The 72,089-nt window shown below is 40.8% G+C and overlaps 1 protein-coding gene across 5 annotated transcripts; it reads right to left on the reverse strand.

Annotated features, from left to right (window-relative positions):
- Positions 1 to 5,344: 5,344 nt before the first annotated feature.
- Positions 5,345 to 54,847, reverse strand: GRAMD2B (GRAM domain containing 2B). Of its 5 annotated transcripts, none has more exons than XM_069000973.1 (14): positions 54,623 to 54,847; positions 22,816 to 22,938; positions 20,667 to 20,748; positions 20,281 to 20,347; positions 19,201 to 19,304; positions 15,662 to 15,757; positions 14,897 to 14,968; positions 14,695 to 14,775; positions 13,932 to 14,043; positions 12,184 to 12,306; positions 11,903 to 11,990; positions 11,288 to 11,389; positions 9,648 to 9,741; positions 5,345 to 6,606 (listed from the first exon to the last, which is right to left on the reverse strand). In XM_069000973.1, exons 1-14 carry the CDS (start codon positions 54,745 to 54,747, stop codon positions 6,571 to 6,573), a joined length of 1,305 nt encoding a protein of 434 aa, XP_068857074.1. In that variant the 5' UTR covers positions 54,748 to 54,847; the 3' UTR covers positions 5,345 to 6,570. The 5 variants fall into 5 exon arrangements, with proteins under 5 accessions (XP_068857074.1, XP_068857073.1, XP_068857076.1 ...); XM_069000972.1 differs by having other exon boundaries at positions 5,345 to 6,612; XM_069000975.1 differs by lacking the exon at positions 54,623 to 54,847 and adding an exon at positions 36,060 to 36,213 and having other exon boundaries at positions 5,345 to 6,612.
- Between the last annotated feature and the right edge of the window lie 17,242 nt (positions 54,848 to 72,089).

The raw sequence follows: 72,089 nt of genomic DNA on the forward strand, positions 1-72,089 counted from the left end.
CCAGCTGATTTTCCCAGAAGAAAATTAGGGATACTGCACCACAGGGGCACTGGTACAGAGGGGAAGCAGCAGCACATGACCAGGAAGGTGGTGATGGTACAGTGGCAGTAATACTTTAAGGAAAGCAGCTGCTGGAAGGTGGGGCAACTGTCACAGTTGGCTTCACTTAAGTGCTTAATGGCAGAGGGGATGGCCATGTGCCTGTATCTGAAGTGACTCAGGCAGATGAAGGACTAAAACCTTAAGGATCAGGCAGCACTGATTTCTTTAAATTAATTTTTAATCTCAGGAAAGACACTGGAGTTGTGTAGAAGCCTGATTTACTGCTGCTGACAGATCTGGTCCATAGCCTGTACCCATGGCTCCCTGGGGAAGCACAGAGGTACAGGGCAGGTGAGCAGAAAACTTGGCTTAGAATATTCTTGCAGTTTCCAGTGTTGCTTCACTTTACATAGAATACAATTACAGAAACAACAGAGGAAAAAAGGAGTAATGTCAGCAAAGCTCCTGAAGCATTATTTCAAGCATTGCTCAACATGCCTGCATTTGATACTGGGCTCTTTTACAGACTCTTATCCACATCTGGTGGAAAATTAACTGGTTTTGGATGGGTTACTATTTAGAATATCAGCTGTTGGATCCAGGCTACCTCTGGTAGAACAAGATGGGAAATGGAGGCAGAGGACAGTCTATAAGCAGAAGGAGGGAGTAGCTAAATACTGGAGCTGTCAATATTCAGCTACAAGCAGTCTCATTTCCTTAGTCCTAAACCTAACAAAAACCTTGTGCTTTCTTATTTCAATTAGACCCCAACCCACAAACTATTTTTGTGGTAGCAGTTACTGCGATGGTCACAGAGTGATTGCAGAATCAGAAATGTATGAAGAGATTTGGAAGTGTGGAAGATGTGTCCACACAATCAAGAACTTGGTCTTTTGCACAGCATTCTTCATTATAGCCATCACTATTGAGCAGAGTCTTTAGAAGTGTGACCATTTCCAAGTCAGCTAACATAGATTTTATTGTTTTCTTCATGTGTGCTGTCAGTGGCATCACTGCAAACAGTTTTTGGGAAAAGGACATCTCTTCCTGCAAGTATCATAAGCCAGTGTCAAGGCATTTATGTTTCATGATTCATTTGTGAGAGGTTTGTGGTTCGTTACATACGTTGTGGAAAGAGCTGTTAGTACAAGCTGACTTTCTTCCCACCTTGCCCTTGCTCTGGAATGAGGCCACGTGTGCACATTGCCACGATAACAGGCTCTAAGTGCCGGAAGAATTCAGAGCTATTTTTTGCCCTGCATGCCAGATCCAGCATGTAAGGTTATATTTAAGTTACTCATTACCTTTTCTTCTTGGAGGGAGCCTTTATCCATCTATCTGTAGATAGCATGAAGAGCTGACTTTTAATTTTGTACTTGACAGCACAGCGGAATGATTTTCCTTTAATCTCCTGCTAAGCACTGCTAAAATGCCTGGTCAGTGGAAAATTACCTTATCAATACCATTAAGTGAGAACAGCAGCTGAAGAGGCCTTTATTGTACAATCCAAACTACCTGCATTGCCAAAGACTATCAAATCCTTGTTATGAAGCTTCTTGTAAAATGTCACACCTCCAGAACAGGATGAGGCTACTACATCATCATGACTTGAACTTGCTGTTTATGTAAAGCCAGGGAAAGGTACCTTTTCAAATTTAAGAGCATAATGAACTTTTAAACAGTTTTCACTACAGAAACCAGCGATAAGGATAGATAAGGAGGTCACTGGACAGTAAAATACATTGGCAGAAGCTCTACACACAATGGACAAAAGTTAAAAAAACAATCAGAGGGAAGAGCTATCTAGACTGAATGCACTGAGGCTGGCAGCTAGTGTGAGCCTAGTCAGTATGAAATGTATATGGAGGGCAATCATTTTTATGGCAACTCTCTTCAGGAACTAATTTCCAAATTTTTTAACACAGATGTTTACTTAGTGAACAGACATCCCACTCAGGGTGGACTTTTTGGCTCAAATACTGCCCATTGTGAGGGAAATAGGTAAAGTGATTCAAGCAAAGCATTTGTAACTTCAGTAGGGGATAGCTGGAATATTCTTGTACATTTTGTACATGTAACACAGTCTTGGGAAAGGCTTTGCTGACATACTTTGAATTCCTGCTCAAAGTCTGCTTGCTAAGATGCTGCATCCTGACCCCTTCTTTGTAAATTGTAACAGATATGAAACTAGGTATGGGAGAAAGACAAAACCTTCTGATTATCATACTAACACCGCTCGTATCCTCTCAGAGCACACTTCTAATCAGTTCCTTCTTGGGATTATCCCTTTTGAAGGTATTATATCAGGTGTAGTCAAGATCTTACAAACACTACATCTAGGCCCTGTCACCCAAATAATTTGAGATTTAATTCAAGAGTAGGTACAGTCTCACTGGCCAGCTTGACTGAATGGAAACTTGAGGGTCAGTAGGTGTCAACACAAAGAAAAACAGAAAGTCTGAAACAACAACTGTATAAGTGAAATGCCTGTATTTTGGACAGGAATAGTGATAGGCATCATAACATTCCATGAAGCTCAGGGAATAAACACTCCCAAGTGCTGTGCCGTTAGTGTAGATTATACATTGTTTTATTGTTCACATTTGACTGATTCTCTGTTAAAATCCAGGATGGTTTGTGATAAACAGGGAGTAACTCCAGAGACAATTAATGAAATGTACTGACATATATTTTGTTGTGGCTATTCAGTGAACAACAGGATATTATGAGGCTCTACATTCATAAAATGATATTACACCGACTTTAAAACCCAAGAAAGCAAAAAACTCACCCCTTTTATAAAGTTTCATTACATGGAACCATGTTTAGCAGAACACTCCACTGGGTTCAAACCATAAACCTAGAAGTGTCAAATGAGATGAGTCAATTTTCCCTCTTGAGCAAATTTGCCTGTCAGACTCAGATAGTCTCACCAGGCAAACTGAAAAGCAGGTGCTGGTAAAATCCTTTCAAATGACATTATTCCTCTGCTGTTTATAGAAGCATACACACATGCACTGAACACAAAAGGAACTGTTTGCTCAGTGTAACTGTTTGCTCAGTTTTCTCTATAAATAGCCAGCTTTTTCTGATCATTACTGCATGTCACACCTGCTCTGTAAATGCAAAAACCCCTACATATTTGGGAATAACACCTCACTCACTAGCAGTTGCAGCTGAACCAGCTGAGCAATAGCCTGCAAAGGCCTGGATAACACCAACTTGGAGATTTCTTTAGCATTTGTCAACTGACTATGAGGTGGAAACATGGAAATGAAGGTGCAGGTGTAGCAGGAAGCAGAAAGCATTACCACACACCTGCACAAAGGTTCACGTGACAACAGTTAAAAGTTTTAAATTCAGACATGCTCAGACAAAAACACATACAAAACTTTGTCTTTCCTGCAAGTGATACTGGGAGTTACTGCCTTTGATGTTCCGCTGAGAGGGAGGCTTTCAGCAGATCGTACTTCCTGCCTAGAGTGCTAGTTGCATCCTTCACACCAGCAGTACCACAGACGTGGTACCTTGACAGAAAACTGCTTCAACAAACCCTCATTACTTTTTTCACATACTGCAACTAGAGAAAACACAAGTGAGGTGCCCCTCTTGCCTTTCACCTGCAAACTGAAAGCATCTTCCCAGCACCTGGCACTACTACTAGGTCCTGCAAGGCTGGTAGAACTCAGGTGTTTTTCTAGCCTCTATGCCGTGAAGGACAACAGGTGGACAAAACTGGAAAAACAAACACACAAGAAATTTTAAAATATGCTTTTTAAAGCAGACTTCCATGCAGCCTATGCAGCAAATTATGAATGTTACTAAGAGTGTGTGCTAAGAATTCTGTGTGCATTTCTGACTTCCCTAAAGTCACACATCTTTCCCTCCTATATCTGTAAACTTGCATTTTTGCCAAAAGGCAAACCCCCTCCTTGTAGCCTTTGTATGCACTACCTACCACAGATGCGGGGAGAAGTCTCCTTGCTCTTTAACAGACTCCCAGCCTTGAGGGAAGCAGCTTTTCCTTGCTTATCCCTGCTGCTGGTACTTCCCTCCCAAGCATGGCTGGGGCAAACCCCCCTCTCCAGTTGCAAGCCTGAATCACAGGATTTAAATCACTCCACTCACTTCTAAGCTTTGTCCACACGGGGCCTTGCAGCACTGCCCAAAGTACCTCAATACTACACACTGCCCACTACACACCTGAACAGTGTGACATCCTCGAGACATCTTCCTTCCTCTAGGAAAAGGGGAAGTGAGGGTAGCACCTGAGGGGCAGGGAAGAGGTCACACTGAATTGCACCAGTGCGCTCAGGTGGCTGCTGTGTCACAAGCCAGTCCCTTCTCTGGAGCGTAGTTCACTTTCTGGCATTGGAAGGACACTGTTACACCTTTGGCCGGACCCGCCGCCCTTGGCAGGCTGCTGCAGCAGGCTAAAGGGCACACAGCCATCTCTGACTGCTCATTCCCTCCAGTAATTATTTTGTTCCTATATTGCTAATGATAAGGGCTTAGCCTGCCTGATTTACTTAAGGCACATATCAAATATTATCTCTCTCCTTGTTCTTCCATAGCAAAGCACAGACTTGATGTAATGTAAAAGGCTAACTCAGTTCAGCTGCTGGATATAACCAAGTTTTCTTGTAGTTCCTTTGACAGAAGTGACTCATGGCATCAATTTTGCAACCACAGAACTAGAGACTTCTGATGCAGAATTAAAGGGAGGGAAGAAGAGAAGGTAGGGGATGAGGTGAGAATCCAAAACATTACATAAGCCGTACAACTGTAGAAGAAAGAAGGGAAAACAAAGGAAAAATAATTTTAAAAGTAACTTATTTAAACTGTTTCCTTGTGAAACTGAGTTTTCCAATAAAGTCATGAGAGCTGAGACAGCAAAGGCAGAGACTTCAATAGGGAGAACAGTCAAATCTCACATATTTCTTACATACTGTGCTCAGGTGGAATCTTGAGCCAGGCAGGCACGGTAGAGCCCACAGGGCTCTCTAAACTGCCTCAACATTCTAATACTCATCCAATATCCTCCAAGGAGGAAACTTGAGAAACTTGGGGAACTTGAGAAAACTATTAACATGTCCTCAAGACTCTGGGGGCCAAATTTGTTTGTACTGTTGTCCTTGAGGTCTGGGAAGAAGTCACACACAACCAAGTAAGAGGAAGGACTGCAGCAGGATGCAGTTCCCAACCCCTTGTGTTTGGTGATAGGTTTTGCACAAACTTTGTACTGTTGAGGTATAAGCCTCATGAATATCACATTTGACCAAAACTGAGCGTATTGAGTCTCTTGTTTTAAAAAAATTTTATTTAAACAAAGTAGGTACATTTCACAGAAATGGTTATAAAATGCATAGCATATTATAAACAATACTGTTACTTTACAGATACTAGTTGCTATTATTCTAATATTGCTTTTTAAAAACTAATGAGCCTGCTTGGTGAATCAGAAAGCTAAAAATCCCCATCTTAGGCACTCTGGAAAAAAACCAGTATGTGATATTACAAAGCAGGTGTCCACTTTTTCATTCACTCTACTGACGTTATTGCTGCACCATTAATTTGCCAGTTCTCATTATGTGGAAATACCCAATCCCTGGAGTCACATACCAAGACTAGATTTCCATTAACTAGACTACAAATTGCACTTGCTCAGCCAGCCAAAACCTCACACAACTCCAAGGAAAGCTCACTGAGGTCTTCACATTGATTAACTTAAAGGACAGAGACCATATGAGTGGACAGAAAATGAGCAGTTTTTCTAAGTTGTGCAGGTGTGTCACACCCATATTGCTATTCATAAGCAACTTGATTGTAAGTTGGCAAGTCCATAGAGATTTCAGGCTTGACTTCAATGGAACCTGAACGCCCAGTAGAAACAGACCTTACCCTCAGTGGTGATAACAGTGTCACATAAAGTGGAATTGAGCCTTTTTACAGCACTGGAGAACCAAGCAGATCTCAAGCATTCATGATTGCATACCCAAACACAGAGGTGTCTGTTTTCTGATCTTTGGGATGTCAGGGTGCAGAGAAGTAAAAATGAAGAGCACAGCACCAATCCATAACCATAGCTAAAACAGATACCTGCTCATTCACACAACACTTCAGTACATGAATCATGACAGACATTCTTCACATTTACATTTGTATGACAATAGGCATAAAGTAAATATTGAGGTAAAAGGATATGCACCAGGTTTGCACTGGTGTAAGCAAATCTAGAATTGAGCAAGCTATAAAATCCATTAACTCACACACAATAGAGAAAGAAAAATCCCCACATTTTTAAAACATATAGATACATGTAGATCAAACCATATATGTTTCCAAAACATATAGATACGTGCTGAGGAATAAACTGACTTTTTTGCATGATGACATGAACTTTACAGTAGTTTAAGCTTGGCTTGGACTGAAAATAAAGAAGCTTGAACTCTGGCCAGCAGAGCTCCTTTGGAACAGTTTGTCAAGACAGAAGAATGAGGTCTGAAGCAGTCCAAGAACATTGATGTTTCATTCACCATCTTCAAGTAGTTTTTGTAAGTTGTTCTGTATCTTAGAAAAAGAGAGGGAAAGAGTTGGGAGGCAAGAAGTGTTACACTGCATTTTAAATAAAAAATAAAATCAAGGCATACTCTTCAATATACTCTGTGTGCATGTTAATTCTGTCACACCTTTTCATACCAATGGTATTCCTGTTAAATGCTTCCCTTATAATAAGTGTAATCATCAAGTCCATCAAATGGAACACCTAGACAATCAACCAGCAGGACATCTAAGTTTAATATGATGAGTAGCCCCTGAAACTTTCTCCTATAGACTGTCTCCTCCATCAGTAGTATGAAAATAAGACAGAAATAAAAAATTAGAGCAGAAGGAATGGGACAAGAAACTGAATTATTTTCACCTTGATCAAAATCCAGTAAAAGCCTCAAACTTCCACAGCTCTATCGCTAAAGAGGATAACTCAAATAGTTTTGTAACAGCTTCAGCCATGATGTGTGCACAGCAAAATAGTCTTCTAACCATCAGCAGACATGTCCCATTTACCAGATTTAGTGAATTGATTGTGGATTACCTTCCTTTAGTTACAATGAAAGCAATGTCAGTCAGTTGCATCCTTGAGAATAATTTGAACAGCCTATTTTTACACAGCCTATTTACCCAGTTTTTGTCTCCTTGTCCTTAAAATCTAGAGTAATACAGTATAGTGGGTCACATCCCCAGACACACGTTCTCAATACCTCAGCATCTTAGTAACTTGCCAGCCCTGGTTACAGGTTTAGTCACAGTTACTTTCAGGCTTTAATTTGAGAAGCTATTGCACTTCCTGTTCAAGGATACCACTTTTTAGTCCTACCTCATGATTTCTATCCCAGATGCACACCTTTCTCAAGAGGGGCATTTTGAGGAAAGGGAAACAGTAAGAAGCAGCTAATTTTATGAGAGTAACTTAACCCAGGAATTTCCTTCTAGCCTGCTAAGTTAGTGTAAGGGAATGAGTAATATTAGGCCACATTTTCCCTCACACAATTTAATGCTTTATCCTTTGATAGATGTGGTGCATTTTAACAAGCTGCTAAATACAATTAAAAGCCAAATTAGCAGAATTTTGCTAAACCATGGTAGTTCCTTGGCTCCAAGTATGAAGGAGAACTTGGTAAAAATCACAAGGTCACATGGAAAAAATCATTGCAACGTATTTGTGTACTAAACATTTTTTTAACTGGAGAATAATTTACAGTTTTTAATCTAGATTATCTCAGTGCTCCCATTTACAGTGCTGTGGTCACAGGGGAAGTAAGGGGAGAGATGACAAGTTATACCAGAACTTTTATGCTACCTTTGCTGCTGCAGCCAGTTACCAGCACTTTTCACTAAGGCATATGAAACTGTCAAGCAACTGCAGTAACTTTGCTCAGAGAACAAAAAGCTATTAGATTTCTAGGCACTGCTCATCTAGATTCAAACAGGATGTGGCAATGTGCAGCTACAGGCAATACTGATTTAGCTTGTACGCACAGCACTTCATTGCTTGAATGTTTGTCAGATAAAGGTAAGTCTTTAAAGCTCCAATCCTGTAGACACTAAACGAAGAAAGCACACCACTTAAGACTCTAATTCAGGATAGAAGGTCACTTCTCTGGGAACAGCTGAATGATCTAACCATCCAGCTGTCTATTACTGTCTCCAAGCAGAGGCTATATAAGGGAGTGGGACAGTGCCTAGCCTTGCTGCAAAGGGCTGGCTGGCTTCCCACTGAAATGAGGTCTCCCATGAACCATCTTGCCAGCCTGTCCCAGACAGCCAGGAAGCAGTAACCTCTAAAATGACCTAATTTGGCTGAAGATTGTATCTGGTAACCATCTGGTAAGCATTTACCCCTTGTATTCACACTATTATTAACCAGAAAATACAGAGGGGTTAAGCCAGCATTACTCTAGATTTCCATAGCCAAGAGGGTGAAGATGTGGGGGAAGAAACCCTTTTTTAGGGGAAGATACCCCTTTTTGGCAGTATTCCTAAAACCTATGCCACACGTGTAAACAGTGATATTATATACTCTTAGCTTTATGCTCTTTGAGAAACTTGGTTTTGGGGGAAAAAAGGTGTTGAAAGACCTTGGCACAGACTCAGTTTTAGAAAGAGAGGCAAAAATAGCCCATATGACTTAAGCACATAGGAATTCAAGTAACTTTTGTTTCACTAGTGCTGTTGTCATGCTTGGCCTGTGTACGTGTTTCCAACACACAACATTTCACCAACCTGTACTGGGTGCATTTGTCAAGGTTTGGGGGTAGGTGGGGCGAGGTGTGCAGGGGCAGCAGCTGTGGCCAGGACCAGGGGCTGCCCTGTGCTGGACACAGCCATTCCAGCAGCATCCAGAGGACCCATTGCAGGGCACAGGTGAGCCCCAGCCATGAGAGAGGTGGAGCCTCTGGTAAAGTATTTTAGAAAGGGGAAAAACACTAAATAAGGAAATAAGGTCTGCACACCCAATCGTTTTGCATAGTTTCCAATTTAAGTTACCAAATACATTTAGCTTTGCAATCAGAGAATGGTAAAAATCAAGGGTCAGGTATAGCGAATTACACAACTGGTGCAGCAGCATTTATGTTACTGAAGTAAAACAGGCAGATTCCAGCCACTTTGTGTGAAGAAGCTGACTACATATGAAAGCAAACAACATTTTTTAAAATCAAAAACCCGAAACTCCAACAAAAGCCGCAAACAGAAAAATTCATCAAATACCAAGAACGGTTAAGTTCAAAATCCTTAGCCCAGATGGATTAAAAGAAAGGAAAAAAAAAGTTGAGCTCCTTACATAATGCAATAATCACCCATGAAGTGTCTGCTTCAGGGATACTTTTCCTGGTTATAAGCCTCAGTTCAAAGCAAAACTTTTACACATACCGGTGTTTGTACTTGGGTTAATTTGTAGTCCAAAAATTAGTCCTTTGTCTAGGAAAACATGCCACCTTTTGGTATCACATCTGAGGGTAACTCGACACTTTTCAAGTGAAAGATCATAGAAACAAAGCAAGAACCTGATTGGTCTATCAGCGTTTGCATTCTATCATAGATGTTACCTTTTCCAATTTTCTAAGATTAGCAGTTAACTCATTGCAAACGGCATCAGCATTAATTTGCAGATGAGATCCCAAATCTTGGTGCACTTGATGTCTGTCAAATAGAATGAAAAAATAAGTGTGACAGAGTCAAAAGAACAGGAAAACAGAACTGAATACACATGTACATGGCAACAGAGTGGCAAAATTGTAACCTGTACTTGTTTACAGAAAAGAAAGTGCTATGTCACTTCTTGACTACATTTTTTACGTGATCTCTTTCTCCAAAAGTTTGAATTTATAGCGATTTCTGCTGAAAAGTTCCATAAGTTCCACATCCTGTGACTTGGAAAGAAATCAGAAAGCCCAAGCCCTAGACACTGCAGAAGTGCACATTAGGTCTTCCTTCCTGTATCTTGTACTATTTGGGCTCAGAGCAACAGAAACGACTTTCTTGTGTTAGTGTTTCTGAAGAGTGACACAGCATCCCACTAATAAAAATATGCCAGAGGTGAGAAAAAGGCTTTTGACATTGCCTACTATGTGAAAGCAGGTTTACCCCACTTCTTCTATTTCTGGTAAAAGACAAATGCAAGTGTGCATAGATAGAGCACCATTTCCTTACTATCCCTTTTTTATGAAGAACCTAGCTCTGTATTCTGACACATGCATGTAAGTCCTACTGCTTTCCACAGATGACAGCTGAGACAAGTTGTATCATAAGCAGCACAGTCATTGTTTGATATGACCACAAGTGCAATGTCAGAGTGACCTGTTCTGTCATGGATGGGTAATCAAAGAAAGCTGAATGAAAAAGCACACTTATGTAAGAGCTTGCTGAATTTGAACCACTTTGCAAACAGTTCCACCATGCCCAAGTCAGCTCTGCCTTGATCTTTTTTTATCCCCTCTCTTTTTCATGTGGTGCTTCTCCAGCTGTCAGCATTTCCACTCATGCTGCATGTGGCTGCAAGTTTTGCACTGAGTTTACAAATGACTTTTGAAGCCATATTTTTCAGCGCAGCACAGGAAAAAATCTATTATAAGAAGGGGAGAAGAGTTAATGCAAAAATCTAATGCTCAATAAACTGATTAGTATTCTCAGCAGTATCCAGTTTAACTTCCTTCCCTCCTAATACAAGTGCAGGGAGCCAATACAACTTATAGAGGCAAACTGCTGTGGAAAATATACATACCTTGCACTGCCTCTCCATTTAATGTTTGCATATTTTCTATCTGTGCAACGTGGAGACAAAAAACAATATCCAAAGAAACAAAAAAACTAACTACAGAGGCAGCTGACAGCCATGACTCTAGTCACAGAAAGGAATTATTTATGTATCTATAGTCCCTTTCCCTATTTCCTCTTCAAATAGACAAACACCTGTCCCTTGCTGTGTTTGGATTTTGTTTTGGTTTGGTTTTGTGGTGTGGGGTTTTTTATTTTACAAAGACAGGATATTAATTTCTAAATGGTATATAGACAACACAAAGCTTTATATAAGCAAGACAGATGTATTAGCTCAGAGTACGAAGTATGTTTCTAATTACATACTAATCAAGTTACACTAAGACTGAAGACAGAAGTTACACCTTTTTCATGGAATCATTACTCTGGAAAAAGATTTTAAGTCTCCAACATTTTACAGGGTTTATCTTACTCTTTAATATGTGAATCAAAGGCTGTCATGGACATAAGGCGTTCCTCCAGGACACTGATTTTATATCTCATGTAGAACGTAGAAAGTATTAAAACACAAACACTGTAAGAGAGAAGAATAAAGAATATCAGTAAAGGAAATTTTAGCAGTACCTGACAAATTTATTGTTAAAAGCCATTTACATTGTTACTTGTACATGTTCAATAATAAAGGCATAATTCTTAGAAACATTTCAGGAATACCATCAGTAGCATTCAGACAGTTATGAAAATCTCAGACTTGAGTATGTGTTTGCTAGGTGACATGCAAAAGGAACGTGCAAGTATTTAAACACTTTTAACATTTTCTGAATCAAAAGACCCTTTGTTTTTAAAAGTAAATGGCCTGTTAAGTAAACCTGCCCTAACAGGCTTATATACATATATGTACATACATATACATATATATGTATGTATGTATGTATATACACACTTCTGGAGAGTGTAAAGGCCACAATTCCCAATAATTTCCTTTTTCCAAGTAAAGCTTAGATTATATCAATCATGCTTACATTATATTGATCACATAAACATAAGAAACCCCTAGTTTTTGACAATCTTGTTATTGCAAACTTACAGAACTGCATAAAACACAAGTACATGGCTCAGAGTGAAGAGCTTCTGGGACTTCACTCTGTGGAGGAACCTGAAGGCTTCAGAATGGCCTGCAAGGGAAAGAACCAAGTCTTACTTTGACCAGAGCAGACCACAGAATATAAACAGTGCTTTGAAGTATGTAACAGAAAATGCAAACAGGGGGATAAACAAGAAAGAGATCTCCCAAATTATGCGAACTGACATAATTATGCAAATGTATCTCAAGTTATTCCAGCTGAAGATCTGCCCTTGATTTCTTACCATTTCGAGGACTGTTTCGAGCTTTTCCATCAGGCCCACATTTACTATGTGCATCTGAACGAACAGACTTGGCCTCAGGCTTGGAAACTTTCAAGTGAGTCTCTGTTTCAACAACATGATAATCTATCAAAAGAAAGATTTTTAATAAAGTTCAAATATGAAGTCAAAGGAAATTGTTGATAGCTTATGTTTGTCAAGAAATAGACTTGGAGAATTTTAAAAGGTGCACTTCTGTACTTTTGGGTAAAAAGCAGCAGTTGGTTTAGTATCCTTGAAACAGTTTACATACTAATTCCACATCAACACAAAATAAAAAGAAGCACCTGGATTGAAAGTAGATGTATGTTGCATTTATATTTCCAGAGCTTTTGAAAGATGGCAACCCATGAAGATGTTGAAGGCTACTATTGAATTTCCAGGCAGAAGATTAAAGTCACAAAAGTTGTCTCTCAAAAGGCCTGAGTTTGCTGGAGTAATGATTCCAAATTACTTTAACAGCAACATCAAATGGAGATAGTGCATTGTTACTTTAAAAAGGACATTACAACTCCCTTTTCTGACTTTCTTTAAAAATGCCAATGGAATATTGAAAGAAAAGGGACAGAAAAATCTAATCACGTTCAGTTTTATGCTCTACTTGCTTACCCTGGACTTGCTCTAATGATACACAAGAAACAACCATGAGTGATAGACGTGCTACCCTCCACCCCTGCCTTCAATTCCTTTTCCTAGGATGGTTCTTTACCTGGATATTGGTTTTCATTTGTGGAAAAAGAAAATGGAATGGTTTGAAGTAGTTACAAGCCATCAGAAAGTAAGACAGCAAGTTATCATTATTCAGAAGCACTTCTGTGGCATGCTACGGCACCACAATTAAAGATAGAAGCACAGTAAATATCAAATACCAACGAAAGAAAATAGCCCCAAATCATCCTGCTGAAAACAAGAAGACACAGAGCAAAAAGGAGAGTTAATCAAAAATAAAATGACAGAAAACTGCTATAAAAAATGACAGTTTCTTTCAACAGTTTCTTATATAAATTATAGTCAAGATGGAACCCAGAGTACTAGCAGCATAACAACATATTAGTATCTTAAGATTAACAACAGAATACTCTAAGTTTTCATAATGACATTCAGCATGAGCTACATAAAACAAGTATTCCTGTACTCATGAAGTTATATGTAGTGAGTTTCAATCAGAATAGCTGCTAATTAGGTGAAGAACTTGAGACAATAGATTACAAACAGCATTGTAAAGAAAGAACAACTTTGGACAGTATCTTCAAGTGTCTTAACAGCTGCAAATATAAAATGAGTGCTTAAAAAACCCCCACAAAAATGCATGTCAAAAATAATCTTCTTGATGACCAAAAGCCACCATGGTACAGAATGTTATTTGTATAGAACAGAAGTTACACTGTGACTTGAACTACTTTAGAATAGGTTTTGATTGTTTGTTCTCCTTTGTGTTTTAAAGCACAAACAGCTCCTACATTCTATCTCTCCTAGGCAACTGGAACCAGTAGCGACGATTTCGATCTGCTGATGACCAAGTCATTGCCTGAATCTGGATTGCAGAAGGATATAGTAACAGATATGTAGGTACTGGGGCCTTGAGGAAGACCTCAAAATCCACGTAGTTCTCCAGGACTGCAGAGAATCTAGTTTCTGCATCAGAAGGGGATACAGAAGCAAAATGGAGCTAGTCCCTTTTCTTTCTCTTGGGGCTCCATGATCCCGCTCACCTTGGAAGCATTCCAGCTCTGGTGTCTGTGAGCCTGTGCTGCTGGACTCTTCCATCTCTTGTCTTCGCTGCTGCACTATTCCATCCAGATCAGAATAATCTTCATTGAAATCCTGATGGGGAGAATGATTCACAAAAAGGCTCAGCCCTGTTCTAAATCTAGACAATCTAATTTCCTCTGACCTTCCTCTAGAATTTGAACCAAATATCAAAGCATTAGAACTGTTCAACCAGGACCAATCTCTGATATCAAGATGCTGAGATCAAGTTAAAAAATAAGCTCCATAAGATCACCAGAATTCAAGCTTCATCCTCTGCCTTGTCTGTAAGAAAGACTGTTAAGTCAGACAAATTGTGAATCCAGGACAAGCACTAATAGACTCTGGTCATCACATGTGGCTTCACAGCTCTTTCAGATCAGTGAACTGGCTTACAGAGGAAGGTTTGCTACTAGAAACACTTCAAAAACTGCTCATGGCAGAGGACAAAGCAACTTTACGTCAGTACAGTGAAACCTGGCTGCTAGACAGAGACCTGAAGAACATACAGACCTTGAATAAATCCAAAGTGTATGCACGTATATAAACTGTATGTCACCAGATAATTATGCAAACTATTCCTACTGTTTTCTAGTGTTAAAAATTCATGGAAATTTTAGAAACAGATGTCATGATTTCCTTCAGTTTCCTTTCTTCAAGCACTAGAAATAGCACTTACAATGAAAGATGCCATGCAACAAAACAACAAACTTCTAAAACATTTACCAGGGGCAGAGTTCTAGGGCGATCAGCCCTGAAGCTGCTTTCTGCAGAAGAGGGATTTGGACTGTTGCCCATGCTTGCATCCTGAAAAAAAGCACCACTGTTAACAAGGAACACAAGCAGAAAGTACCTAGCATTTCACAGCAGGATAGCAGCAATAATGAACACAAAGCTACATACCATCTTCACTGCCACTAGTACTTACCTCAAGATGTCTACAGATAGATTTTAATAGCTTGTAGGTGGTATCTCTGGAGAGTAGTGAGACAAACATGTACTAGAAAACAAAAGTTCCACAATTGACAAAAAGACATACAGCACAAGCTTCCTTTTATCTAAATAAAACTGACAGGTGATTTTGCTGATCAAGTAACTATTTTCAAGAACTTTGGCAGGAAAAACCTGCGGTCCTTCTAAGCCTACAACTTGAGGTTAATCACACAAACACAGAATAGGCACAAAAGTTACTATATTCGGATGCAGGAACAAGAGCATAATCCAGATCTGCTCTTTCTTTTAAAAATACTTTTCATGCTATGTTTTACCAACCCCTTGAAAAAAAACCCAAACAAACAAAACCTCAAACTTGCTCTTATGTATGGTCTCCTGCACCCACAAAATACTCCTGCAATGAAAACGGGTTATTTCTGAAGCTGCTCATACGATAATCACATTTCCTACTGATTGATGCAATTCTATTCCTGAGTATCACTGCAAGCAATAGGTTTTTGTGTGTCTTAAGGTATGGCTGGTCAGGTAAGAGATACAAGCAAATGGAAGAACACTGACAGAGATGCCAACAAAGCAGGTAACCCTCTGTGCATGTACCTCCTGACCCAGCTTTTTCAGTGCCCCTGGTGCTATGAAATTTTGCAAAAAAAGGGAATGAAAGACTACAGAGAGCAGGTGGCAAACAGATTCTGTTTTTTATTTTCTCACAGAAGTACCATTGTCCTCTAACAGTACTTACCCTATCTGTCACTGTTGCTATGATCAGAGCATTTGGCACAAGAAGGGCAGTTTTGGTTTTCTTCAGAAGCGTCACTGACAGCACAGGTATACTAATCTGAAACAAGATCAACGTAACGTTCAAATCCCAATACTCACGTACAAATCTGCATCATGCTCTCTCCTGAGGGGCCAGCCCACCTACTGAGATAAGCCAGACCTTCAACACTCACCTTTTAAAGATGTCTCCACTACACTTCTGATCACCATTATCTCATGTGACATAAGAAATTGTAATAATCTGAAACCATACCTAACTACTTTTACTTCTGCTTTTATAAAAAGCTAATCCACTCTTTTGTTTGTGTCCTCCTTTCCTGATCCCTTCTGGCTCTCACAAGACGACATTCTTAGTGCAGTGTAGATCAGAAAAACAGACCAATCTTACAGTTATGCTTCTTTGTTTAGAAACCAAATATTTCAGAACACATCAAACAAGACAAGCTTTTTGAATCATGAACATAAAAGTCTTCTCACCACTTACAGACCTGCAACAAGCAGGTGAGTAAACAGCTCGTCCTTCAGCAATGTTGAAAGACTCAATACTGACATACCTGCTGACTTCAACTGATTCCTGCGTGTGCCAACCAGGCAGTCTACATTTGCATTGAAAAGTTCTCAATTTTTCTTCCTGCTTTGTGTTTACATCCAACCCCATTACCTTAACATCTGCTAAGTTTTAGAGTATTTCACTTCAGATATTCTGCACGGGCTCTTCCTGTAAACCCCATGTTACAGAGGAAAAAAACCCTGGCTGTAGACAGTCAGTTGAAAAGCCTAGAGGTTTAGCGAGTTAGGCAAATATAATAATCCTGGATATACATGATTAAGAAACAGATCCTATTAAAAATACCTTTGGCATAGGCTGTCGCAACTACCTGAGAAATCTGGAAGCAAGTTTGAAAGTATCCATAAACTGTTCAGTTAGCAATCTGAATTAAAACATGTCATTGGAGGAGAATGAACTTATTCTGTGTAGTTTCTTGTTAACTTTTGTTCAGGACAGTAACATGAAATCATTAAATGAAAAACTGTTCCAGGTAAAAAAAAAAAAAAAAAAAAAAAAAAAAAATCTTTCTGTATAACAGTCTGGTTGCAAGTCTGCCAAATACTGTTTGAACAGAAATCCTGCTACAAGCTACAAAAAAGCAGCTTTTTCTAGTTGGTTCCAATTTTTCTAGTTGGTTCAGTTCACAATTCACCTCAAAGAACTTTAAATCAGAGATGCTAGTGGCATTCTACTGTGTGTAGTTTTGATGAATAACATGAGTGTAATCAAAACTAAAGTATCCTTCAGTGGGATTAAGCACTTGCTTATTGCTCTGTTCCCACAGCATCAGATTGAAAGGGTGGAATCACTATTTGATCACAACTACTTCTATCTGGAATATTAATTACTTCGGAATAAAAGGTTTACCTGCAGGCAACTTAGAAAGAAATTTAAAAGGGTAAAATAATGTCTAAATCCAAGAAAGACCCAAGGCCAAAATATATAGCCAAATTCGTGCCACCTGGAAAGAAAGTGATGTCTTTCAATGCCTATTCAATCCTCTAGGAGCAATCTTTTATTTCCAAATATACACAGTGTCTTTACTGCATACTCAAAAATCCTGAATTGCATATCTGTTCACTGCATGAAAGCTTTCAGTAAAAAAAAATATCTGCAGGTAGAATTCTACACTGGAATGTGTAGATCTGCTGTTTCACTCAATAAAACACTTTATCCTTAAGCTTAAATTGTTTTACAAGTTCTAAGCAATACAAGCTTTGGAAGCTTTGTCAGTGCTAAGAATGACTGCTAAGAATGTTCCTCTTCCTGTCCAGCTTGATTTCCTCCTTCCCCTCCCACTACATAATTTTTCGCCGTATCCCTGATTTTCCAGCTTTTTTCTTGATGGTATTCCTAAAAGCTGAACAAAGCTACAAATAAATGATAAGCACTATCCCCTTCACTCTTAATGTTCCCCACAATGTTTTTTGAAAATAAGACCCGGAACCAAATAATTTGCAATATTGCTAGAATCACATTTACAGTGTTTATTCTACCCTATTTTGTAAAATGTTTTCACTTTTCAGCATACACATAAGTATGTATATACTCCTGCATTTATAACTATTTTGACAAAGGTAATTTCCTAGTACTACATCATCATCATTCTGCATCTTTTTTTCCAGATTTTTCTACTCAGTAAAGTTCTACCATATTCTTGTATACATTTAGCCTAGTTGGCATTAGAAAGCTGTTCCACAGTTTGAAGTAGTTACATTTGTTCATGGTGACTGGAGAAGATGGCTAGTACAGCAGCTTCAATATTAATAATTGCCAAGATCGCTGTTACTAATATTGAATGATGGTATTCAACCAGTTGTTTTTTTCTTTTGTGTCACACAGCTTTCACCAACATATACACCATCCACATTAATGTACTGTCTATGACTAATAGAATCCATTAACTAGAAATCACCAACCATCTTGGGCCAAGTGGCGAAATATAATAACCCATAAGGTCACCATGGACAACGTGCTGTTAATAATTTTAAGCATTCTTTAAACCTATTACACCTCATAAAAAGCCCTTTAAAAACAGATGGTATTCCATCAAAACAGTTGACCGCAAAGATATGAGATAATCTCAACCCCTAAACTGATTTCAGCATTCAATTCACTGAATCTAACCAGGAACCTTGTTCAAGGATGTACCTGAAAGAAAGAAGCCAAAGAAATCCTTGAAGCAAATCGATCTGTTTCCCCAAAAGAGGCCAAAAACAAAGCAGAGTTTATGTAAACAAAGTGCACTTCAAAAGCTCCAAATCAACAGATCCAAATCTTTTTGCAAAGTTTGTGTTTTTTCTTTATGTATATCATTCACCACAGGGGTGCTAAGCTTTAGGTGGGTCGCCAAAAAAGACTAATTTATGATATTCCCAGCAGCTCACATCTCATTTCTGATCTGCATACTAGGCTCACAAGTAAAAACCTTGTCAACTTTTTTCTTATCCTGTGCTCTGTTTATGTAAAATGGGACTGCTAGAAGAATCCTTCAGAGAGCTTTGCTACTCAAGGCAGAAGCCAGTTTTAGTTCTTCCTCTTTAACTGCCTTAATATGCTTGATCCTTCTCTCCAGTTCCCTAACTATAGTCTTTGAGTCCTTAATACTTTTCAGCCTTCATTCCTCCTGCTCCTCCTCCTCCTCTTTTAAGTACTTACTCCAAGAGAAACATTTTTGAAGGTTATGCTACATGGATTTGACAATGCCCTCACTGTTGCCTGTCAGATCCTTTCCTTTCATCTGTTTCTTTCAGGCACGAAGTCCTTAAGCAAGAGATTCAATCTCTAGTAATGACAATAGTGCTCAGTTTAGAGTGAATTTCAAACATCACTTATGAATAGTGACTGTATTAGATAAAACTTAGAAGTATTAGTATTCTAGACTGGTACAATAATTTGAACTTCTGGTAACCAACAAACTGTACTGTTCTGTACATAAAGATTTTACTAACCTTAGTGTCTTTACCAAAAACCTTGGAATGGAAGCAAATCCAGTTTTCAGAAAGGAATAACTTTCCTTGGTACAGAATTTCTTTCTGCAGAGCACAGGTAAAGCCTGAAACAAATAGATATTCTATAGTCTTTAATGTAATTACAAGCCAAGCCAAGCCAATTTGGCTTCTGGTTTTGTTTTTTTTTTTCAAAGCCACGATATGTTTAGGTTTATACCTTTTGATTAACATCGGCAAATCTTGAAATTTTCAGTAAGTTTAACTAATACTGACAAGCTCAGAAGATGTCATGGGTCTAAGTTTAGACTCAAAATATTTGAAGGACAACAACTGAAATGAATAAAATTAATAGTAACATGCAACTGGCCTCTGAAGGTCAAAAATGTTTTCTGAGAGAACACAACCTAGCTTCCTATAAACTTTTTATTAACTTTTAGGTAACTGTATTATGTAAATGTAAAGAGTTTAACATGAGGTTTTATCTTTAAACTCCTAGCTCTATGGCTGTTGTCTAAATTAGATGTTCAAAAGAGGTACAACACATGTAAAGTCATATGTTTTTACTTCACAGACATTGAGCAAACCATTTCTCACTCATGAACCACGTTCCCCGTATTCCTTTCAAGAAACATTTGCTATACATGTCTATGTAGAATTCCTTGTTATAAGTACCACAGATAACCGTAAAATATTTAAACATTTAAATATTCCTTTTCCTATTAGTGTTTTCAAATATTCAGACATCACCAACAGCAAAAACTCAAGCTAATCACTTGACCAATGCTGTCTCAAGTAGTACCTTTAGTAAGGAAGATTCAGTACCAAAAAATATTGCATCAGGCTGCTCTCCAGGAATGGCAAATTGGGCTACAATTTCCAAATATACCAAACATGAAGAGATTTAAGTTTTCCAAGGTAACAATAAGATGCCCACCGCATGTGGATCAAGGCCCAATAGCTCTAAGCAACTGGAGTTAAAGGTTTTTAAAATTTAGGTAGTTCCTCTTGTACATCACATTTGTTGGGTAACAACATTATTTAGGATCCACAGCCAACAACAACACAGGGATTAATACTTACTTTGTTTCAGTGGCTCATCAACAGGAACATCTAGAAACAGCTTATGAAAGTGTGCGTTTGCCTTCAGCTGAAAAACAAAAAGCCCCACACCCAAAACACACACACTTTATTAGACAGTCTGACAACTGTCAAGTGACCTGCTCCACTTCCTGTCCTCCGCACACCTTCCCATTTTGCCCACTTGCTCTACAAGAAATCCTCATTTTTTTCTATGTGCCTATTAACTCTATATTGTGCTTCACCCAGACTCTAACATGCTGATGAAAAAGTAACCTCTGTCCTTTTTACAACCATGAACTATAGTGCTGCTAAACAAAAGCCCTCTCATGGTAGTTATGTGTTTACTCTTACTATATGTAAGCAAACAAGGAGAATCTCTGCCTTACCTGATTTGAGGCACGTTTTTTCCTTTCAGTCTTGGAGTCACTCTTGGTTGTCAGGACTGGACTATCTGTGCTGCTCTTGGTCCTGAAGATTTAAAGCATTTGATGTAAGCCTGGCCTCACACTGGTCTTGGTAAGTTACCAATAGGATGGGCTTTTCCATGCAACATATTAATCCTTTAGATAACTTACCCAATTCATCAAGAATTATGCAGAGATAAAGAAGAGTATATCTTTTTCTTAAACTATGTTGATCTGCTGACTGTGGCAGTCTGCAAAAGGTCTTCTTCTAATTTAGAAGGGGTATTCTAAGTAACTGACTAGTTGGCACAGAAGTAGAAAAAGTTCAAAACATTTTTACAGCTTAATGAATTATCACAGTGCTTAGCTTCACATTCGTTTCTGGGCAACATGTGAAATACTAATACTAAGCAAGCACATTCCTTACTAATGAAAGACAAAATAAGATAAAACTTAGTAGCTGAGGTGGAAGGCAGTGTACAGAAAGCTATGAACTTGTAACACAAGATGTGAGCTCATTTGAAAAATGCAACAGGAGAAGAATAGGTGCACAAGTCAGAGGATGGCTATGAATGGTGTAGTGTAGTGTAATGAAATCATTAAGGCAACCAGCAACCCTACAGGAAATGAAATGGAATTCTGACTGCCAGCTGTAGAGGCAGCTGTACTTGTACAGCTCCAGCCCTTTACACTGGAAAACCAAACAAAACCACAAACAACTCTAGAAAAGAACAAGTGTGGATCAAATTCTCTGTGGATGACTAGGATGCCTGCTCTACACAAGAGGAATTAATGGCATGGACTGTTCAGAAAAACAGAGGGGTGGGATAACTGTCTCATAAATCAGAAAGAGGAGACCATTCTCTCTGAGAGCTATGTGGCACGGAACAAATGCATAGGAACATACTATAAAAATCAGGCAGCTCTTTTTCAGAGGCCCTCAGATGCAAACTGAACAGCAGAAGAAAAGAACATATCACAGGACTCATACTGAATGACCTGAAAAACATGTTGTGCTGAAGATACAGTAGGGAAATAAAGGTGCTACAAAAGTTTCCATTACTGCACCATATCCTGCACAACAAGTCTTCTTTACTTCCCTAAGCTTGAGAGGTTCAGGGCTTCCAGTACATACCATAAGAGTGACAGGAAGAGAAACCCTGAGTGTTATGGAGACACAGCTGGAAAGAGATTGTATAGCAATCTGACTTAGACACTGACTTTGACAGCAGAGGACCTGGCTGCATATCTCAGGGGGTCCCTCATAGAACTCTAAAATATGTGAGTACATGTATTTGTGTGCTTACGTAGAGTACAGGTGAAACTGAAACAAACAGCAAGCCTGACAAAAATCTTACGTTTAGCCTTCACCAAAAGTAGTCAATTACAGTATGAGAAGTAAGACTGCAACCTCTGGGAAAAAAAAAAAAGTGATAATGTATTCCTTCAAATACCTTTTCCTCAAAGATGCTTCATGAAATTAAGTGATGTTTTTTTAAATATTTGCCTTCTGACCAAAACAACAGTGTCAGGCTGACCACTGACTTTTGCACTGACTGTTCAGTTGACAAAGTGAAAGGGATGCAAAGGTCGTGTTCAAGCCACCCAAGTGGGATTTTAGCCTCTTTTATAAGCACTTTAAATGCATTCCAGTTCTCCAGCCAAAGAAGAATGAGTGTCTTTGTGGTGACATTACAAGAATCTGATACAATATACAACACAGAGTACAAAATTAAAACTTATGTCATAGTTTTACCATGGACAATCAATACTCCAGCATGAAAGAGTTCTGGAAACAGGCCAGGACTAAAACTGCAGCTCAGTTTGACTGCCTGTCAAATTGATTGTGACAGGAATGTAAGCAGCAGTGGCACCAAACAGTGCAATATATTTTTTCCTAGAACAGGGAAACTAAGCCAGCTCAAAGTCTAAATTCTATTGTGACTGCTTGCGATGGGCAACAGAGCAACCAAGGAAGGTGCCTTGATTCCAATTCACTTGCATAGTGTGCGAGCTAACCCCCAGCTAGGATATCTGATAAATATTGCTACTCAGTCTAGCTTTTGAAGTGCATTGCAGCCATTCTAATTATCTCTACTAGAAGAAAAACTGATAGTATTCCTGACATTACCTAGCAACATCAACTTTTTTCCGGTCATCAAAATACTCCATTTCACTGGTAGAGGTCTGCAGCAACACAGTGGGTGATTTTCCAGCCTTTCTTTTTTCATCAGTTCCATTTTCTCCATCTGAACTGCAGGGGGAAAAATAAATAAATAAACAAACAAACAAATAACTAAAGCTAGAAGTGTGTATTACAGGATTCACAGTAATGTCAAATGCCACTGCAACATGTCGACAAACCAGCATATATTAAAGAACAAAATTGTAACATATATTTCTACTGAGATCCTGAAAAAATCTTTGTCTACTGACTTGATGTGAGCTGTACTCTGAGCTCCAGTACTGGAATTTCAGCAATGAAGAGCGGAAAATTGAAATACTGCCATGGATATTTCAGCACTCATAAAATTTCTAACTCTAGCTTCTGTTCTGAAGAGAATGTCTCGTTTAGGAAAAATGCATTCCATGTTCAGGACTCAGACTCAGATGACTAATGGAAATTAATTTGATTGGCAAGCCAGGAGAAAAACATCTTGCATGACAGCACTTGGTGCTTTGCAGATAATTTGTGGCTCAATATTGCAAGAGGAAGATGGGTCCTATCTTGCCTCTCACTTTCCTCTTCTGTGACAGGCCACAGGCAGAATTTTCACAATAAAGGGTTCTCTCCAAGTACAAAAAGCATTGGTTTTATTTTATAAAAGCAGCACCGCCGCCACAGCGCATTGTCTTTTCACAGCATGTGCTACTGCTTCAGAAATGTATGTTATGGACCCAGAGTCTGAAGGCTAAGCAATATGCCATTAGAGTCCGCTCCTGGCTTACCTTTCCATAATTTTCCAACAAAATGACAACTCAGAAAATTTAGAGAAAAAGAGCTGTTAATAATGATAGGGTGTGAAGAATGATGATACTTTAAAATGACATGACAAATATATACATACTCCTCCCCGCAGAAACCTGAAGCCTCAGAAAAACTATAGGATGCTCTTAGGATTAAAGAGGAAAGCCAAACCATGTTGCCCACTAATTTAATGCCTGGCCTGAATGACCCCATTTACAGAAGCTTTCCACTATAGTGTTTAATTTCTGCAATTTTACAGCATACCACAGCCATCATGTGACACTGTCTTTATTATGAACAGGCTTTTTTCTTACTATGACAAAAGTTTTGCTAACAGAGATTCTCAAACTGATTTAATCTTCTTTTAGGAAGGGTACAAAAAGATCTTTTGCTTTTATTATGCTCTGATGAATAAGATCAGGAGATACGCCTCACAACACCCTAATTGAAGTCTAATGAGGTGTTATCCTACCTGACAGCTAAACTAGAGCTTATGTCACAGGACAAATGCCAGGATTCTCAAGGGATCTTATATTTACATAGAACAGCTATTTCCATATCTAAGCCTTCCTCAGCACCTTTAGCACTCCCCACCACAGGGACACAGAATTCCTACTTCCTAAATCAGACTTTATTAATGCCATAATCCTTTCAATTATACACAAAGCCAATAAGGAAAATACCCTATTATTTCCCCATAGCTTCAGTCTTGTATCAGCTCTGCCTGACCACACATCATCAGCTTTTATTTTCAGTTGACCTAAACTACAATTAAATAGGCAATTAATGAGATTCAAGTGGAATCCAATCCGCCTGAAAAACCCAAATAAGCAGCTTTATGCTGTTTGAGATTTTAAACAGAGAGACAGACTACCAACTCCAGGTGCTCCCTGCAAACATAGGGGTTTGTATTCCAAAAGTCTGCAAACCCTGAAAACGTCTTATTCACAGTCTTGCTATATTTCTATTACTCAAATCCTTGGGCCCCAAGGGTGGCCAGAGAATACCAGAAATGAGTGGGATGAGGAACTGGGTGAGGCAAAATTGACAGATTCAATCACACCTGTGTTTCAAGAAAGCAGCTTAGCATGGAAACTCCCAAGTGAACAGAACTACATAACACAGCATTGTTTTTAAGATATAGTTGCTCGAGCCTGAAGCCTGACTGGTGTCCCTCACTGCCTTGGGCAGCCTGCTATTCTCACACGGCAATGCTACCATCTGATCAAGAAGGCCTGTCTCATACCGCTATAGTACAAATACCCTTTAAAAAAACCTATAACACAGGTTCTACTGCTCACTTACATCTGTCAGCATGCTTAGATGCTTTGCTGCTGCCTTTTTTACTTGCCACTCATACTCCCTTTACCTCATCCATAAGTTAATCCGTACTTTGCAGTTAAACCTATGAGCCTGTTCTATTCTTTCTGTCTTCCCTACTAACTTCTACTACTCCTGAATCTCCCACCTAGCTGCTTTCAGATGGCATAGAGCTCAGGCATGCCAAAATGCTAATCCCGCTGACAGCTGTGTGTGGGAATGCTGAGCTAACCTATACCAACCTGCTCACTTCTCCAGGATGGCCTGAGAACAGCAGCACAGGTGTGAGGAGACTCAGCCATGGAACACGTGACATTGACAGTAGATATAGGGTGTATTCCTACTAGCTGATAAGGTTTCACCATGCCTATCCTTCAGCCTACCTTCTTATGCCTCCTTCACATAAAGAAAAACTACATAAGGATTTGGCCTTATATTTCTGATAATTATAGCTCCACACAGCACCTAAGTTACTAGTATGTGTTTTCTAACTACCAGAAGAATCTTAGCTGACCTTCTCTTTCCCCTCCCTTCATAAAATACTGTTTATCAAATCACAAGTAAATTAAAGCACTCCTCACATTCTTATGAGTGAGTCAGTATTCATAAATGCTTTGTAAAAAGAGCACAAAAGTCAGGAACAACAACAACAGAAAATTAGATTAAGACAAATTAAGAAATGAGTGATTCTTACCACAACTGTTGGCAGTAGATGCACATAAAAGAACTGGGTTTGCAATGTCAGGGCAAAGCAAAAGAACTTTGTGGCACTGGAACCATTGAAATGAAAGAAAAAATTCTCATATATTTGGTACTACTACCAAGCCTATTAAAATAATGGCTAAAAGAAATAGAGAAGTTGTCTCTTGTTTCCAAATAAAGAACAGTTGTCGTAGGGAGTATTTTCAAAGCCAAGTCCTGCACTTACAGTGAGATCATACATTGCATCTAAGCAAGCTAAAATAAATATTAGTTGTGTTTAAGGGAAAGTGCTATGAATTACATAAACCAAGGCAGTGGACTAAGTTCTATTCTAACGTAGTTCGGACGCACATTATTCATCAATATATATCAAAAGTCAGAGGAATTTCACTTCTTCTGATCTGAATGGTTTCTGGGAAACCAAAATTTTCTGGCAGACGTGTGTCAACTTCCTCATATTGCATAAATGTCTCTGAACTTCAAACTTTCTTATTTGGCACTAACCTTCACCAGAACCTGAAAAATTCAGACTCCCTGTGAAGTTATACTGTACTACATTATGGGAATTTTTCATGAGAAAAAAGATTAAATACATTAATCTAAAATAGCAACTTTTCACCTGTTCCCTTCAAAACTAGTTTGAGTAAGAAGCACTGAACAAAAACAATGTGAGAGACAAGTGATCATAGGCCACAGTTTGGCAAGTGACCCTCAAGGAACAGCTGCTGTCTTTGTCAAGCACAGCACTGAACCAGACACAAACACTTCTCAGGCATACACAAGAAAGACCAAAACTCCAGAACTATATGGTGGTTACTGTCTTTAAATCCCTGCAACCACACAAATCCTTCTACAAAGCTTCCTCAGGACACCCACGCTACTTGGTCCACTTGATAACTGGTCTAGAAGTTCAGAAGCCACAATAAGTTGTGACAAACCAGTCCTCCAGTCTACAGATTGCAGATCAGCTATGTGGAAGGAAAGAAATGCCTGTTGAACAATCAGAGATGTTAGGTACATCTTCAATTGTTTGCAAAATTGGAGTCAAAGCATATTTCCTAAGGGTTTAATGTGACTCAGCACTGGTACAATGTTCCTTCTTGGATGGAGCATACATATTAGATCATCACGTTACCTTAGAAGCCCTGTTGGTCCAGTTTCACTTACGCTAAACAAAAAATTAGTTTTGCAACAGCAGTTAGACTGCTGTATTACTGCAAATGATCAACCAAAATAGTTGAGGAGTAATTTCTCCCCTAATGTCCACAACCATGCTTGGTAAAGTGCATGAGAAAATATCCTTCACAAATACAATGACATTCTGTATGTTTTGGTTCTGTTGGATTTATCGGGTAGCCATTGGCAGACTGACAGGATTTGACAAAGGAACCAAAGTAGTGTGAAATGTCTTAATGCTAAGAGATAATGTTATTTAAGCTACTCTTACTCCCTGACATGAGTCTATTCAGGTAAAGGAATGGGTTACTTCTACAGAAACTTAAAGGGAGAGACTCCAAACATTTAAGGATCCCAAATAAAGATGACAGAGTTTGGCAGGTTTATAAAAGCACAGAAGATGGAGCAGGATGAAGAGATTTATCTAGGCATTATCCAAAAGACATACCAGCAACATGCTTCAAGCAGAGATGACTACAAGGGGGCCAGAGGGGAAGTACCAATGCTTGGAAGAACATTGCTAAGCATGCTGCACATCAGAGGTGTCCTCCTAAGCACTTACTCTCCTTGATCTGTCATGTCCTAGAGAAGCAATCATCTCAAACTACCTTTTGCTAGGTCTAAAGTCTTAAAATTTTCTTTAAGAAGACATATCCCATCATTCTACTAGGTGTCTTTTCTATGCCACACCAGCCTGAATAAACTGTTTTTGCATGTGTCATCAGATTCCAGAGTGTTTTATCTGATGAGCTTGCTTTCATACCGTACACAGTTCAATTGCCTCAGTCCTGGACTGAAGAAAATACCTTTCCACTGTAAACTCTCCTGTCCTCTTCATACAAGATTTGAATGGTCTCCATATTGGAAAAATTAGCAATAGTACTCAAATTGAGGATTTAGCCTGGTCATTCAGAAGCAAAATGCCTCCTGTAGCTCTACAGCTGTGCTCTAGTGTTACATGGCACACAGCACCGATTATGTGAGATAACACATCTCGCAGAAACAATGCCTCGAAATAACATCAAGATTTAATCTACTTCTAAGATCACATACCATTTTTACCATGCAAATGAACAGCCAAACATCGACTATCGCTAAGACTCCCAAACTATCAAAATAGGCAGAAAATGAACTGCAGCTACCCTAATTACATAGGGGCAGAAACTGTTTAACAACTGCTATAATAGATGTTAAAGATAGACATAATGTATCCATTTGGTATTTGTATCATTCCATATACTTTGTGCACAGCTTGTACTTAAGGCTGAAATCTGAACGAAATAAAGCAGCTGATTCTGAAGTGCAGGACTTTGTATTCTTCTGTATAGCAAATCTACAGCCAGCAGATGTATTTATACCAAACAGAGAGAGCAGCAAAGCATGAATCATGGCACAGAGATGTGAAACCCTGCATGACGGAGAAGACCAGTTTGTCAATATCAATAGGTATGAACCAGACTGAGATTTAACTTCCTCATGCTGTTCAAGGAGCAGGCTAATTCTCTTCTCATGTGATCAGAGTCAAACACGACATAATGGAGGCAGAGTTACACAGCTGCACATTAACTGTGTAAAACATGCATATGGATGAGCACACTTGCACATACATCACGTGCTTCTCTAAGCATTTCTAGGATGAAACACATCTGCAGGCACAGCTGGAATCTTGATGTCAGATAGCACCAAAAGAGAAATGAACCCAACTGTTTAGGACTTCCTTAAAATCTGAATCTAATTTTATATATCAAGGCAATTAACTGCAGAAATACTTACTGTGTTCTATTCCACACCTATCTCTCGGAACACAATTACTCACCTGTGACTAGTTTCATATGTCTGTGTTGCAATGTCTTTATTAAAAAATTTATGAAATTTTGGAGTTAATACTGGACACAAACCCCTCCAACACTGTTAAGGACAGAGAAAGTTAGGTTTTTCTCCTTAACTGAATAGACATTTACCATAATAACTAGATCAAGTTTCACACTGCCTTACCACTTGGACATTAGCAAGATCACTGTGACACTGCAGACGTCATTAGCAAGTATGTAAATTTTCTGCTCTAAATACCATCTATTATTAACTGTCTGTATTCCCTGTCTAATCAAAACCAGACTGCTATCAAATTCCATAGAAAAAAAAAACCACAGAAGAATTCCCTGCGCTCTGAAACAAGAGACACTATAACAAGATATTTTACTAAGTTAACACTAGAACAGGAACATAAGCCATTTAGCTCTCTTGTCTTCTCAAGAGTTTCCGTTTCATATATCCACTTCAAAAAGCAAAAGCCCTCTCATATGTATCTTCACTCAACTCCACAAAATTCCCATCATGCAGTTTTCAGTAGGATGGGAGTTTCAGTAGGATGACCAACAACTATTTATCTGAACACAGGCACAGTCAGATCTAGCACACAACAGAAATCTTTCACAGACACATTTCTGGGGGAGAAAAAAAAGAAAATTAAGCAAAATACACTCATTCACCTCTACTTTGGGAGGGAGCATGTGTTTTTCTCATTCTTCAACCTGCTTACATCCTTCAGAAGAAAATGTTTTCATGTCTTTTTGTTCTAGACTACCTAATCTTCTAACCCAAATCAATACAAAAACAGGATCACAATTCATATCGAAAAGGAAGTGTACAGTCTTAACATGTTTATCTTTAGCTTTCAGAGGTGACAGGAGAAAGGGAAAAGAAAAAATTCCTGATTTATGACTTGTTCAGGGTGCAAAAAAGAGGGAAAAGGCACTTCAGTGAATTCTTCCAATACCAAATTAAATAAAAAAGATAAATACTCCATCTATATACAATTTATATGTTCACCATACAGACATCAATCAGAACTGTTCCTTAACTCAGGCAGAAACAACACATATCTATATGAAAAAGCACAAGCACCTTTACAAATGAGGCCCAATCACCAGAGAATAAGCATAAAGGTTTAGCCTCATTACCTGAAGCTAATACACCTCTGTTTCTGGAATAACTCCAGAGAAACATACCTCAACATGATGTAAGACTTGGATGCCAGTTTGCCAGCATTAATTGTGCTTTTGAAAAAAAAAAACAAACCTAAGTAGTTATATCAGACTCAAATACTTAAAAAAATAAAACCCAACCAACCAACCAACAAAAAAAAAATCAGACACTTGCAATTATATTAACAACTTATTAAGAATGCAGAACAGTTAGAGATGAAAGCAGAGGTTTGGGAACTATCTTACCAACACTTTTACTCCATTCTCTGCTGTTAAAAAGTGACACTGCCATGAAAACCTTGACCAGCAGCTTCTGCTCTATGGCACTTTTAGAAATAATGACTCATTATGCTACACGAAGTGTCATATCAATGTAAATGAGAAAAAATAATTTTGATTCTTCTGACAGATTATATGCAAAGAGAAGGAGAGCTGGATTTTCTCATAAAGCAGTGTCTTTGAAAACTGGCATTGATAAAAGATAATCCAAAATCATTGATAAGATTTCCCTGTTTAAAGTGTGTTAAAGATAGATTCTGCTCCTACATATCTTATTTACATTTTTTTGTGAGGTCCCCCAGCAAGAATAGTGTACAACAAAGCCAAACGTAAAACAATGAGATGAAAATGAACTTCTCATTGTGTTTATCTACTGTGCTTTTTCATGCTTTCCTTGTTTAAACAATGCTAATCACAGAGACAAAATCCGAAGTTTCAAGGAATACCCAGGTACATTTTTGACGTTTCATCACGCATTTCACCAAGGACAGAAGTGAACCATTCACCAACGATCTGGCAATTTTGAATTTCCCCTTATTATCTTTTCAACCTATGGTTACTTTTACAGGCCTGCCTATGTGTTCATGGAAAAGATCAGAACAATGTGGATAATTGAATCCAAAAGTTACTATTTCTCACTAGGAAATACTAGCTTCCAACAATGGGTCTAACCAACACTAGTCACAACAGTGCCTTTGACTGTGACAGTGAATATAAGGAACCATTTTCCTTCCAGAGTCTTGGGAAAAGGTAGTCATATTAGAATCAGATGTGACACATGGTAGCCAGACATCTGCTAAGGCCAACTGGACTTTCTATTTTCTGTGTCACCAGGACACTGAGTCTGAATGTTCTCAAAGCTTCCTTCTTCAATCTGAGCCCTTCCGCCAGCCACAAGTTGTCCTCCATGGCAAAACACACTCTCTCCTATGCTGGCCATAGCATATTTACATGTATTTTAGAATTTCTCAAAACCAAATAGGAATACATATAATTGTATATGTATTTTGTACTATAAACTTCCTTCTTGTTGAGAAAAAGACTGAACAAATCTAAACAGCTCTTCTTGAATTAGCACAGCACAGATGGCAGCTACAAAATACATCAAGAGTCTTTCGCCTAGGTGGTCTCTCTTCCACGAACAGACTAAAACTATAACCAGAGGGCTAAACTGAGGCACGTGTAGGACATGCCAGGGTATGACTGGTTTAATGGGGGATGTACAGAACTGCTGTTTCATAGTCAGGTAACTAGAAGGTTTCCCTCTTCTATCCACAGAGGGCAAAGCCTTCAGTCTGCCTCTATGTTCCCTACCCTGCTGAAATTGTCTGCTGCCTATCTGCAGCCTACATATTATTTCCTGTATCTCTTTCTGGAGCTTATTAACCTCCCTAAACTTAGTGCACTATTTCTCAAGGACAGAGGCAAAGACAGTCAGTGCCAGGTAGAAGTTTAGTTAAAGTAACACAGGTCTGAAAAGATGATTGGAAAGGATATGCATGGACATGGCAACTGCTGTGTACAGAGCACAAAAGATAATTAGTCCCAGCAGTGGCATCCTCAGATAAGCACATAATTTCTAACCACATGACTGCAACATTTATGGAGATGGAAGCAAGAAGACAATACTGTGATACGATGTTTATGCATCACCTGTCAAATACCAGCAACAAATCCTGTTGCCCAAAGTTGTAGTTATTATGTTGACTAACAAACATTTCTCACAGACTGCATATAACCGTAAATAATTTGAGCATATTTCAGGTTAGCCACTTGAGGCACCGAGTGGAACGAAAAAAACTCTTCAGATTCATTTCATGCATTTACACATGGAACAATTATTTTTAAAAAGCTGTTTTTATAATTTAAGCATGCACATAAAGTGAACAAAGTAGGAGAGGCAGGGAGAAAAAAGGGAAAAAAACAGAAGTGACTAAAAAGCAACATCACAAGCAAATGAAGGTTCAAACCTAGACTGGAAAACTCCTGCCACACCTTAAATTTAAATGTTTCATTTGCAAGTATGTCCTTCTTTACAGATCATGTGTTACAACTTTGCTATAAAAATAAGGAAGAACTACTATGGAAGAATTAAAAGATATGATATTTAGTGTATGCTACTATCTTCATCCTCTGAAAGTACATACCTACACCTTTTTCCCTTCACAAAAAAAACCCTCACAGTAGAAGTTTGGCTGCTGGAAATGAGTTAACCTAGATCAAAGTTGAAATAAAACTTTTAATCAGTAATAAATAATTTCCCCTTTTTTCTCTGCGTTTTGTGTTTCTCTCAAGTAAGAGATTTTAAGAAAAAAACCATAGTAAATCGTGATTAAGCACAAGTCAGTCAATTGATTTTGTTTTAATTTATCAACTGATAAACAGTTATTAAGAAACATCTGTTATGGTAGAATAATATACCAGACAAAAAACCCCATAAAAATCACATTCTTCCTGCCAAGAAGTACTCAATTTGCTTGCAAGTGTTTTCCATTGCTTGCAGTAGCATATTTTTCCCAGTATCTGCAATGTATTTTTACTAAATAAAAAAACCAAAAAAAACCCCAGACAAAAAAAACCCCCATCCCAACAACCCTCCCCCCACCCCCCAAAAAACACAACAAAACCCCCCAACTAAAACCTTTCCTATATTTCATACTCTGAGGTCCCAATGTCTTCATTTAAGTTACACTCGGTAATTGGACATTACCTGATTCTGTAAACCATAAGGGACAGGATGTGCCACTTAATGTTAGCAGAATCTTGCCACACAGTAACCCATCACATCACACTTATACAGACAGATTGAATCATACAAGGATAAATACTACCAGTGGCACCAGAAGGTGCTACTTGGACTTTGTCAGAAGCAAGCATGGGTAAAAGCAGAGGGATGCTGACAAGGCATATGAACTGCTTGCTCTTACTCCTCTGCCATTTCTCCTTAATATGCCACGCTCTTATTTTCAGTGCTAAAACATCTGTTCCACCAGCTGTCCCTACAGCAACGCTGACAGCTTCTACAGGAGGTGCCACCACAAATAAAGCACATCCCACTTTCTGGTCAAAAAAATAAATACCCTCTAAATATAATGCAAGGGTTAACTCCTTTTTGGTCCAAGGCCACATCAGGATGTAATGGTTAGGGAACTCCACTTGGAAGGTTTTTTTCTGTCCACAAATTTTTTATTTGCTTGGAAGGAACTCCACATAATGACAAACTTTTGGCACATTGCTATTTTGGTTCTGCATAGTAACAGTGCCCATCTTCCACACAGTGCTGTCTCTGGGGTTGTACAACTCACCGAGATCTACTGCAAGCTTTGCAAATATATAAGTATCACTAATCATGCCAGAGTAGCCCATTTTCTGAATCAGTATGCAAGTACTTAACTATTCTGAATCACTGTTGGAAAAATACAGACTTCCTAGTTTCCAATCTTGAAATATTTAAGAAAAACGAATCCAAGAAACCCCTGCAAAAAACACCCCGAGAACAACCCAAAGACTTACAACTTCAATCCATCAGATGCACCTATCCCCCAGGAAACATTTACAGTAGCAGCAGCATATTAAGCTATGAAGTCCATCTCTAAACTGAACAACATTTTAAGCATACCTCCAGGAAGTACAGGTTACTGTATACACATAAATCTCTTTACACAGATAAATCTCTCTCCCCCATGAGCTTTGGAAAACACTGAAAGGTTCCATAAACCTCTATAACCGTGCTGGCATTTTTTTTCAAATAGAGGTCATCATGAGTTCTGTTAGTTCCCTGCAAGTACATGAGTGGAATGAAGCTCCATCAAATCCACACACATTTTCTAAAACCAAATCTTCAACAATTCAGCTTGTAGCAATCTCACTTCTAGCTGAATTCAAGCCATGATTCTGGTCTTGAGCTGAACAATCTCCCCTGTAACTTCACATTAGTCAAACCAAAGACACCTGGCTTGTGAGGTTAACTCCCAATCAAATGAACACAATAGTTTCTCAGTTAAACGGGGCTGGAAAATTAATTCCAACTTGGCTTCCAAAGAGCAAATGCTTCAACAATTTTCTAGTTTAAGACAAAGCTTTTTAAGTTTTTGTCTTTCCCAGTCTTTTCACTCTCCTACTGCCCAGGCTAGTATTGCTGAACACTGTATCTTAAAGTACAGCAAGACTGCCTAGCTCTCCCCTGCATGACACCTACAGAACAGAAAAAATTCATAGCTAAAAAAACCTAGAGAGTCATAGTAAGACTTCCCCATTTATCCCACTGGCTAAGACTGAGCCTGCTTCTAAAACAGTTAATTGATGAAGGACTGAAAGACTCAACACCTACGGGCAAAACAGATGGGCATTACCCATGCATGTGCAATGTCTCCGAGATCAAGCTCTCCATACACTATCTTGGACTCCAAGGTCTGTTTTCAAGAGAAAAATCAGATACAGATCTTGCATACCTGAAGAACTTCATTAGGTTCACTGGCATAACTCTGCACAGGAATGAGGATCCAAGGCTTGAAGTCAGAAGACTCTAGAGAAGGTCTGGGAATTATGTTTCATTTGTAGTGTGAAGTCACTCATGTGGTTACATCATACAGGATAAAGGATACTTAGAAGACACTTTGATTCCCAGTGCTCTCTAACAAGCAAGTTATTTCTGGCAACACTTTAGGAGTACACCTGCTTAGAGATCACACATACAACAGCCGGGGGAAAAAAAACAAAAACCAACACAGACTTTCTCAGAATTTCTTTGAAGAGAAAGAGCTAGCTGCTGGTAACTTGTTCTCCTTTCTCCTGCAAACTATTTAAGATTAAATTTTCGTGAAGGAAAGTTCTTTGAGAAGAGGAATCATCCCAGATTAGGAGAAAATTAACTCTATTTAACTTCTTTTGAGGAGAAAGCCCCACATGTTTTAGTTTCTTGTTTTGCAGATGCTTAACTTCTCAAACACTGTCCTTGGGACTGCCAAGACCCATGTGAATTGGGAGCCCGGTATGGAAACAGACAGCTGCTTGATTCCAGCAATGTTTTCATGGGATGATCATTGCCATGACACACAAGCACCTAAACAACTTGAGATCTCTGCAGCAAGCAAGAGACCAATGCAGGAGACGAACCTTTAACTCTTGATGTTCCCAGTCATTATCAGAGGTTGGGAAGGTCAGCAGCCTCAGGGGAGTACTCCCACCCTTCTGAGCCCTCTGACTTCCCTACCTTCCACCAGTTATTCCAAGCAGAAAGCCTTTACCAGCCAGCAGGACCTCCTCTTTCACATGAACAATTTTTTTGATCTCTTCACCTGCTCAATTTTTACGGTACCTCTCAGGTCAAAAGGAAGAGTGCGAGTATGGGTATGGCCACGCTGGGCGAGGAGACCAGTGGGGAACCATGCCAGGATAGGCAAGCAACCATCATCCTTCCAGAGCGCCCCATCTGTCTGGGACATCAGACTGAACTCCCATTTTAATGTCTCTTGTCTGTATCAGACTCTGTGAACTTTCGACAAAGTTCTGGGTTTTCCAGGCACCCAGAGGAAAGGACAACAGCTTCCCACAGGAACCCGTATACTTTAACTTAAGCTATAAAACACAACTACTCTATTTCTGTGTCACGGCTCAGAAAGACTTCGATCCTGTTGGGCGAAATTACCAGAAGCAGTATTTATACGCCTTGCTCCTAAAAGTATAACTTCGGAGTTCAACGCTGGACTCGAGAGCGGGTCTTGGCTGCGCGGGGGTGTTGGCGCTCAATTTAAGGCTGGAGGCGGAGGCCCCTTGGCCACTCTTCCCGGGGAACTTCCAGGCCGACGCCCCCACCAGCGCGGCCCCACCGCTCCGGGGCTCCCCCTCCGCCCCTGCCCGCAGCTCCCCGCGGCCCCGGCGCTGCCCCGCGGGCGGCCCGGGCACAGCCCCGCGCGGGGCCCCTCTCCCGGCGCGGGCACTACTCACAGCCGCGGAGCGCCCCTGTTCTCCCGCCGGCCAGCGGCCCGCGCTGCCCTCGGCTCCTCCGCATCGCACCGCGGCTCGGTCATGAGCACCATCGGCACGGGCAGCACGGCTCGCCCCGCCACCACAAGGCACTCCGCCACCGGCGGGCCGAGCCGCGCCGCCCACTCCGCCCTCACCGCCCCGCCCTGGGGCGGACCCGCCGCCGCCGCCGCCGCTCGGGGCCGGCTGGAGCCGGAGCCGCCACAAACCGGTTGAGCCCGCCCGGCCGGGCCCGGCGCCGCCCGCGCCCCGGAGCTTGCGACCGAGGCGGCCCCGCGCTCCCCGTGAGGCCGATCCCTTACGAGCCCTAAATTATTCAGTCGCACCGCTGTCGCGTGAGACGCCGGCTCCCGCCGGCTCCAACAAAAGCCGTCCTTAATGTTTTATGCGGGGGTACAGGAGATACACGGTTTCACACAGACGCGGTCCCAGGGGGGAAGGTGGCAGTGGCCGGAGCCCTGGTTTCTGTCAGCGCATTTCCCTGGTGACTCGTGGAAGCAGGCAGATGTCCAAATACTGATGCTGGCCCTGGACTGCTCTACTAATATGAACTTCTGAGGTGATTAGCCGATATTTCCATCTGTGGCTTTACATCTTGAGCAGACAAGCAGGTGGTTATGGTTCATTTCTCATCAGCAGCACCCCAGGCTGGCTTGTCTGCGCAGAAAAATTACAGAACCACAGAACGGGTAATGTTGGAAGGGACCAGTGGGTCACCTGGTCCAAACTTCTGGTTCAGACAGGACTGTCCTGGAGTAATGGCACAGGATTGTGTCCAGACAGTTCTTGAATATCTCCAGCAAGGGGGACTCCACAATCTCTTTGGGCAACCTTTCCAGTGTGTGGTAACCCGCACAGTAAAAAATTATTCCTCATGTTCAGGTGGAACTTCTAGTGCATCAGTTTCTGCCTGTTGTTTCTCTTCCTATTGCTGGGCACCACTGAAAATAGCCTGTCTCTGTCCCCTTAACACTCTCCCTTCAGATACCTACTGACATTGATGAGGTCCTTGCTCACTTGTCCCTTCTTGTGGCTGAACGTGCCCAGCTCCCTCAGCCTTTCCTCATAAGAGAGATGCCCCAAACTCTACACCAACTTATTAACTCCCTACTGGATATCTTCGGGAGCTCCATGTCTTGTACTGAGGAGCCCCACACTGGACAGAGCACTCCAGGTGAGGCCTCACCAGGGCCAAGTAGAGGGGCAGGATCACTTCCCCTGACCTGCTAGTAATGCTCTTCTGAATGCAGCCCAGGTTACCATTGGCCTGCTTGGCTGCAAGGACATGCTGTTGGCTCACAGAGGACACCAGGACACCCAGGTCCTTCTCTGCAAGGCTGCTTTCCAGCAGGTTGGCCCCCAGTCTGTGCTGCTGCATGGGATTATTCTTCCCTGGGTGCAGGACCCTGCATCTGCCTTTGCTGAATTTCAGAAGTTTCCTCTCTGCCCATCTCTCCAGCCTGTCAAGGTCCTTCTGAAGGGCTGCACAGTACCCTGGGGTATTGGCCAGTCATCCTACATTTACGTTGCCAGTGACACTGCTGAGGAGGCCTCTGCCCCTTCATCCAAGTCATTGATGGGTAGGTTGAACAAGACTGGGCCCACTATTGAATCTTGGGAGGCACCACCGTGGACAGGCCTCCAGCTAGAGCCTGTGCTACTGATTATGACCTCTGGGGTCTCCTGTTCAGCCAGTTCTCAATCCATCCATCCAGTCCACTCTTCCTGAGTTTGCCTGTGAGGACATTGTTAGAGACAGTGTGAAAGCTTTGAGGTCGAGGTAGACAAGATCCACTGCTCTCCCCTTATCCATGCAGGTAGTTGTTTTATTGTGGAAGGCAATCAGGCTGGTCAAGCATGATCTGCCTTTAGTGACTTCATACCGACTACTCCTGATCACCTTCTTGTCCTCCCTGTGGATAGAAGTGGCCTCCAGAATGAGGTGCTCCATCACCTCTCCAGGGACTGAGGTGAGGCTGACTGGCTGGTAGATCCCTGCATCCTCCTTCTTGCCATGTTTGAAGACTTGGGTGACATTTGCTTTCTTCAGTCCTCAGGCACCAGTCCTGATCTCCATGATCTTTCAAAGATGATCATGAGCAGCATACCTAAGATGTCTATCAGCACTCTCAGCACTTTTGGGTGCGTCCTATCAGGGCCCATGGACTGGTGTATGTTGAGTTTGCCCGGGTGTTCTCTAACCCAGCCCTCCGTGACCAAGGAAAAGTCTTGCTTCCAACATTCCTTTACCCTGGTCACCTGGGCCAGAGATTCCTTCGGGCTGGTCTTCCCAGTGAAGACCAATGGAAAGGTGGCATTCAGTAACTTTGCCTTCTCTGTGTCTTCTTAATTTACCTTTTGTTATTGATGTATTTAAAGACATTCTTTGTGTTATTCTTGACATCCTTGTCCAGGTTTAATTCCAGAGGGGCCTTGCCCTTCCTTGTCTCATTTCTACTAACTGACAAAATGAGCTAATATGGTGCAAAAAGCCAGCAAGCATGACTTATCCCTGGCCTTCCCTGGGCTTGTGCTGGCAGAGCTGTGGGGCAAGTTGAGTGCCCTCAGGAAGGTTAGATTTAAAGTGTCATTTGGCACAAGACATCTTGCATGGCAGGCACAAACCGTCAATGTGCATATGAAAATGTTTTTACTACCTGGTTAATACCCAGGTTAGGTTTCAGTTTGGTGAACTAAGGTTTTCAAAAAGCTAAGATGGAGTCTGTGGTTGTAAGTACGCAATGAAAGGAGAGAAAATCCTGGGACGAAAGTTCAAAGTTACATGTCTAGACTAAGGTCTAAATTCATGTTTGAATGAGTTAGAACATATTCGTAAAATTAATAATAGAATAACTTCCTAACAGCTGACTACTCACATGAGCTAAGGGGAGAATATGTAAAGTAGAGTGGTTTCTTTAGTGGATATCTGTGTAGGAGATAGATACTAAGGTACGTTTCAGATTAAAAAGTGTATGAAGTGAATTAATTATCTTTGAATACCTAGTCTTTAGGAGGTGCAAGAACTAAGTGTTAGGTATTGTTGCAATAAGTTCGGGAAATCAGTGATAAGAAAGAGGTGTTAATGGTGAACTGGCTCAAGACTGCCATACCTGTTGGGCACACAAATCCTGCAAAAAGTGTGAGATTGCTGTATGATTTTAGCTAGACCATGTGGGTTTAATTGGCTCCAGTACAGGAAAATTTAAAGACTCTGCGCTAAACTGCACAGAAAGGATGACATTTAAAACGGCTGCATTTCTGGGAGACACCATTAACTAATGTTCACGGAGTATTTAAGTCAAGGCACATGTGGAAAAGAAATGAGATTTAATTTACGAGATTATTCAGCCTGTTAGGCTCTGCACCTGTGAAACATTGCTCCGTTATTTTTCCCTGGGGAGCAGCTGAGTGGACTTGGCATTTCTTTGCAAAGCCTCTCCCACCCCTTTACACCAAACATAACCTGTGGTAATATACAGCATCTCATTTATCCAACCATAACAGAATAGGAGCCATTTCAGCTGCCTGGACTGTGAGTAGAGCTGGAACTGAGAGGGCTGGGGAAGGCATCATGTGTCTGTTCAGGCCCAGCACCCTTTCCTTGGGTGCAGCAACCTGTGTGGGGTTTTAGGTATGCTGGGGATTGTTCTTGTGTAAGTGTGCACTAACAAGGCATGCATGGGAGGATTGAAACCAGTAGGAAAATTGACTGCCTACCCCTCATCTTGTTTTTGGAGGCTTTTTATTGCACTAAAAATGTATCTACTAATTTAGTCCTAATTTTGAGGCAGACTTGTTGTTGAGTAAGTCCTGTGTAACTATATGCAGTTCATCAGAAGTGCTGGTTTTAGGAGGTGAGAATCTGACTTTTAGATATTTGAGTAAATAAAATTTGCTTTCTTTTGAGTGCTTAGATTTTCAGTCTGGCAGGTTTAGCTACCTGTTTAGGAGAGAAATGCTACCACTGCCTGTTTTTTTCATTCATCTCCAGAGGTTTCTGTGTTTACCTCAGTGGTGCAAGAACTAGAAAGGAGTTCCTTGGTCCTGGAGCTCAGTTTCTCTTGTAGTTTCATCTGGCTCTGTTCTCAAGGTGTGCACAGCTCTCTGATTTGAACAAATCTGTTAAGTTATTTGACACAGAAGAAACTTACATTCAAATAAATTGATGCCTAAAGCCTCAACACTAAAAAAATGAACCCTTATTTAATAATTTCTTCCATATCACAATATCTTAACTTTTATCAGAGACTTGTTTCTGGCAGATTGCCAATACACATGTCCTTAGTCCAGTTTGCTATTATCTGATAATGACAGTGGTAGTAATAAGCAATGAGCAATGATCTATATAAATATAGCTTGTGAGTTTTTTGGAGGATTTGAAAAAGAAACTGTGGCCAAGCTCTGTAAAACTGTACATGGTGTAGCAACTCCAGAGTGAGAGGACACACTTGTGAGTGATAAAAGCTCTGAATAGCAGGATTCTCAGTAATGTTCAGGGAGGAGTGCCTTATATTAAACAAGCAAATGTGCAACTGCTCATGTGAGTGGAATATACTTGAAAACCATATGCTTTTATTATGATCAATTCTTACATAAAAAGAAAAAAAAGCACAAAGGACCTTTTACTGTACTGTGATAATTGCTCATATATACATATACTGTAAAGCAAGTATTTGAAGATCAAGCTGTCTCCAATGGAGACTCATTGTGAGAAAATATGGGCTGTGTTTTTCTCTAATTGGTGAAGGGCTGTCTGGGGAGAGAAAGAGAAAGTAGTGTACTACACAAGCCTCTCGTCTCTCTCTGGTCTGGCCTGGAGGCTGCCCTGCAGAGCTGAGCTGGAATCATGAGCTGATAATCACTAAAGAGCTGACAGCCTCTGCACAGGCCCTCCTAGCCAGCAGCTGAGGGAAGACACTGGGCCTCGGAAAGGTGATTCCTTATGGGACCATCTCTCCGGACCGGTCACCTCTTCCTCGGTCCGAGCTACTGACAGCTCACCAGCTGTTATAACTGGCGCCCGAACAGCCTCGGACCCCGGACCTCGGACTCCTGGCCTGAGCTGCGTCTTGACCACGCTAAGACAGAACCAGCCATTCGTGTGCTGATCCTCTGAAAATAGGACCTACATTTTAGGAGGCCCTTTTGGACAGGGACAGTTCGAGACCCTCACTTCTCCAAACTAGGACAGAAGTCCCTGAGGATCGAACTAGCCGGACCAACCCCCCCAGCAGACCTTTTTTGGACTACAACAGGAGCCAACCTCACCAGAAAACGGGATTTGTAAGTTTAAATTTGGGGCTCTCCTCTTTTTCTTGCGCGCAATACTTTTAAAGTCCTTTTTGTTTTTTTTTCTCTTTTTTCTGCTGAGGGAGGAACTTAAGTGGGAAATAGGCAAGCTAAACCCAGCCTTTCCCAATCTGAGACCTATACCCCTTTCTTCTAAGCCTTCTCTTAAAATCCGACTTTAAATTCTCTAAAGGTATTCTTTCTAAGAAAAATCTCAAATCTTTCACTAATTGGATATCTCAAAATTTTCCTGATGCCACCACAGACTCTGTCCTTTCTGATCCATTCTGGGACAAAGTGGGGAAGAAACTCTATTCCTTTCAAGCCACAGGAAACCTCTCTGTTTCCAAATTCATTCCTTTATTTCATTTATTGGTTAAAACGTGTTGTGCGACTAACCCACCTCAGCCAAAACCGTTCTCTGCCCTCCCCCCCTCCAGCTTCCCCCCTCTGCCTCCGGCAATGGCCAGCTAGAGCGCGGACCCCGCCTGACGCCCCGACCCTGGCCAGGCTGGGGCGCCGGCCACCCCACTTCCCTACCCCGATCCCCTATTTCCAGCAGTTCTCCCACACCCAAAGCCCCCCGCTCACCCCCTCGGTCCCGGCACTGTGCACGGGACTCATCCCAGACCCATCCCCCCTCCCTGGGATGGACGGCTCTGAGCCTCCCCCAGCCCAATCCCCCTGTGCCCCTGGTATTTTGCAACCCTTCACGCACAACACCGCCCTTCCCCCTCTCGCACCAGCTCCTGGTGCCTCTGAACGCCCTCACCCCGCCATGTCCCTGCTCCCCACTGCATCCCTGCTCCACGCGGCGTCGCGCCCCATCCTCCCACTCCAGCAGCACTGCAGTGGCCCCATCTCAGCAAGCCACCCCGCCACCACTGCCCTCCCCCTGCACCCACGGAGCAGCCATGGTACAACACGGGGCCGGTCCCGCAGAGCCCCGCGCACGCACTGTGGGGCACGGAACAAACGACATGCCCCCTGCCAGCATCTGCCCCTCTCGCCGCTGGCGGGACGCAGCTATCTGTGGCACCGCCTCAGGCTACCGCCGAAGGAGTGGAATCTCCCTCCCCCCTCCCCCCACCGCCAATAGCCCTGCCACCCTGGCAAACGCCAGCAGACCCCCTCTACTAAGCCCTCTCTCCCTACACCTCCCCCTTCCCCTACCACGGGTTCTTGCGCAATCCCCATCTCCGCTCCTGCCCTAGAGCCCACCGCCCCCCCACAACCCTCCTACAGCCCATTCCGACTCCACATGGAATTGCGAATCCGGCACCACCTGCAACCTGACCTCTCCCCAAATGACCTGCTGCTGTACAACCTCTCTACCCCCATGCTGCCACAACAGACCCCCTTCTCATCCCTCAAAACACCCCTGACCCCCTGCTACTCCTGCCCTGGCTAAAGCAAAGTCAGCATTTCAAAAATGCCGCGCTACGCCTCCTGTATCCCAGCCCTGCGACAGCCAATCCCTCATTTTCAGATGACAGTAGCAGCAGCTCTGACTCTGAATCTCAAGACTGACAGGCACAGACACGCAGGGAAGTGAACCGGGACGGAGACTGAGAGCTAGCCCAGAAAATCTCAGCCTTCCCAGTCATTAAAGGGAAAGGGAGGAGAGGTGGTCCATCAACTACAAAAACATGGAAACCTATCCCATACAAAGAAGTCAAAGAGCTTTGCAAGGCAGCAAAAGAAGATGGGAGAGGGTCACATTTCTTTAGAAACTTATTGGAAGCCACCTTCTCTGCCTATACATTAGTGCCACATGATATTAAAAACATTATTAACTGCATCCTTTCCCCTGCCGAATATATGTTATGGGAAAGGCATTGGAAAAGACATTTAAAAACACTGTCTGACACTTATGCTAAAGATGCAAACCAGACAGATTGGACAATAGAACAACTGGCTGGAGAAGGTGACCTCCAAAAAACCCTCAGATCAAGCTACCACCTTACCTGAAGTAGCATTGCAAGACATAGCTATTGCAGCTAAGACATCGCTGCTTCTTACCCCTGATGATTTCATTCCTACACAATATTTCTCTAACATCAAACAGTCAGTAAACAAAAGTTTCATTAAGTTCGTTGATAGTTTAAAAGCTAGCTTAGAGAAACAGATAGAGATCCCAGATGGGCGAAAAGTACTTTTGGGCGAACTTGCCATGGCAAATGCTAACGAACGATGTAAGAATATCTTGAGGGCCCTACCCATGGACACAGAAACCACAATAGAACAAATGATAGAGACCTGTACTAGACACACATCTGCAGAAAACACAATGACCCAAGCAGTTGTAAAGGGCATCACAGAGGGAGTTTCTGGTGCATTTGCTGCAGCAGTCTCTAAGGAGAATGCCCGCTGTTTCTATTGTGGTGAACTTGGACACTTTATAAAGGATTGCCCACAAAGGTCACCCAGGACCATCGTGCCACCTGCCAAAGGCACCAGAGACAGCAACAGCACCAGCAGCGTTCAAAAAACTTCCATCGAAGTGTGGTGTCAAGGCCCCACGCTCAGATAACAAATCAAAGGCCATACTACCCCGCCCCAGCTGCAAACTCCACATCGGATCACTGAGAGCAGACAACTGGACCTCACCCGGCACCATCATCCCAGGTGATCCCAGAACACGTGAGAAGGATCCAACACACGGAGCACTACCGATCGGAACGAGACGCCAACTGGTAACATCACTGCCATTTAACTTTGTTGACAAGCGTTTTTATCGTATTCCCACAGGAAAGTATGGACCACATGACGGCCCATGGGACATTCTTATCCTAAGCGATACCCTTCATGGCCCAGAACAACTCTTTGTATTACCTGAGATACAAACAGTGCACCCTGGACAAGAGATTCTTGTCCAGCTTTGCTGCATGGACACACCTTTCTTTCTCCCACAGGGAACACCGATTGCTCAAGCTTTTTTACTTCCACAGAACCGCCCAGAACAGCTTCCTCTCAATCCTACAGCAATGTGGATAGAGATTGTGGGCTCAAACAAACCGACCATCGAGTGCAGCTTGTTCTGTAAAGGAGAGAGGGTCTACCGCCCAGGGATGCTGGACACCGGAGCAGACGTGACCATCATCGCCCGCTCCAAGTGGCCAGGGAATTGGGAACTGGATCCAGTGGCAGGTATGATCTCCAGGATTGGTGGAGTCGCAGTATCCATGAGAAGCAAATGAAATGTCATCATCAAAGGACCCGAGGGCAAGATAGCGACCACCTGACCATTCGTGGTAAGGGCCCCATCCCCCTATGGGGCAGAGACCTTCTATCCCAGTGGGGTGCTACCCTCACCATTCCCAGCCAGGATTTCTGGCTGGGGCCACTGAGAAATGCACGCTACCATCTACTCTCCCGCTCACCTGGAAGACTGACAACCCAAAATGGGTGAGACAGTGGCCCCATGAAGAAGAAAAGCTCAGCGCATTGGAAGCCCTGGTGGAAGAACAATTCGCCAAAGCTCACATCACTGAGACCACAAGCCCCTGGAATTCCCGTCTTTGTGCTGAAAAAGCCCGGCAAAGACAAATGGAGACTACTCCATGACCTACGGAAGATCAATCAGGTCCCTGAAGACATGGGCCCCCTCCAACCCAGCCTGCCATCACCATCAATGCTGCCCCGAGACTGGATGCTTGCCATCATAGACATAAAAGACTGTTTAACATCCCGCTCCATCCCCAGGACGCACCACGGTTCGCCTTCTCCATCCCGTCTCTTAACGAACAAGCCCCACTCAGAAGATACCATTGGCTCATCCTCCCACAAGGCACGAAGAACAGCCCGACCATCTGCCAGTGGTACGTCGCCCACATTCTGTCCCCCATCAGAAGCCTGTTCCCAGAAGCAATCATCCACCACTACGTGGATGACATCCTAATTTGTGCATCAGAAAAAACTTACTTGGACAGAACTCTTAAAAAGACAATTGAAGCCATAGAAGAAGCAGGGTTCGAGATCCGTGAGGATAAAGTGCAGCACTCCAGCCCATGGACTTACCTCGGCCTCCAGATCCGTGAGAGAACCATCGTACCCCAGCAACTCGCCATCAAAGAGGACCCCAAAACCCTAAGGGACTTACACAGCCTGTGTGGATCCATAAATTGGATACGCCCCCTACTGGGAGTCACAACACATGACCTCACTCCCCTCTTCAACCTCCTCCACGGCAGCGGAGACTTGGACTCTCCACGCACTCTCATGCCTGAAGCCCCCGATACCATCACCAAAGTCCAGGAAACCCTGTCTTCATGCCAAGCCCATCGCATTGAACCCAGCCTGCCTCTCCAGCTTGTAGTCCTGGGTAAGGCTCCCCGTTTCCATGGACTGATCTTCCAATGGGACCCTCAACTCAGAGACCCTTTGCTGATACTTGAATGGGTCTTCACAAGCCATCAACCTACAAAGACATTAACCACCTTCCAAGAAGTAATGGCACATTTAATAAAAAAGGCCAGAACTCGTCTCCGCTCTCTTGCAGGGTGTGAGTTCACGTGCATATACTTGCCATTGACCACTGGAGATCTGAAGCATATGGTCCAGACCAATGAGAGCCTCCAGGTATGATCGCCCTAGATAGCTACACAGACCAAATTTCCATCCACATGCCAAAACATAGACTTTTCTACGTGATGCAGCTTTTAAATTGATTCCAAAATTAATCCAAAGTAGAAAACCTCTCAAAGCTCTGATTGTCTTTACAGATGGGTCTGGTTCGTCACATCGGTGTGTCATGACTTGGAGACAACCCAATACTCAAAAATGGGAGTTGGATATCCAAATAGTAGAGGGATCTCCACAGATTGCTGAATTAGCAGCTGTTGTCAGAGCCTTTGGAAGTTTAAAGATGCACCTTTTAATTTGGTCACAGATTTGGCTTATGTCGCTGGCATAGCTATGAGGGCTGAACATGCTTTTCTAAAGGAGGTCTCCAAAAATTAGACCAACTGGTTTCTACATTAATTCATTTAATCTCCCACAGAAAACAGCCTTACTACATTATGCATATGAGGTCACACACTGACCTCCCTGGTCCCATTGCCGAAGGGAACAGGAGAGCAGATGCACTGGCCATGCCAGCAGAGACTGCAAACGTCCCTGACATCTTTGCCCAGGCGAAGTTGTCACATGCATTTTTTCACCAAAACATTCCTGCCCTCGTCAGAATGTTCAAGCTCTCAAAAGATCAAGCAAAAGCTATCACTGCACTGTGCCCGAACTGCCAGAACTACCAAATACCCTCTATGGGTACCAGAGTCAACCCCCACAGTCTGAACAGCTGCCAATTGTGGCAAACTGATGTAACCCACTTCCCATCCTTTGGGAGATCCAAATACGTGCACGTGTCAGTTGACGCATTTTCTGGGGCAGTGTTTGCGTCAGCTCATGCAGGGGAAAATGCCATCCACGTCATCAAGCATTTTCTCCTTGCCTTTGCCACCCTGGGGGTTCCTGAAGAAATCAAAATGGATAATGGGCCTGCCTACACCTCTCGTAAGTTAGAAGATTCTTCCACCAATGGGGAACGAAGCTGACCAGGGGCTAGGGAAACCCTGTGTCTCCTGCCTGGAGGCCCTCTCCCAGGACTACATGGGGGGTGGGGGGAGACCCTGACAGTGTACTATAAAGTTACTGATTACTGTTCAGTGCCTGCAGTAGTGGTGATGCCATATAGACAAAAATTCACACGTTCCTGCTCTGAAAACTACATTAAACCTCAGAGGGGATTTGGCGTTTTCAGTAATTAGGACCTTCAACATTATGTATAACACAGCAAATGATAAAAAATTAGAGATGAAAAAATGGGAAAAAACTTCCATTGCAAAATAAAAGGATTTAAGATACATTTGAAATCACAGAAAAGCAGAATGGGGAGAGACTCACTGGGTCATTGAGTTCACTCCCTGTCCCAAGTTAAGGCCTGCTATTCCTGTGTCACTCCTGACAAGCCTCCTGTAAAAGTTGTTCTTGAAAGCCATCAGTGTGCCAGGCAACCAATTCCAGTGTTTGCTATCATCCAGGGGATGTCCTCTATGCCTAACATGGTTTTGAATCCTTGTTGCTAAAATCTAAAGCCATTACTTCTTAATTTATTCAATATGAAGAACAGTGAAAACCTGTCTCCTGTTTCTCCTCATTTTCATCTTATCTTTAGTCTCAGATAAAACGTAGAAATTGTGGGTTTGGACTGCTTCTTTTTCTATGAACTGCCTCTGGTAAGTTCAGGTATTTCCTGAAGTGTCATCCCCCAGGCTGGACACCTGTAGTCTTATGAAGGCTGTATAGAGAGGAGTTTAAAAGATTATGTCATCTGTCCTATACACAGTACCACTGGTCATATTTTGCAGTAAAGTGTTTGTGTTTCACAACAGGGTGAGGCTGGCTCAGGTTTAGTATTCAACCACTATGACCTAATGAAGCTTTTGTAAAGGTCAGCTGAGATGTTCTCTAGTGCATTGGCAGCAAACTGTAAGACTTTGACTAAGTATGACGGTCTACATATCCTTTGAGCATTTTGCTCTGTTTTTTTTTTTTCTTTCTAGTCTGTTTCCTCAATTTGTTGGAGTAGTTATGAATTGTATCATGAAGGACATGAAGAAAGAAAGAGTGAAAGAGCCTAATAAGACACACTGGAAAGGTCAGTATAAAAAGCAGTGAAACTGCTACCCATGCCTAGAGATTAATGGCCAGTGATGCCATGAAGATTTTTGCCCTTTCCTTTATACCCCTGTTATACCTTTTTACAACTTCTGTATTCCTAGTGCTTTTTTGCCTACATTCTTGGACTTGTTAAGCTAAGAGACAAAACATTTTAGAAGCTTCGTAGCCAGAGATCAGTGTGCCCCAGACCCCAAGGTCCTCTCCAGAACACATTCTGTAAACCAAGATAGAACCATCCAGGGGAGAGTTCCTTGGGGAAGGGGGCTCACTTGAGCCTCTTATTGGGGAATCTTTGATAGATATGCTAATTAGTAAAACCTATAATGCTATACCCAATGTTGGGGGGGGGGGAGGAGAGGTGTGGAGACAGAAGACGAAGACAGAGATAGACTCGGTGGGGTGCATCTCGATGTATATGACCTGGACGTGTACACCTAAGGATCCTTAAAATAAATACCAAGGTAAAATCCCTTTTCCCCTTCTAACCGTGTGTGACTCCTGATTTTAAGACCAGGAAAAGGCATCACCAGGATATTGCTGTTGAATTATGAAAAAGACAATCTCGCTGAAAAACAGTGTTAAAGATTGTCTTAATCAACAAGGTGTATTTCAGTACAGTCATTGAGGATGTTCATAAAGTATTTTTCAGTTCATATGCCAAGTATTGGCATGCCTGAATGTGAGGAAACTTCCTTGGAAAGAAACAAGGCAGAAAATTAATAAAGTGATTACAAGCATTCTGTGTACCTGGAACACATTTCTCCTCAGTAGAGAATTCTTCTGTATTTCTTGGCAGGTGCAAATATGTATTAAGAAATACAGCTTTAATAGTACCTAGATACAGGTACTTTTGCATAATAGGTCATTATATATGTCTTGTCTTCAGTTTTCTATATGATATTCTGCATAGGTAGGATTCTGTGAAAGCTATGCAAATGCCTTGGAAACCATTAAGTGTTGAAAGACCTGCTAAGTTCTTATATTTGAAGTGTGATAGTAAAGCAGTCTTATGTTAGATACACTACAGAAATAGGAGCTCTGATAGTATGAGACACAAACTAAGAGACATTTAGAAAGATGTCAAAACAGGGAAAAAAGTTCTTATTTCTAGAATATAGACAAGTCATCCACAAATCACAGTGAAACCAGGCTTACAGCTTGGGAGGTACACACCAGAAAAAACAAAATAACTGGACTAAAAAGGTGGTGCAGCCTTGGAAGAAGTTGCCCAGAGAGGCTATGGACTCTGTCTTTGGAGGGTACGAGACCCAATTAGACAAAGCCATACCTGATCTGATCTGGTGTTGATTATAGTCCTGACTCAAACAGGAATGTTCAAAAACAGTGTTCAAGTTACTCAAGTATGCCCAAAAGATGGAGCCAAGGTCCAACATAGTCTGTGAAAGATAACCAGGGCCAGAACACAGTGAATGGTGCAGTTTTGTGAGGAGTGAAAAGCAGTTTTGGCAGTTGAGTCTTGTTCCTTGCCTGGATTAAGAGTTTAGTAATTTATTTGTTTTTAAAAGTTGAGATTACTTTATAGATACCCATATCAGGTCATATTTTTTTTCTGAGCTGTTTACTGGAAGTCTTATCTGCCTATGAATTCCTGTTTTCTTGTGTAAGCTAGCCTGGATTACTGTATTGGTTAAACTTCCCTTTGGACAGGGCAGTGCATCAGGCAAATGAAGTAAGCTGGTCTGAAAGCTAGCTGGAGTACTTCTCACAAATGGTGAGGCATGCCGGGGCTGTTCCTTGTGGCTCTGCACGGAAACAATTGGGTGAACTAGACTGTGCTACAATCGTGCTGTAACACCCAGCAGGGAAAAGGAGAGAGACTGCCACACAAAACTTCTGGGGATTTCGTAATATGGTGTCAGTCCACCTCTAAGTGAACAATGTAACACATTGCACATGTACTTGTCACCACATTTACTGCTATTTTGGTACCAATGACCTCCACAATGACCTGTTTAGAGTCACAGAAGACACACTGCATGCTGTGATCCTCACCACTCTTATGGTGCCATGTTGATCAAAAGAACAGCGTGGGAAGGAGGATTAATGGCAAAACTTAGTGGAACTGGTGAAGTAAAGGAATATTCATCTCCCTCCCAATTGTCCATGGCAACTTTCTTACATTCTGGAAAAAGCAACCTTGTGTCATGTAACAGTTCGGTTCTGCTACCTTTGAGAAAGCACTCAGCCAGTTGGCATTTTTCTGAAAAACACACAAGTCAGTGTCTCCTCTCAGCTCATGATAAAAAAAAAAAAATAAAGAGCAGTTGCAGCATATTTTCATGCAGTGTATTGCCCTGGATGCCTCATGGATGGCAATGCTAACATATTACAATAAGGTGATGCCTACATCTTGTAATTTAAAATGGTTGTCTTAAATCTCATGGCAGTGAAATCTGCTTTCTCCATTTATAATTGAAAAAAAGATATTTCTATTTATAATAAAAGAAATATATGTTCTCATTTGATATATTGTCCAGCTATGTTGAAAAATGTAAGTGTAAATATTGCTTGTTCTGGTCTGGTGGGTCACATTAACTTGGTTTGTCAGTCTCTGATTATAAATGTCCAAGGAAATCCTGGACAACATCCAAGTGTGACATCTCTGTATCCTGATGACTTGGACAGAAATTTCAATCCAGCTACAGCTGTACGTTTAGGGTATCAAACAGGTGATTTGCATCTAATGAATAATGTGCATGCAACATATGTAATTACTCAATCTGTGTGCCATAAAGGAATACATGTGGATCTTTTTTGGAACCAGATGTGCTTGAGTGCATGCAAACATTCATGATATCTATAACTACAGTGATCATTTTGTTGAAAGAAACCTTTAGTCATCTGGCAGTCTCTGAAGTGCTGCAGTATGGTACAAGTAGGTAGGAAAATGAAAACCATCTTCTTTGAGGACAAATTGAATCTTCCACAAGAAAATATAGTGCCCAGACTTTCCAGAAGCTCAGAAAAGGTTTATTCTTACTTTTAGAAGAGGAAGGTTAAAGTGAGGAGCACAGGATAATGTGTAAGAATTAATCATACTGTCGATTTTCTCACAATCTTTACATCAGATGGGGTTGTGAATAATAAGCTATTTGACTGAGCTTATACAGTTACTTTTCTGTTTCATTTAGAACTGGGAGTGCTATTACTTTGGGGGAAAAAGAAACCAAAACAAGTGTAAATATGTCTTCATAGTCAGGCCACAAAGGGTGAATGCCAAATCCCAGATGCAAGCCATTGAGCAGTAAGGGGGTTGCCAGTGTTTCAGGTGCTCATAATTCAGCTATAAAGACAACACGCCTTTTAGAAGGGAGCATGTGCCTATCTTTTTAACGTGACTTCTTAAATTAATCTGAACTAAGTTTCAGTCTTACAGCAGTACATTGGAAGATTCTGAGAAGTATAATTTCAATGCAGAATTTCATTTAAAAAAAGTTTGCTCTCAAAAATCTTCAGAGAGAAAATCTGGAGGTAGGGTTCCATTTTTGTCCAAACAAAAACCCATGTGTAAGAAAACCATCTTTAAAGTTTATGTTAATAGTTGTTACAGACTTTTTCTGTTATTTTGTTGTAAGCAAAAGATAGGTAAATATTAATGCCAGATCACAAGTGCAGAAAGGGAGTACTGTATTTAGTTTATTTGCATATTGTAAAGCACCAAATGAGCTTCTGGGTCAGGACTAGAGTCAAGGACCCTTTTGACTCCTATTTTCATGAGATTGCATTTAGCAAACAAATCTCTCCATGCTGTACATTTTTCTGTAATTTAAAAAAAAAAGTTTATAATTTTTACCTAATATCAGTGTTACGGACAAATACTGAGTATTTTTTTTTTTTCTGCAAGCATTTAATGTATAACCAGCATGATTATTGCTATGATTGGCATAAACATATGTAGTGTTATGACATTCACAGAGCTGGTGGTCTGTAGTCCTCATCTAAATTGCTGAAAAAAACTAGTTTTCTTGTGTTTAATATGTTTGGGGTTTTTTTTTTAGAATCACTCTGAAGATTGTTCAAAACCAAAAGCCTTGAGATTTTTCTAAATTTTAGGAGAGGTGGATAACAGGGTTATAACAGACTCATATTACAAGGATGGGCTCCAAATGGGAGCTTGAGATCCCTATTATTTTAGTCCATATTTTGATCTGGCATACTGGAATATGTTTTGTTCTAATGTCAGAACAACTCTATACATTCATGCTGATAAAATGCTGCATACACATGTGGCCAATACTTTTATCAATACGAATTTCTGATCTATAATGCATGGCTGACACCTCAGCTTTAGCTCTAGAGTCTTAATTTGCTTCTGAAATCAGTTTTGCTCTATGTCAGGAATAACATGCTGCCATGGTGATAAACTGTGAGCTCCCCTTTATGAAATGTTAATAACTCCCTGGTTTCTGCCAAATTCATGCTCGTCCACATGGTGCCAATTACAGTGAGGTGAAAACAGATGTATATAAAAACTTAGGCGTATAGTCAGTTTTTGTCCTCAGGCATGAATAATTAGTATGAACAAGAACAGTCATTAATATAGTAAATTTTCTCTGTGGATGTATCTTCATATATGGAAAATATGCTCCAAATAAATAGGACTGTATTGAAAATAGTACCTAAAAATGCAGAGCCTGCATTTATTTTTCCCAAAAGAATTTTCCCTGATTTTTCATGTGGCTCATTTTCAATAAGTGTATCATGGCTGTGACAAACACATGAAAAGCAAGTTTGGTGAGAGCTCAGTCCATCTCCTAGCTCATTGTGTGCTATCATGCATCCTTCTTATTAGATTGTCTGTATTTGCAGCCTTTTACCCCATCTTTGCTATTGATAGAGGTATGGTTTCACAGCAGGGTTTTATGATCATGTTATCCTTACTGAACCAGCAACTGAGTAAACTGGATTTCTAGAAGGCCTGCCCCTACCACTCAGTACTTGGCAGGCAGGTTGATTATTGAGAAATCTGGGGTAAAGGACTCTGTTCTTTGTAAGGGCTGGTCACGTTGCCCCCACAGCATATATGGCAGCTTTTTGTGTACTGGTTATCTAGTGGTAAATAAAAAAGTAGGTAAATCTGTCTGCCCAGTGTTCTGGACAAGACACAGGAAGGAGGACAAAATTCATATTGTCCAAATTAGGAAGTGGTTAAACATTGCCAGCTTGTGTTGCACCCTCCAAATACCACTGTATGTCCCAAATATAACTGGAAAATGAGATCAAAAAGCATATGAAAAGAGATGTATTTTTTTTTTTTTAAACAAGCTCTAAGTGATTAGTTCTAGATAAGAGCCTTTAAAATCTCTAATTAAAACTTAAAATTTTTGATTCTCTATTATCTGTTCAAACTGTTGGACATTATCTCTCTGACATTCAAGTTGGAAGAAAGGATAGTATGCAGATATAATATTAAAAGGCCCTAATAACATTTCAAAAGAGAAAAAAATGAGGCCAACAGACTCATTTATAGTAGTGACCCAATTAGTGGTAAGATCTGTCACCCCATATAAAGAATCTGTGCACAGCCACAAAGAAATGTAATTCAGCAACACAAAGGCTGTGTAGAGGTTCCAAATCACTCTTCAGAGTTGTTTGGCACCATGCAGCAATTAAAGACCAGACTTTGGCAAAGAATTTTCATGCAGATTAAGAACCAATAAATGTCTCAAGGTATTTTGAATAGCTTTTTAAGCTCCTGTATTCATGATGGGTTGACATAAGTATTATGGGTGTTTACTTGTCTTGCTCCTGCAGTAGATGAGGAAGGATAAGTGGTTAAGTGCCAGTAACCCTCTGACGTTGCCTTCCCTCATTTGTCTGTGCTGTCTGAAATGCGCATGATTTATCCAGAACTCTGCCTTGCAATGAAGTCCACCAGAGAAAGAATCTGCAATTCAACAAGTCCACCCTTCCAAAGTAGGAAAACAGATTTTCCTTTTTTTTTTTTTTTTTTTTTGTGATGTTCTATCAGGAAACACTTTACCAGTATTCATTTAGCAAGTGTTCTACTTCCATGAATATTTCTTGTGAATAAGGTGGCATTTATCTTGCAAATTAGTTTAATGAACATTATGAAGTTCCTTTAGGCCAAAACACTCATGAAAATATTTTGTTAAACTCCCTGATCTAAAAAAGTTTACATTTGTTTTGTACAGAGATTAAATATTGTAGGTATTTGGGTGATCCCATAGAGGTCACTTTAAAACTTGAGTTTCACTAGTATATAGTGTTATACACATTCAAAAATGGAAACGAAAACCATCATTGGTTTCAGTCAATTTCACTGTAAATAGATAAGGAAGGAGAAAACAATACCCTTCTGTACTCCCTTACAAGTTTCTCCTTTCTCTCCCCTTCCCAGTGCAATCAGTAACATATGCGAAATTACCTTCTCTGCATGCATTGCATACTCATATTAAGCTTCCTTATCTGGGTATTTTCGTTAGTGCATTTGTTCCAGTGCCCTCCCATGTCGCTGCCCTGTTCCCCCATCATCGAGCACATGCGAAACACTCAAACATATTGGGATTTACCTTATAAATACTGATCCAACACTCTCCGTAGGACTGGCTGGGGCGTCATTGCTTGACTTTCGGAAGCTGTTCTGACTTTCAGAATGAAAAACTGAGTCCTCCAAGGAGCTTCCTTTTTTCAGCATTTTAATGGAGCTAACTGCAGACTTAGGGAAGTTCAATTCTAGAGCGATCCTTGAAACACACAACTTTTCACTGCTGTAGGAAGTGCTGTCTTGGTATGACTCCAGCTCGAACTAAGTTTAAAAATCAGTTAATGAGTAACACAGTGTTGTGACATCATAAGGGAGTTTTCTTTTTTATCTGCAGCACTTCATAAGTTTACTTGTAAACAAAACTCATCAAATCTAGGTGAACTGTGTTTTTGAAATTTCATTATAAATAACAATAACTTGTTTTAATGAATTGAGGAATGTAAAACAAGAACTCTGTTTCAAATGATGTTTTGTTTTCAGGTTTCTAACTAAAAGTGTTACATGGTCCATCATAAATTCTACTTTGTGAATTACCTACCTAAGTATCCATGTCCGAATAACGTACTTGTATACGTTTAAGAAGTGACGTCCATGTGTTGTGACATGCCAAAATTCTTATTATATTGCACTTCTCTGGTGACAAATTGGTCCACATGTGTGCATGTAGCTGCTGTGAAGTCAACTCATTGCAGTGCAATTTAAATACAGGTAGTATTTTAATTCTCAATGCACAGGAACCCAACTGGACAAAACCAGTTTGTCTAACCAGTTTTTCTATAGGAATTGGCAAACATTAACTATAAACTTACATGGGTTTCTGTTTGTTGAAGATTGTTATAATGATTTGGTTAGTCAAGGAAACAATCAGCAATCTTTCTTTATATTGTAAATCCTCTAATAGACTGATTTAGCACCCAAGGCATTTAGAAATTCTGTTAAACTTCATCTCAGACCTGCATGGTAATGAAGATTTGTCTGAGACTGACCAAAAATGTTTAATGTAATGCACTCTTTCTGTTCTCAGCATCTATAGACAGCTTGTGAAATAGTACAAATCCATTTGGACTGTTTGCAGATTTTTTTTGTAAACACAAGACATCTAAGCAAAGTGATGTCTTTCTCTCTTTTTAAATTTCTTTTGTTTTGGGTTTCTTTGCATAACTAAATACCTAGTCTTTTTTTTAATATAAAATTTGTTTGTGATCAGTGTTAAGCAAATTGTAATGAAATCTATAAATGTGTGAAACAGTAACTATTGAAATACAGGATTAACATAACAGCTAAGGAAGGTAAAAATGAAACAGCTACTTCCTTGGAAGTGAAAATTCCAAATAAATGTGAGAAGACTTTAAAGAAAAAAGGCAGAAAAGGAATAAATACATGCTTTTCATCATCTTAAGTATTCCCCATGAAACTTGTACTTAAGGAGCTGTATTTAAGCCACTTGGAATCTGAATTAATGCCTCCTTGAGACACTATGCTGTACATGTTTGGTTTCTTGCTATCTAAGCCTTTTTGTTACTCTGCGCTTGATCCTGTGTGATCATATGCTACAAACCCAGGGCTGCCTAAGTAGAAAAAAATCTCTGTACTTTATTACTCTTCCATAAAACAAGTGATATAACCTTCAGCAAATACAGAAACCTTTTCCTTCTCTAGTCACAAGAAGAATTTGCCTTGGCTCTGTTGTGTTGCTCATATCTATTCCCTTAGGATAGGAAGTCTTTATTCTTTTCAAAGAAAGAAACATTCTTAAAACTCTTTAGAAAACTTAAGTGACAGAGTGAGCTTGTAAATCATTAATATGATGTATTTGCCTTTGAAAACAATCTATTTGTACAGAGAAATGTAATGCAATCCCTTTATTAAAAGTCAGAATGGCAACTGTGTTCTTTCTGTATATTAAAGAGCAATTACAGTGAGAGGACAATTGAATTTTTCCCCAAATGGGTAATTGCAGGAACATTCTTAGCAAGGAACAACTATGACATGATTCCTTCCTTCAAATTTATGCATCTTTGCTGTTGTTCTACAAAGCAGTCAAGTCTTGCAGTTTTATACAGGGTACAGTGCTTGCTTCTGAACTACTGTTTTCCATCCCATATCACCATAGTAAGTGATAATTCTATGCTTTCCAGCCTGCAATTATGACTACTTGCATATGCCTGTACTGATAGGTTTCTAGGTCTGCCATGCTAGTGCAATGCTAACCGGGTCAAGTACTAGGCTGGGGAGTTAAGTGCTTGTGCCTACACAGCTGATGTTATTGAGCTAGTTTAGGTCAGCTCAGGCCTGAGTACATAGAATCACAGAATTATTTAAATCAAGTCTGTCTGTAAATCTAACACTGCCAATTCCACCTCAGGAGCTTTGTTGTAGTGACAACTGGTGTTATGTATGGTCATGTGAAGAAAAACAGGTTTTTGTCACAGTGCCCTGAGACCCTCACTCCTCCTGCTTATTAAGAGGTCTTATCTGTCTTGAATGTTGCAGCAGTAACTGCCTGGATTGATGAAAAGAGGAGGAGCAGGCCTACAAGATGCATTTCTAGAGGGAACAGAGAGGTAGTGGTGGTAGTGCTGTTATCATATGCTCAAGAGACGATTTTCTCTCCTTATTATCAGGCCCATACAAACTGCGTTTATTATTGATTTCTGGTGTCTCTGCACAACTGTGATCTTGAGCTGCTTTGGAGATCCTCTTAGGGCTGGAAAATAGTAGATGGTTGGTTGCTGTTAGGAGGCCAAAAGGGCTGACCTGATGGTGCCTGTATAAGTGCTAAGACTTGAAATCATGCAATTTTTATTCCAAGTGTATCTAAGCTGCATTATCGTCTTTGGGATTGCCCTATTTTGATGCAAGGATATGAAAACCTTGTAGTTTATAACTGCTAGGCAAATTTTTAAAGCATTGATCACTCCCTGTCTTTCTGATTCCTGGTATCCATAAACATTTTCAGGGAAGGTTTAGATGCTTGCAGAAATGTCACCAGTAGAGATGTGGGGCAGATACAGAACTAGTTTTCATAGCTGCTAACTTCAGACCTCTTAGCAGTAGTTAACAGACACCAGTATCTTTTCTCTTTCTGATGCAATGGATCAGGTGTGGGAAGAAGCTGATACTCCTGGTGATGTGGCTATCTGCTGTACACGGACTTCTCCCCAGAGAATTGTTCTTCATGTTCTGAAGAAACTGGTAGCTCAGTGGCTTGTAAGCTTGAGTACCTTTTTTTTTACTCTGTCTCTTGCTGTCTCATACAATGAAAACAACTTTTCCCCTTTATTTCTTGAGTTCCTCTTCCTTTAATCTACTTTTCTTGAATACCATATGCATATTTGGCCAAGTGTATCCTTATTTTTCTCAATTATCAAGCTATGCCCTTTAATTCTGACCTTTGTCACTGACACTCTGTTATCGCTTATCTGCTAGACTATATCTTGTGGAGTCTAGGACTGTTGCAATTGTTTCTGACAGGCAGGCAGAGGGGGAAAAATGTGGCTGGTGTCCTTGAACCTCATACAATTTCATTTTCAGTCTGCAGCAGTTGTCACTAGAAGTTTAGAACTTGTCTGAAAAAATGTATTTTCTTATTTTTTTTCCTCATGACTACAGCAATCCTCTCCTCTCCTCTCCTCTCCTCTCCTCTCCTCTCCTCTCCTCTCCTCTCCTCTCCTCTCCTCTCCTCTCCTCTCCTCTCCTCTCCTCTCCTCTCCTCTCCTCTCCTCTCCTCTCCTCTCCTCTCCTCTCCTCTCCTCTCCTCTCCTCTCCTCTCCTCTCCTCTCCTCTCCTCTCCTCTCCTCTCCTCTCCTCTCCTCTCTTCTCCTCTCCTCTCCTCTCCTCTCCTCTCCTCTCCTCTCCTCTCCTCTCCTCTCCTCTCCTCTCCTCTCCTCTCCTCTCCTCTCCTCTCCTCTCCTCTCCTCTCCTCTCCTCTCCTCTCCTCTCCTCTCCTCTCCTCTCCTCTCCTCTCCTCTCCTCTCCTCTCCTCTCCTCTCCTCTCCTCTCCTCTCCTCTCCTCTCCTCCCCTCCCCTCCCCTCCCCTCCCCTCCCCTCCCCTCCCCTCCCCTCCCCTCCCCTCCCCTCCCCTCCCCTCCCCTCCCCTCCCCTCCCCTCCCCTCCCCTCCCCTCCCCTCCCCTCCCCTCCCCTCCCCTCCCCTCCCCTCCCCTCCCCTCCCCTCCCCTCCCCTTTTTTTCATTTACAATAAAGTGAATTACTCCAGGAAAAGAAATGATAGATTATTTTTGCTTTCTCAATCCCTGGAGTATTTCTTCTGAAGATACAGATACTCAGAAATATATTAACAATGCCAGTTGTGTTACACCCATTTTAAGTCCTTATGTCTTTACTAAATGTTCTTATGTTATCATATAGGAACAAAAAAGTGATAAAATCTGGGTACTCAGAGCAAGAGATTTCATTTTTGCTAGGAAAGCCTTTGTGCCTTTCACCTTGTGTGATAGGTGACTGCTAAGAAACTGCCTAAATATTGCAAGTTGAAGTGATGATACAGGGAGATGCTGTTATGCAAAGTATGTAAAGAGATGTCAGGAAGTATATTTTGAACAAAACATTCAATTTTATTACCATTCAGGAATGAACCAAGTGAACAATAAACCAGCTGCTGAACTTGTGGCTGAAGGTCATACGAGTGATTTCAGATAGTAGTGAATGTTATTATGTACAATCTTGCAAGAGTTTACATCTTGGCTGGAGTGTGGCCACATAACCTCACAGATTTTTTAGTAAGGAGCAGGGAGTGGTCATTTTATCAGTTTGTTCTGAGTCTCAGAATTTACTGGCCTGTAAACTGGGCTGCATAATTAGTTGGTTATAATCCCTAGAATAATCGGGAGGTGAGTTCTTGCTTTATGGGTTTAGCTCGCATAATTTTTCTGAGGTATATGCAGAAGCAGCTGCTCTGATTCTGAACCGACATGGTTAGGACTGTATCAATTTTTTCTTTTCCTGCTTGGACCAAGTCTGTGCAAAAACTAGTATTTTTTTTCCTCTGAATTGGACATGTGAAAAGTCCACCTTTCCGCAGATAATTCCAGAAGGAAATATGGGTCACATGTTGTTCACTCTAAAATCAGTTTGGGCATTTTTAGATAAATTTTATATCTAGTTTTTGATATTCTGTTCCTTTTTCTGATCTTAGATTTCTTGGTTTTCCTCTTGAAGTGGGGTTTGATCTGTTCTACTCAATGCTTGATATGCAATAGTGAGATACGCTCAGTTGTGCTGTTTCTGCTTGAACTTACACAAATGCTGTGTTGAGTATGTGGGATGCTATGGGCAGATATGTAGGATTGTTGTGCCTCCTCCTGTGCTACTCTGAATGCTGCATGGGACCAGAACTCATGTGTAGAATCACAGACAAATCTGTGGAGCAAGGGGCAGAAAACTGTTCGGGTGGAGTGAGAGAGGTAGACGAATATGTAGCATAGAAGAATTACACCTAGAGGTACATAGAAATGAAATTAATTGTGTGGTGTCCATGTTTGTGGAAGCCAGTGACTGTTTTCAGTAATCCTGTAGGAACATGCTCTTAAAAACGATGTCTTTTCTGCTCCCTCGCATGGTGGTACCTCAGTAGATGCTGTTTTGCTTACTCCAGTGAATGAACTTCCAGTTCCCTTCCTCATCCTGGAACTGCCTTATGCTTAACATTTGGAGGTGCACATTTGTGTTTGGAAGCCTCTACTTCCAGGCAGGAAAAGCTTTTTTAAGAAACAAACCCTCACCCAATGAACTTGGAAGAAAGCCATAGGGGTGGAGAAGACAGTCTAATGTGGTGGGGTTAATAAAGGCAACTTCACCTTAGAAGATGAGACTGCAAAATTTTCTTTTAACATAAGGATACACTGAAGTCTAAAAATTCAAGCCTTAATCCTTGGGCACCTGAGGCTGATAAGGAAATATAAGACAAAAAGTGTCTGAGAAAAAAACCCTGAGTTTGTTGCCCTGTGTGAGTGAGAGACTTGGGTTTGTTATTAAGAAGAAAAAAAAAAATACTTCATCTGGTTGACTGAAAGACCAGGGCTATTAATAAAGACTGGATCTTTGTAGGGTATACTTTAAAAAGTTAAATAAATTCAGCTTTGTAATGGCTGTGTTTCCCATTCGCTAAATGATACCTTGAGTCTTGCAGTACTATAAGGCCCTGCACTAAAAAATGTGAATTGATCTATTCTCTTCAGGACTGTAATACTAATACTAATATCTTTATTTACACAGCTGAATCTGATGAGTTTGTCCAGGACATGTTTTCAAACTGTCTGTATTAATGATGAAGATTATGGACAGGCCTGGAGTAAAATGTTGCTAGGAATGAGAAGTAACAATATTTTACCAAGCTGGTGGCTAATGACATGAAAGGAAGAAATAAATTCAATGATTAGCACTGTGAAATGTTGGAAATTTCTCCTTATCCATACTACTGTCATCTTTGTGGTGAGCTAGCTGCTTCCTGGCTAGACCTCTGCTTTATTAAACATTTCATTTAGTAAACGAGGTATTGGTATGTACAGTGTAAAATATCACTGCTGACTGTATAGTGACACCCCCTCTCAAGAGGTGCATGGGCAAAGGCATTAGTGAATAAAATAGGAAACTCCAGCAATGTTCAGCTAGAGTAGCAGCACCAAGAAGATGCACCAGACCATGATAACATCAATGAGATAGCAGCTGGTAATACAGATGTCAGCAAACCAACAACAGTGTGGTAATAGGAAGCCAACATGGTCAGCTTTAATATGTCATTGTAGCAAATAATTTAAACAGGAGTGGCATTTGAAGTATTATAAAAAGCCCCACCCAGGTGAACAGAAGCTTCATCAGAATTCTGATCCAGTCACTGTCAGACAACCCTGTGCTACAACACTGAACTTAATTTGCAGGTAGGAACCGTGGAAAACTCTCACTGGATAGAAACTTGCCTACAGTTATTAATTAAGATGATCTGAACAACTCATGGATTTGGTTGCTTTGATTTTCTTAGGAATTGATTAGACTGGTCCATGAGGAAAGTAAACAGATCCATGAAATTTAAGCACTTCAAACCTGTTTTTCTGTTTATAAGAATGGTGGTAGTTTACTGCTTTCATGTAGTCCCAAGCAGAATTTGCCCCCACTTGTTTATATGGTCTCTTCCTACCTCTTAACCATATATTTTTATTTAGCACAAACAATAGGAGGAAGGGTTAGAGATACAAAATTAATCTTACGTGATTGTGCAGTAGAGTACTTCCTGAAAATAAAATAAAAAGACATGCTTTGTTGAAAAGAAACTTTTTCCTTTGGAATGCCTTTTCAGAGGTAAACTTCTATCCCTGAATATAAAGAAATGTTTTTATCTGCTGTCTTTCTCTATTCATCTGTGTTAAAAGCAAAAGACTTTTTGCCCAGTAATGACAATTAGAAGGAGCCTTGCCAGTGCAAAAGAAGAACTAAAGCTTTAGCTGCATTTCTTTTCCCTTGAAGCTATTCTATTTAGTATGATTTAAATTTACATAGGCCTCGCATCCTTCCTGCATGAAGGGCACAGAAGAGCACAGAACTGACACTTCAGAAACAAAATTCCTGTTTGCAACCTGGGTATTGTTTTATTTGGTTTTGCTTTTGTTTCCCTTGATTTGCTTAATTTCTTTCATTCCAAGTGATTTGTTGTATATACTTGTCCTGTGTAGAACATTGTCTGAGGCATTTGCAAGTTCAGTGATTTCATCTGTCCCTTTTATCACCACAAGCACTGTTGCAATACCACAGTTTAGCTCGTGTGACTGTGCACTTGTGGGAGTAGACTGTCTATACTGACCTCTGGATCTGCTTCTCTTCTAGCATGAGAGAAGGCAGTGAATAACCTGAACTGAGGGTGATGATGAAGGCTGCTGCTGAAAAACACAGAAGTGGTGAGCTAAAATCTATCATCTCTGGAGGTATTTAAAAGAACCATTGTAGCGGGTTGGGTTTGTAACCAGGCAGAAACACCAATTTAGTGTAGTGGTTTGGCCCAAAATACTCATTACTGTTTATCTTCTGTCAGATAAGAATTAGGAGAAATGCAAAGAAGGCACCAAACTTGAAAAAATATAAAGAAGTTTATTAACAGACCTAAAAGAGGGGGAAAAAAAAAAATTATACCATACCTTCAGAACTCTCCTCCTCCCCCCACCTTCCTCCCTTCTCCCACTGACAATGTAAAGACAACCCTTAAGATGTTCAGTCTGTTTACCACTTCCATAATAACCTTGTTCAGTCCATTTAGAAAGAGAAGTCTCTTCTTGCTCGTGCTATGAAAACAGTATCACACCGAGAGAGCCGCCCACTTCCAAATATTGTTCAGTCCATTTAGGAAGAGGAGTCTCTCTGCTTGTGATGTGAGTCCCTTCCCCTGACTTGCAGTTTTTCCCACAACTGCTTTTGAGGGTCCACTTTTGAAGTTTTTTGGGGTACAATTTTAAGGTTGAGCTGTTCAGAAACAAAAAAACAGAGGCCCTTCTCCTTCCCTGGGAGCAAAGGGTCTTCCTCATCTTCATCGTTAGGACTATCTCTGGGAGCATCTCTAGGAACTGAGGATTTCTCCTTTCCCATTTGGAGCAAAAGTCCTCATCTGGTCCATGTCTAGGGACTGAGGTTTTCTCCTTTCCCGTTTGGAGCAAAAATCCTCATCTGGTCCATCTCTCCCTGTCCAAACTTCTCATGAAATTACAGCTGCGGCAGCATCTGCCTATCTCAGTGCAGGTGCTTTTGCTTACGAGTTGAACACTCCACCCCCCATATCTTCATGAAATTACAACGGGATACTCTGATATATCATAGCTTCACAACAGAATTTCAGCTTTAAGCATCTCCTCTCTCTCTTCCTTCAGGTTTTCAGCTCTTCACAGCAATAAAAGGGTTAATCTCACCTCGGCCTTGCAGTTGGAATTTTTCTTATCGCAGTGGAGAGGGGGGAGAGCCAAGCCGCTCCGGCTGCCCACGGCAAGGCAGTGGGGGGGGATTCCATGGCTGGAACAGGCCCATGGCTCCAGGCTGGCCGTGGCCCGGCCCGGCCTGGCCCAAGCAGGGCCTGGCTGGGCCCGCTGTCCCCCGCACGGGGCCTGCAGCCACCTGTGCCAGCGCCGGAAACGAGAGAGAGCTGGGGGGGAGTTTGTCTATTCTTAAGTGTGGATCACAGAGGCGGTCACAACTTTAAGTGGCTTAAAGAATTGTCCATATTCATACTGGCCAGCTGATAGGTTCTATCAGGTCCCAGAGGAAGCTGTAAGCCCCCCTTAGCAAGGACATCCTATCCCGGACTATGCTTGCTAACCTATGACACCCATAGATGTGGCATTTGAGGAAATGGTTTAGTGATAGGCTTGGCAGTGCTGGACTCAGTGGTCTTAGAGGTCTTTTCCAGCCTAAGTGATTCCATGCTTCTATCTCACTGGTAGCTGTAGAGCCCATCTGCTGGTGCTGTGTGTCTGGCTGTGGTAGGGGTCCAGAAAAGGAAGGAGTCTGCAGCACTCTTCTGCAGATGGGTGGGGTCCATGGGTGGACACATGTATTTTTCTTTTTTCTTTTAAAAGTATTTTTTATTCTCTGAGGCTAATAGGCATACAACCCGCAACCTAATGGGAAGATTTATTTTAAAGTACACATCAATTAAAACTGATTGTTGTACCAGTATTTGCCATTGAAGAGAGTTTGCACCACATCAGCTACTTATAAAGAAATTGCAATTAAGCAGGGATAGGTTATAACAATAGAGCCTCATTAGTCTAAAATACCTCTGTGCATGTTCTAATGAGGAGCTTAACACATTGTACAAACAGCACCTAATGAAGTTAATGCCACCCTTGAGAGCTGAGTAACAGTAGACCTGTTTTTAGAATTACATTAAGTGAAACTTGAAGATGTGAGGGTATTTGGGGAACGTTAAAAGAACTCAACTGATTTCAATCTAGTCTCTGTTACCAATTACTGCTGAGTGTTTAAAAAGCCTATTCAAGCAGCCCATGTCATTCAAATAAGTGAGGTAGGGAGAGCCTTCAAAACTTCAGCTCTTCAATTTGACCAGCAATACAGGACTGTGTCCTTGAAAACCCTTCTACTTTAGACGAATTACATAAAACTAGGGTTTGGATCAGTTTGCAGTAGATAGTATTGCTTAAAGGAGCTGAACCATGGTAATTTTAGTCTGTCTATGTCTGCATGCATTCTTCAGATGTTGGTAACTGGGCTTAGGTTTTTAGCAATGTTTTTTACAAATCTGTTTTAATATTCTTATGGCAAATTTTCCTATCCCTTGAATGAGGGTGAACAAATTTAAAACAGATTAGTGCAGCAAAGTTGACAACTTTGTATCAGTATTAGTATATCTAGAAATTTGTATCAGTAATTAGTATATCTAGAAACATGTTTGAAAATATAAGGAAGCACTTTTAAAACGTTTACTAGGTCTGACATTATACAGCAACCCTTTTTTACTTTTCAGTGCTAACATAGTTTATTATTAAAAATTAGAGGAATTGAAATTTTCATCCCATCATTACTCTCTAGTATGCTGTATTCTATAGTGAACAATAAAATATGTTATAAGCTACCTGGTAAGCTAGTAGCATAAGAAGTTGTTGATGTGTGCAGAACAATCTTTTATGCTGAAACCTATGTTTTGTAGGTCAGTTTGATATGCCAAGCTGTCAATTTGTTATTGGTAGTATAGTAATACCCTAAGTGAACAAAGGCTGTTTGTGCTTAAACAGAAGACACAGTAAAACTGGAAACAATACTTCAAGGCTTTTAATAACTTTAACTTCACTAATGTTGTTTTTAATTACTAACCATTATAAATTATATTAAATATTGCCTATTAATTTGCTGAATAATGTAATCTGGTAGAAAGTTATTAATGTTAATGAAAGAAAATATCAGAAACATTTTATTTTCTCACTTGCTATTTTTCTTGGTGACCTTTAACATTTTTGTTAGTTTTATATCCAAAAGATTAAATTAAACTTCTGCAGTCATACTTTGAATCAATTTTGGTTTATAATCAGAATTCTTGCATAGTTTAAGAACTGTGTATTTTATGCCCACCGTTCTAAGGCTATATTAATCCTGTGATAGAATCGTAGAATCATAACAGTTGGAAAAGACCTCCAAGATCATCAGGTCCAACTTGTGGCTGAAACCACCATGGCACTGAGGGCCACGTCCAGTCTCTTCTTGAACATCTCCAGGGACAGTGACCCCACTGCCTCCCTGGTCAGTCCATTCCAATGCTTAATAACCCTTCTAGTGAAAAACTTCATCCTGATGTCCATCCTGAACCTCCCCTGGCACAGCTTGAGGCTACATCCTCTTGTCTCTAAAACAATGTCCTTAAAGTCACTGAAAGTCACTGTTTTGTACTAAGTTCTAGAAGTGTGATGGTAAATTTGCATGTATAACAGCAGTTTTCATCAGCAGATTTGCTTTCCATGTATTGTTACTCAGGCAAATTTGTTATTTGCCTAACATATTGAAGCTAACTTTGGGTTTCAGCCTGGTTTCTGAGCTTTCCATGAGAAGCCAGGAAAGGTAGGTTGTAATGTGATTCTTCCATGACCATCTGCAATTGCTATATTGAATTCTTCTCTGCAAACTTTATTTAGGCCTCCAGCAATAAGAAACCTATTTTCTAAATTCCATTGAGTTTGCTAATAAAGACACCTCCACTGTCTTTCATTATAACCTTATTCTTCTGATGCAGTGTGCTGTATGTTAATGGCTTAGTGCTTTACACAATTTGTCCCTGCCCCTTCAGTAAAATTTCCCTGTGACTCAACCCATTATTCCTCACCACCTAATCCTATGTGTATAAATTTTTTCACGTGTGTGTGTGTATCTTTCTTTTTCCAGGACAAAATTCCCATTATTTGTGGATAAGCGGCCATTTTTACACCAAAATTTCCTGAAAATACTATATATTTCCCCCTTGCCACTCCCTGCTATACCCTCAAGGTTTATAGAAGTGTATAGACTGTTACTTTGAAATGAAGATAAAATGGAATAAGCCATTTGGAAAAACTAAACATTCCCTTTGTGTGCAGTGAATTTATGATATTTATCAGTGAATAAACTGGAAAAGGTTCAGAAAACAAAAGGTCATGTTCCGTTTCCTACAATCTAGGTTTTGTTTTTAATTTAATTTGCAATGTAAATTATTTTCAAATGTGACTATTTTGTAGAATTAATAAAATGAGAGGTCTCTTCCAGGCTATAATTTAATATATGGTTAAGTAATACATAGTGTCACTAGAGCAGCCTAAGAACTGGATTATTTTAGAGAACAACAGTTAAAAAAGAGAGAACATATCTCTAAGCCCCCCAGGCCAAGGTTTAGTTTTCTGATCTAATATTGCTTCAAGGAAGAGAAGTGATGGAGGCCAGTACCATTCACATGAGGGATGAGGAGAAAGCTGATAAAAAAAAAAATCTTCTGAAACTTTATGCTGTTTTCTTATTTTTTTACAAAAATCGCTGCCCTCAGTGGGTCATTTTCCCGTCCTGTTTTTTTATATTTTTCAAAGACAAAAGTAATAAATATGTGGGCGAAGAGCACCATCTAGTGGTCCCTGCCACCCTGGTGGCCTGTGCTGGGGGGCGTTTGCCTTTCTCTTCCCGCGGAGCCGCAGTCAGGGACCCCACACTCGCACTTCTCCCGCTGGTGCTGCAGCTACCAGTTCCCATGTTCCAATGCAAATGATAGGCTGCAGATCCTGCAGTCAGTTTTGAAAGCATTATGCAGAAATTTAGTGCATGACTTTTCTACAGCTTGGGGTGAGTTCAGGATCCCTAAGAATTCATTGATTGGTTTAATTGTTCTGAAAACTATTCTGATAACATTTCAGTTAAAAGCATCCTTTACAAATGTTCCCTATTTGAGAACACTCTTGATTATCTCTGCAGTGCATTTATGAATAGTTAACAGAGCTCTTCAGCAATGGTCTTTTTTTCAAAGAAAACGTTTTCCACTGTGAGTCATTCACCCTTCTGACTCTCATGAAGTGTCTTAAATGTAGATTATTTTTACAAGAATTTAAGTTAGAGCTACTTTAAGTGTTTGAGCCAAGAATGATGGAACAAACAAGGAAGTTGATATCTGAAGGCAGCCAGATGTCAAAACAGGTGCTTAATAATTTATTTTTTGTGAGTTGTTAGTTTTAGTGCAAAATCAAGAAATTTATAAATGGATGTTTCATAAATTTTTGCTTTCTAGAAAAAGTATGTTTATTATGCGGCTTTTTACTCGATGTTGTCTATGTTATGTGTCAATATTGCACTTTCTACATTTGGGATTACAGGATAAGAGATAACATGTGTCCACCAGGTATGAGTATTTATGAGACCCTGATACATAACCTGTATCTTATTTTGTGATGGGGATGTTTGTGGTTTGTTATATATAAGGTAGGCTATAAAAGTTAAGGTGCAGAACTCATAGAATCAGAATCATAGAAAAGTTGGAAGGGGCCTTAAAGACCATTTATTTCCAACCCTCATGTCAGAGGCAGGGGTATCTTCCACTAGGTAGGTTGCTCAGGGCCTCATTCCAACCTGGTCTTGAACACTTCGAGGGATGGGACATTCACATCTTCTCTAGGAAACCTGTTTCAGTGCCTTGGCAACCCCCACAGTAAAGAATTTCTTACTAATACCTAACCTAAACCTACATGCTTTCACCTTAAAGCTATTCTCCCTTGTCACATCACTGATGCCCTTGTAAAAGTCTGTCATAGGCTCCCTTCAGGTACTAGAAGGCTGCAGTAAGATCTCCCCAGAGCCTTCTCTTCACCAGAGAGAACAACCTCAACTCTCTCAGCCTTTCCTCATATGACAGCTGCTCCAACCCTCTAATCATTTTCCTGGCCTTCCTCTGGACTTGCTCCAACAGGTCCACATTCTTCTTGTGCTGAGAAACCCAGAGCTGGATGCAGTGTTCCAGGTGGGGTCTCACCAGGGCAGAGCAGAGGGGCAGAATCCCCTCCCTCCCCTGCTGCCCACGCTGCTTTGGATGCAGCCCAGGACACGTTTGGCTCTCTGGGCTGGGAGTACTCATGGCTGGGTCATGTCCAGCCTCTCACCCACCAGCACCCCCAAGTCCTTCTTGGCAGGGCTGCTCTTGATCTGTTCATTCCCAGCACATCCTCCAGGTCTTAGGATATTTCTCATAATCCAATTCATATGGAAGAGCTTTAAAATATTACATGTTTCGTGTATTAAATCATGTATCTGAAATTAATTATGGAAAGTAACACATAATAGGTCCTAACCTGATCTGCTTTTGAAACGCAAGAATTGAATATGTTCTGAATATGGTTGGGAAAAAGGTGTAATCAAAGGAGGTTTAGCTCTGGAATTTTGATTTTGAAAGAAGCACTGTTTTTGTGTATGCTAGGGAATTTATGCTTAGTCACAAACCCTTCATGATAACTGTATAGCTTGTCTGCTTTCTGCAATACATTGGTTAACATGATGAAAGCTAATCCAGACTGCTTAATGTATGATATGAGCTTGCAGATGCAGATAGTGCAGTAGTCTGTCAGTGCATCAAACTTAGTTTTAAATCTGTTGCTGAGATTGTGCTTTGATTGCCTGTTGAGAACAGTCCTTCCTTTGCTAGGATGGTAAACAGAAATGTGATCAGGACACTGAAACTTCCTTATGTAATCGAGAGATCTCTGGGAATAATTCAGGGATCTGACTTTTGCTTTTCCCTCCTGTAGTGGTATACCTGATAGTGTGAAGCTCTTAACCTGTTTCCCATTAAATGTCTGTCTCACATTTCTTCATATGCACAGATACACTTATTCTGGATATTGCTTCCTTCCTTTTTAGTTCCCCTTAGTACTAAAAGACAAAGGAGTATGATAGTGGTAGAACATGTTGACAGACTGAACCCCTGGATGTAAACCTGCGTAACAATCTTTCAGCAATATTCAGCTGGGAACATAGAGCTTTCATAGCCAAGTGAAACCTCACTTGAAGTTGGAGAAATAGAAGTGACAGAGTGTTGTGGTTTCATCTCAGCCAGCCACCAACCGCAGGCAGCCACTTGCTCATGCCCCATCAGAGGAGAGAGAATTAGAAAGGTAAAAGTGAGAAAAATTGTGGGTTGAGATAAAGGCAGTTTAATAGGGAAAAAAAAATCCATGTACACAAGCAAAGCAAAAAAATGAACTGATTTTACTGCTTCCCATGGCAGGCAGGTGTTCAGCCATCTCCAGGAGAGCAGGGCCCCATTGCGCATAACGCTTGCTTGGGAAGACAAACGCCATCACTCCAAATGTTCCCTCCTTTCTGCTTCTTCCCCACAGCTTTATGTATTGAGCACGATGTCACATGGTCTGTAATGTCCCTTTGGTCAGTTGGGGTCCCCTGTCCCAGCTGTGTCTCCTCCCAGCCTCCCATGCACTCCCAACTCCCTCACCAGTGTGGAAGTACAAACAGCAGAAAAGGCTCTGTGTAAGCCTTGCTCAGCAATAATAAATACAACTCTTTGTTATCAACCCTGTGTTCAGCACAAATCCAGAACACAGCCCTATGCCAGCCACTGTGAAGGAAAGGAAATTAACTCTACCCCTAGAGTTTCTAGCTGAAACCAGCACACACAAAAAGCTGGTATGGAAGTGCATACAGTGCTCATTGGTATTAGCAAGAAATGGTACTCATGGAGTACTTGAAATTATATGTAGAAGTAAGTAAATCTTAAATTCTGGAAACACAGAGCAAACTCTTAACTAGAATTATTTATGGGGGGAAAAGGGTTTGTGTGATTTTCTTGTTTGGCTTTTCCATGTTCAAAATAACTCCTCACCCCTTGGTTAAAAAGGACCCAAACTTACTTTTAGATTCTTTAGGACCAAAAGTATCTGAACAACATTTTATAAACAACACTTTCTCAAAGGAGATGGATAGAAGAGGGGTCAGAAATATCAATTTTGCCATAAAACATGCTGAAGTGTTCTACTTTACCTTCTTTTCACTTACATCTTTTTCTGAACTCATGACTTCTGAAGGCTTCTGTAGTGTTTGACTTTATTTACTAATATTGAGACTAAATTTTCCTGCCCAATTTCTCTAAGTGAGTAGTTCTGCCTCTTGCATACAGATAGTCACAAAGTCCACAGTCAGGATTCTGCATAGCTAGACTGCTGATTGCCCGTATTTGCATCCTATTTAACATTTTGTGCTTTTTTTCTTATAAGAACAAGCTTTGTGGTCTTGAGAAACAGTACTGCAGAAATTGAAACAAAGATTGAATGTGCTTTAGCTCTGTTTCATCATAAGTGATAAATTTCATGATTTAGTTGTATAGATACATGATCAAGTACCTTTTTAGTGGACATTGAGTGTCTTGACATGGTTTCTTTGACCTCCACACAGCTAGAGTGTTGAGGCTGGAAGAAACTTTGCTTCAAATTTTCCAAATCTTACTACTAGTATATTCTCTCCCTCTGTTAAATTCCATCCTCATTCTTGTAGGTTTCCTTCTTCCAGCAGCTTTTCAGCCTGTAAGAGGTTGCAGTCCTTTTGCAACTGAAGAAGAGAATATCTAGTATCCTCTTGACTTTTTCCTGAGGAATGTAGTTCTTCAGATATTTCAGTGTTAAAAGTAAAGTCTCATCCACTGTATCTTTCATTGTTGTTGTTATGGTAACAACTGGATGTGCTAGTGTGTGCTAGGAAAGACTTGGAGGTGTTTTGATTTCCTATTATGTTTGATTTTATTGTATGAAGCCTTTGTGTGCAGAAAGGCAGAAGGGTGTCAGCGCACTTCTTTCAGCAAGAACACCATTGGCAAGAAGGAACTATTAATTTTGGTAATGTTACTTATTGAATGGACTTCATTGTAATAAATACAAAACTCTTCCCTCATCTGCCAGTCAATCAAAATGCAGGCAATTGTGTGCTGTTGGCAAATTGGCCTTTCAGCTTATCCCAAACCATGGAAATTAAATCCAAAGTGTGCAGATGGTGATATGTAATCTCCAAGGCCTGTTATGAAGCTAGATAAAACTGCTAGCTGAACATGCCTGTGTTTACTTATCCTCAGAGGAGCTTCAGCTGGTATATGAAATTCATGATGCCTTGCTTTTGTTCCAGGGTTCAGAATACCTAGTCTTTAAAAGGTTAAAGAGTATGTTGGTGAAATGTGTAAGGAGTGCAGTGAAGAAGGCAAAGCCACCCTGGCCTGTGTTGCTTATATTGAGGGTACACAGCAAAGGCTGCACTGAGTCCTGTGTTGCTTTTTGATTTTGGGCTATGTAGTATCAAAAATGTATGCCTGCCCTGTGAGGCTTCGGCTTTTATTCTTAATATCTCATTTAGTCTCTGTAGAGTTGCTTTGGTTCTTTGGATAAAAAAATGTGCTCTTGCTGTACTAAAAAGAGCAATAGTCTCTTCAATTTCAAATACAGAGTTAGAAACGCCATTCTAAACTGAGCTAATGGCTGGCTACACCTGT

Source organism: Aphelocoma coerulescens (assembly GCF_041296385.1).
Source record: "Aphelocoma coerulescens isolate FSJ_1873_10779 chromosome Z unlocalized genomic scaffold, UR_Acoe_1.0 ChrZ, whole genome shotgun sequence".
Classification (NCBI taxonomy): Eukaryota; Metazoa; Chordata; class Aves; order Passeriformes; family Corvidae; genus Aphelocoma; species Aphelocoma coerulescens.

What these genes read in the sequence shown, in the direction of transcription:
- GRAMD2B (XM_069000972.1), bottom strand. Translation starts at nt 54,747, where the DNA reads ATGCTGAAAAAAGGAAGCTCCTTGGAGGACTCAGTTTTTCATTCTGAA. An exon ending in TTTGATTCACATATTAAAGA is followed by an intron (nt 9,742 to 11,287) that starts GTAAGATAAACC and finishes TCTATTTGACAG; the next exon opens with ACATCAAGTGCACCAAGATT. An exon ending in ATCTTAGAAAATTGGAAAAG is followed by an intron (nt 6,613 to 9,647) that starts GTAACATCTATG and finishes TCTTTTTCTAAG; the next exon opens with ATACAGAACAACTTACAAAA.